At 46.4% G+C, this 72,089-nt stretch overlaps 1 protein-coding gene across 2 annotated transcripts; it reads right to left on the bottom strand.

The window, feature by feature from the left end:
- Nucleotides 1-19,694: 19,694 nt before the first annotated feature.
- Nucleotides 19,695-65,085, bottom strand: LOC142564993 (uncharacterized). Of its 2 annotated transcripts, none has more exons than XR_012824737.1 (2): nucleotides 35,735-36,102; nucleotides 19,695-20,006 (listed from the first exon to the last, which is right to left on the bottom strand). XR_012824737.1 is itself a non-coding variant. In XM_075676228.1 (2 exons), exons 1-2 carry the CDS (start codon nucleotides 64,646-64,648, stop codon nucleotides 19,875-19,877), a joined length of 396 nt encoding a protein of 131 aa, XP_075532343.1. In that variant the 5' UTR covers nucleotides 64,649-65,085; the 3' UTR covers nucleotides 19,695-19,874. The 2 variants fall into 2 exon arrangements, 1 of the variants encoding a protein (XP_075532343.1); XM_075676228.1 differs by lacking the exon at nucleotides 35,735-36,102 and adding an exon at nucleotides 64,385-65,085.
- Between the last annotated feature and the right edge of the window lie 7,004 nt (nucleotides 65,086-72,089).

Here is a 72,089-nt window from a genome sequence, read left to right as displayed (position 1 = left end):
CATTTGTGGTTTTACCGGGGGCCCCCAAAGCCACCCGGCCTACTGATATTTGATTAACTTCCAACCCCGACAAGATATCCGATCTTATAAGGATATAAGGATATACTGCGATCATTAGCGCTGGTACCATTACTCCTTTCCGGTTGTGCGATGCCTGCAGCGCCACCTGATGGCGCTCATCACGCCAGCGTTGTGAGACGCCGGGGCGCTCTTTCTTGTAACCCCAGCGGGCGTCGCCTTGCGTCCAGCGTCAGGCTAACATGTCGCACCCGTGTATTGTTAGAACACTGTCCGATGAGTTCAAGTGCAACAATGTTGGCATCGTTGGCAATGCTTCGCTCTTGGGCCGAAACAGACTTACAAAAAAACTTAAACCTCACCAATTTTATTCAATCTTTCCAAAAAGTTCCAAGTCCCAAATCAAAATTATGCTTCCTAGAGTTACTGCGGGAATTAGTCTTTCTCTTAAATGCAAGGAATGTCACCAACCTATGAAATCGCAGGAAAACACAAACGGACGCAAAGAGACGGCAGACGATCGATGTCAGACCAACAACCCCAAATAGCCACTAAATTTTACTCAGATCGGTCCAGCGGTTGTTCCATAAGAAACATTTCTGCGTTTTACACGCGTTTGAATAGGTAAATCGGAGGTGGCCTCGAGCTATAACTTCCTCTTAAAGATGGGAAGTTAGGGTTTGGATGGTTAAAAAAGGGGGTGGGGGGGCGTAAATATAATTTTAAGCGCGTGTTCTTAAATAGTGATACAACTACTCATACGGTAGAAGGAAGTGCTCCCTTAGGATGTGGTACATTAAGTTATGCGTGTAAGAACGAGAGCGCTGTGCAGGGAAGAGCAACGCCAAACACTTTGAACGCGAACATTGATTAGGACTCTTAGGCCGAAACCCATATTTTGGAACAGAAGCAACAGCAACTCTTAGAACGCCGCACTATATGCTTGTTGTCTTTCAACATCATAAGATAATTGTAGTTTCACCCAGGAAGAGATTTGGACATGCGGAGTACTTCCGAGTGAGAAGTGGGATTATCCTGAATGCGAAGATCTGGTCCGCATCTTGCAGACGTGCGTGGGTTATCCACGTTTGCGTTGCGTTTCACTCTGGATGGCTCCACGCTTGGCCCTGACCGCTGCTCGTGTAAGCAGGCCTAGGAGTGTACTCACATCGCTATTTTTCGACGAAGTCTGGCTCTGACCACTGGATGCATTTGGGCCTTTTTTTTCATGACGTTGCTATGCAGCGTTATAGCTTCATAGGCGCTGACAAACATGCAGAATGAATTAAAGGACGTTTGGAGTACGTTCACTCGACTACTTCCACGTGCGCAGGACTGGGAGTGTTGCTGAGGTTGCAAATGCAGCAAAGCTAAAATGATCCATTAATAAGTCCTCGCAAAAAAAGGCGGATAAAAACTACTTGGAAGAACGAAAATATACAAACTAGACGTTGAGTTCGGCTGATAGACAGATTTAGCTAGGGGATCAGGTGGAGAGGTTGCAAGCACGGGCTACCGTGACTACTCCAGTTCACCTATGGCTAAGGTGATATGAGTAAGGAAAATTACTAAAAATAATAATAATAAACTGATTAACAAGGAAAGATGAAAAAGAAACCAAGTGGTGGATGACGTGATGCCACGCTTAGGCACGATGTTAAAAAAAAATGAATAAAAGTGAAGTTCGAACACATGCACGTTCAATATACAAGGTAAAAACAATAAAATAAAGTTAAAACGCATATAGACTATCAGGACTTTCAAGCAATATTTCTCGAAAAAAAAATAAATTCCATGCAGCGCATAATGCCCTATTTGCAATGTCTGCACCAAGGCCATGGTCCAAGAACAATCCTAAAAGAAAGCGCATGACTCCCCATTGCTCCAAACTTGACACTTAGTTTTCACCACTGCTGGTGACAAACCAACAGCACATGTGAGTTACCCTAATCTGGTTCGTCGAAATCACATGGCGATGATTCAGGGCGCCCTATTTTTTGTAGCAACTGGTTGGTGAAGGCCACAACTGCAGCCCAAGTCGATTTAACAAAGTTTTCACGTATCTCAGTAAGTTCACAAAACTTCTGCATTTTAGTTCATGGTCTGCTTCATAAAAAAAAATATATCTTTTCACCTCCGTGACTACTGGTATCTTTACTGAATCGAATGCCTTTTAATAATCCATGAAATGGTTGTGAGAGGTTGTTTGTACATTGCAGATATCTCAACTACCTGATTGATGGCATGGATGCGACCCATGGTAGAATACCCCTTCCTGAAGCCAGCCTGTCAACTTGGTAGATTAGGTGGAGTGTTGAAATCAGGAAATTTGAAGGTGCAACTTGGGAATCAGCTAGCGCAAGACAGGGGTAATTAATTGGAGATCTCTGGGAGAGGACTTCGTCCTACAGTGGACATAAAAATAGGCTGACGACGACGACGACGACGATCATGATGGTGTTAATTAAAGTCACGAAAGGATATCAGTAAGATGTGATTCACCAAAACCGGCAGACTATCGCCACGAGCACAGCTTAGGGAAGCTGTGTCACTTGCGGCCAGAGAACGGCACGCTGCGCAACGCTGGAAAACATTCACTACTTCTAAGCAAGCCACACAAGCAACTCGATTCAGTCCCATGAAATCCCATGCTTAGTCACGGTTATGAAACACTAAGGATGGGATCGCTCTGGGAAATGCAGTAAAGCGCTTATGCAGCGAGCTTTTCTGTGAGGCGGCAAGTGGCCCCAAACTCATTTCACGCTGTCTTGCCGCGTCCATATATCATACTCTACGCAGTAACACAGTATAGTATGGCCCGCATTGCACTGTGGCGTGTGTGGAGAGGAAACGGGGGACGTTGCCGACGGTTTAGACAACTATTAGTGGGCAGGGGTCAATATACTCGGGGTCTGCCGATCAGGTCCTGCACGCTACAGTTCTGCTGGCCGCATGTTGAGACACCTGCGTGACTGAAACCGCGTCGACTGGCGTCAACAAAGTGACCGACCGGACCAATTCAGCGCAGTTTCTCGAGGCTTGCCTCCGCATCAAGCATAGTGCGCAGTCGCCAACAGCTTCTAATCCATTATCCCATGACCTCAACCTGAAGCAGGTGATTTCTCGCACTGCCATTTCGAAAAATAAGTTGCGTGACGGCGACAGCGACATCTATACACGCTACAACGACGAGAACAGCCCGGGTCATCAAATTTGCCGGATTCAGAATAAAGTTGTTTCCATCCATCCATTCTTCCAGAACTGCTGCACGCGACATCACAACATTTAAGTGGCTTTAGCCAGTCAGGAGCACCAGGAGCCATGTGGTAAAAAAAAAAATAAGTTGGGGTGAAAACAACGAAAAAAAATAATAAATTTTGTTCCATAGGAAACAAGTAGTTTTCCGGTTAGCACTTTATCGCGGGAAAATGTACGTAATGTGATGTCAACGTAATGCTTCTATTTGAGATTGGCTCATTGAGTAGAAAAAGGATATTAAAAGCAGTTATGACCTCGTTTGGTCGAAAGCGCGTTAGTGTGAAGCCCTTTCTGATTATGCCGATATGCTATGTTAATCACACAAAAGCCAGAATGGTAGTAAAGAGCCCTGTGACATTGAAAAAGTGTTTTCTGCATTAGCCGGGCGTATACTGACCCTTCTTAAAGATAATATTTCCTGAGTAAGCAATGAAGCCTTCAAATATTATCGCGCACGCCCTCTTTATGCCCTGCTTCTACCGCGCAATTTTTCTTGTTCTCATTCTTTTTTTTTCTTTATGCATCAGTTTATGCACAATTGTTAAAGCTTTATTAGTGGTGAGTTAGCGTGCGGGTCGTCGTTGCTTGTCCATGTGCCACAGTTGGCGTTTTCTTCTTCTTCTTCTTTCTTTTTTTTTGATGGGGTTAAATCTATTTTAACCAAGATGGCAACCAAAACCAAGATGGCAACCAGCCCGTGCCAAGCCCAGATGCCCGTCTTCGTCTTCCTTTGCGCCATGTCTCATAAGCGCCTGTTGTGTCGCAACCCAACACCCGGCGGCAGAAGCGCCGTTCCGGTGCCGCCAGATATCTGCGGCAAGCAGAGAGTTGTAGGGCTTGAGGCTGGCGACGCGGACAATATCGCTGGTGGTTGGAGCGGAGGATATTGCGAGGCTTACGGCAACGATTTCGTAGGTGACATCAGTTACTTGGCGAACGACGCGATATGGGCCTTTGCAACAAGACAGAAGTATCACGCGAAGGCCTGCTCAACGGTAAAGCGTCCAAAGGAGCACTGTGGCACCCGGTGAAAAGTGCGCTTCACGGTGACAGAGATCGCAGCAACGCTTCTGGTTCGCTTGCGACACTGATAGGCGAGCGCGTGCAAATTGTCGAGCGTGGTCAGCGCAAGCGATGGCATCACGCACATATTTATTTGTTGAGGTTGCTATCGATGGTAGCAAGGTGTCGACTGGAAGCGTGTGCTAACGGCCATACAAGAGGTAGAACAGGGAATAGACGGCAGTGCCCAGGCGAGAAGAATTATAGGCGAACGGGATGTACGGTAGAGTGAGGCCCCAGTTGCGGTCATCGGCTGAAACGTATTTCGCCAGCATATCTGTAAGGGTCCGGTTAAACTGCTTGATCAGACCATTGGTTTGTGGATGGTAGGAGTTGGTAAGCTAATTCTGGATAGAGCAGATGCCCAAGACGTCATCAATGACCTTGTACAAGAAGGTACGGCCTCGGTCTGTCAGCATTTCACGTGGAGCCCCATGCATCAAAATGACGTCGTGTAGAAGGAAATCTGCCACATCCGTAGCGCAGCTGGTTGGGAGAGAGCGCGTAGTGACGTATCTGGTCGCGTAGTCAACAGCGACAGCAACCCACTTGTTCTCCGACGCAGATGCCGGAAAAGAGCCCAGAAGGTCCAAGCCGACACGACCGAATGGCACTACCGAGATTTCAAGTGGCTGTAGGTACCCAGCCCAGCGGGAAGCGGGGATGGCTTCTCGCACCGTTGACATGGCTCACAAGCTGCGACGTAGTGTCTGACAGAAGGTGCAAGACCGGGCCAGAAGAAGCGGCACGCGGCGTACTCTGTCGTAAGTTCGAGACACGCCGATATGTAAGCCGTGGGGGCGTCGTGAAGTTCTTGAAGAACGGTCACACACGGAGGTGCTTTGAGATGACAAGGAGGAGATCGAGACCTTTGGGAAGAACATTACGATGGTACAAAGTACTATCCCGGAGAACGAAGAGACATAAGGAAGCGTCGTCGGGTGCGGACTCAAACCAATCGATGAGTAGTTTGGGTGTGGCATCACGACGTTGCTCGTCGGCGATACGGAGTAGCCGGGAAACGGAGAAAACACAAGCGGCACTTTAAATGCCAGGTACGTCGGAGCTGTCGACCGGGTAACACGATAAACCATCCGTGTCTTGGTGCAGGCGTCCGGACAATTGTAAATCATAGAGTATGAGAACTCTTGAAACCTCAAAATCCAACGACCAAGCCGGCCCGTTGGATCCTTGAGGGAGGAAATCCTTTTCCATAGTAACCGACCACCATGTCGAGCATGGTGGTCGGTTACTATGGAGAACGGGCGGCCGTAAAGTTAAGGATGCAACTTGGCAATCGCTCAGACAACAGAAAGGCATTCCAATTCCGTAATAGAATAGTTGTGCTCTTGTAGTGAGAGGAGGCGGTTAGCATATAAGCGATAACGCGTTCTTAGCCACACTGACGCTGGGCTAGGACAGCGCCGATACCATGACCACTGGCATCCGTACGCAAATTTGTTGAGGCATTAAGGTTGAAGTGGGCGAGGATCGGATGGTGAGATAAAAATACGTGATGAGACGAGAGCAGGCGGCTGACTGTAGAGGTCCCCGTGAGAAGGGTACGCCTTTCTTTAAAAGGTCACTCGCACAAGCAGTCACTCGCAGTATCTCGCACAACGAGGTGGCAGTAAGAACACATCCCAACCAAACTGCGAAAGTCTGTGGTCGACTTCAGAAACGGAAAGTCTCGGAGGGCACGAATTTTGTCTGGGTCAAGCTGTACTCCTGAAGCGCCGACTAGATGGCCCAAAACCATAATTTGGCGGCGGCCGAAACGGCATTTCGATGAGTTCAGTTGCAGCCTGGCCTTACGAAAAATGGCAAGTATGGTAGAGAGACACGTGTGTTAGATGTTGGTGAAAAGACAATAACGTCGTCAAGGCAACACAGGCGTGTGGACCGTTTGAAACTCTGAAGCAGGGAGAACATCATACGCTCAAAAGTGGCGGGCGCGTTACATAACCGAAAGGGCATAAATATGAACTGAAAAAAAAAAACATCGGGTGTTATAAATGCGGTCTTTTCGCTGTCCATATCGTTGACGGCGATATGCCAGTATCCAGATCGAAGGTCAATAGAGGAGAAGTAGCTGTCACCGTAGAGGCAGTCAAGAGCGTCGTCGATTCGCGGCAACGGGTACACGTCTTTCTTAGTCACTTTGCTCAGATGGCGGTAATCCACACAGAAGAGCCATGTCCAGTCCTTCTTAACCAACACTACCGGTGACGCCCACGGACTCGAAGAGGGCTCAATGTTTTTATTGAGAATCTTATTAACTTCAGTTTTAACCTTTTTCTCTCCGTGATGTTTACGAAGCATTATTTTGATGAATCCTTCAAAACAAAAAACGTAAAAACTCGTAATCTGCGCAAGACTGAGATATTCATTCGGGCTAAAGCATTCACGAACTATGGTAAAAGAACGAGATCTTTTTATGTACCGTTCTACTTTAATAAAATACAAGTTCCCAAACTATCGTCACTCAGGAAAATAAAAGATTTTGTACGTCACACGGTTCTGACAAGTGGCTGGGAATGCAGAAGCAAACCATGTGGCAGGACTTTTTCTGATGAACTTTCGCTAACAATTGTATAAAGCAGACTAGAGTGTCGTGTTCTTTTGATGTGTATTGTGTTCTTTTTACTTTCTAATAGTGATTGATGACTGCTACTTTTCCAAAACATTGACAACTGTATATGATGAAATAGAGGGTTGTGCTGTACATATACTTGGCTGCTGTAATATGTCTTTGCTTAAACTATTGCTCGTGCAAAAACAAATACTAGAAATTAGCCGAGCGATAGAGGAAAAGGGTGAGGTAATGGAAGGGAGGAGGGATTGAAATGGTGTACTTGGATTACGCCTTGTTGAAGGCAAATACACAGCCACCAGCATAAAATCATCGGTGCTTTCGCGGACAACAGGTTACTGTTTGTGGCACATACAAGAAATTTAAATTTGCTATTGTACTTTTTATTTTTTTCTCTCTTCCTATTGTTTCCTTTGTTCTTAGAGCACAAGACTGTGTTATTCGGACCAGAGCGCTGCACAGTCCCGCTCAAGAGCATCATTACTTTGGCGTGCTGACAAAATATTTGACTGTATATTTTATGTTCTAAGAAAGAAAGAAAGAAACAAAGAATTATCTGGCGTTCCGACAAAGATACTCGATATTGTCACGTGGTAGTTACGGTGAAGAAAGCACAAAAACTGTGAATCGCGAAACTAGTGTTTTATTGGGCGAACCTGGGCCCTCAAAAACAGGCTACACTCAAAGCACAACAAGAGCGGCGAAATAGTCGGCGATCGTCAAAAATATGATCACTGGTTCAAGCGCGTCGGCTTTTATACATGAGCTATCAAACCTTCCAGAGTAATCGCTGGTGCCTGCGTGTGTTCCAGAAATTTCTACGCCATTCGCGTCACGCATACATGCAATCAGATTAAACAAGGTGCGGTGACAACAGACAGCGGATATAACCATTGATAACCTTCCAGAAAGTTCCGACACATGCAGGCGCGTCCTGCGCTGAGCGATAACATTTGTTACACGATGAAACGCGGTTATTCGATAAACAAGTACACGTGTCAATACCCCCCTCTTAAAAAGCATCATCCCGCTGCTATAAATAAAAAAAGGAGAGCGAAAAACAAAAGCACACTTACTAAGAAGAAGTAACAAAACAACAAAGAAACAAAGTCTAAAGTAACAAAGTCCAAAGGAAGTCCAAAGTTCAGCTGTGCAAAGTCCCAAAGTTCGTTAGCGCTGATAGCATGGCTTAAGTCTCACAACATGGACTATTTCAGGTCGTGAGCGGCGGTGCTGTGATAGCGAAATGACGTCTGGCACGACCTCATAGTTGAGTGTGCCAATGCGTCGGATGATCTTGTAGGGTTCGAAATGGCGGCGTAAAAGATTCTCGCTAAGTCCTCGTCGGCGTATCGTGATCCAAACAAAACATGGTCGCCGGGTTGGTATTCCACGTAGCTTCGTCGAAGATTGTAGTTCCGGCTGTCGGTCCTCTGCTGGTTCTTGATGCGCAGGCGGTCGAACTGTTGGGCTGCTTCGGCGAGCTGCGTCGGTAACATGCAGCAACATGGCGTCGAGGGTCGTCGTAGGGTTCCTGCCATAAACCAGCTTGAATGGTGTGATCTGTGTTTACTCTTGCACCGCCGTGTTGTAAGCGAAGGTTACGTACGGCAGGACTGTATCCCACATCTTGTGCTCGACGTGGACGTACATTGCTAGCATGTCGGCGAGGGTCTTCTTCAGGCGCTCCGTAAGACCATTCGTCTGTGGGTAGTAGGCAGTTGTCCTCCTGTGGCTTGTCTGGCTGTATTGCAGAATGGCTTCGGTGAGATCAGCGAAGCGGGTGAGGTAGTTCGTCTGGCTGTATTGCAGAATGGCTTCGGTGAGATCAGCGAAGCGGGTGAGGTAGTTCGTCGCTACGACGATCCACTTATTTCTGGATGTTGACGTCGTAAATGGTCCCAACAAATCCATCCCGAGCTCCTGAAATGGTCGGCAAGGAGGCTTGATCGGCTGTAGTAATCCCACTGGCCTTGTCGGTGGTGTCTTGCGTCGCTGACACTCTCGGCATGTCTTGACGTGACGTGCGACGTCGGCGGTCAGGCGCGGCCAGTAATACCTTTCCTGTATCCTCGATAGCGTCCGGGAGAATCCGAGGTGCCCAGTGGCCGGATCGTCATGTAAGGCGTGCAAGATTTCTGTTGAGGGAACAAGAAGGAGGTAGTTGGCGCGGATTGGTGACAAGCTCTTCTTTACGAGTAGGTTGTTTTGAAGCGAAAACAAAGACAATCCTCGCTTAAATGCCCTATAGGGACCATGTCGATGCTCCCTTCCAAATACTTGACGAGGCCTTTTAGCTCTGGGTCTGCTCGTTGCTGTTCAGCGAAGTCTTCCGCACTTATTATTCTAAGGAAGGTGTCGTCATCCTCGTCCTCTTGCGGCGGCGGGTCAATGGGGGCGCGTGGTAGGCAGTCGGCATCAGAGTGTTTTCGTCCGGATTTGTAGATTACAGTGACGCCATATTCTTGCAGTCAGAGGTACCACCGCGCCAGGCGTCCTGAAGGGTGCTTTAAATTCGCTAGCCAACACAACGCGTGATGGTAGCTGACGACTCTGAATGGCCTGCCATATAAGTAAGGGCGTAATTTTGCTGTAGCCCAAATGATGGCGAGGCATTCCTTTTCGGTCGTAAAATAATTGCTTCTTGACAGCGACCGACTAGTGTAAGCTATCACCCATTCAAGTCCGTTTTTCCTCTGGGCGGGGTTGGCTCCGAGACTGGCGTCAGTATGGATTTCTGTATCGGCGTCCTCGTCGAAGTACGCAAGTACCAGTGGCGACTTCATGCGTCGTTTGAGTTCTTGAAATACGTCGGCCTGCGGCGTTTCCCACTTGAACTCGACATCACATTTAGTTATATGTGTCAGCGGTTCAGCGATGCGTGAAAAGTCCTTGACAAAGCGCCTGTATAGGCACACATGCCAAGGAATCTACGCACTGCCTTCATGTCGATGGAATGCGGGAACTTTGCGATGGCAACTGTCTTCTGCGGGTCGGGGCGGACTCCAGACTTGCTGATGACCTGGCCCAAGAACAGAAGTGCATCGTAAGCGAAGCGGTACTTATCTGGCTTCTTAGTGAGCCGTGATGACTTGATGACCTCTAGTACTGTCACAAGCCGCCCAAAATAATCGTCGAAATTCCCGGTGAAGACGACGACGTCATACAAGTAGACAAGGCCGGTCTGCCACTTCAACCCTGCTAACAGCGTGTCCATGACGCGCTGGAACGTTGCAGGCGCCGAGCACAGACCGAATGGCATGACCTTGAACTCGTAGAGGCCATCGGGCGCGACGAAGGCGGTTTTTTCTCGATCCCTCTCGTCGACTTCTATTTGCCAGTAGCCAGTCGTGAGATCCATCGACGAGAAGTATTTAGCGTTCCAGAGCCGATCAATGCGTCGTCTATACGTGGAAGGGGGTATACGTCCTTCTTCGTGATCTTGTTCAGTTGACGATAGTCAACGCCGAAACGTAGGGTTCCGTTCTTTTCTTCACCAAGACCACATGAGATGCCCACGGGCTTTCGACGGAATTGTTGCCTTATAGCTTCACGTTCTCGTGTAGAAACTCGGTAAGGGCTCTGGCGGAGTGGTCGAGCGCACACTTCGGTTATTATGCGATGCTTTGTAATTGGTGTTTGTCGAATCCTCGATGACGTTGAAAAGTAGTCGTTGTATAGTCGGAGAAGAATTCTGAGCGGTTGCTGCTTGCTCAGGGGGAGACTTGGATTTATGTCGAAGTCTGGTTTGGAAACTAGTCGTCGGGGTAGATGCGCAGAATTCGAGAGGACAAGCGCATTGCTGGTTTCCACAATTTCTTCGCTGTATGCAATCGTCGTGCTCTCGTTGATGTGCTTGAACTGCTGGCTGAAGTTTGTCAACATCACTTTCGCTTTCCCTCCGTGCAGTCCAGCAATCCCTCTTGTGAAGCAAATTTTACGGTGCTGCAGTAGACGTTGGTCGCCCTCGATAACACCTTCTACGTCTGCGGGTGTTTCGCTGCTGACGGAGATGACAATGGCTGGAGCGAGGTGGGATGCTGACTTGGTCCTCAAGTACACACACGGCATGGTGACTACGAGCACTCTCCGGCGGTATCGCTGGATCGTCGGATAGCGTTATTGACTGACTTCAGGTCGACGATTGCGCCGTGTTGGTTTAGGAAGTCCACGCCGAGAATGACGTCTCGTGAACACTCTTGGGGGATAACGAAAGTGGCAGGGTGGGTCCGGTCATGAACGGTAATTATTGCCGTGCACATTCCAGTTGGCGTTATTAGGTGTCCTCCAGCGGTACGAATTTGAGGGCCTTCCCATGCAGTCTTAACTTTCTTCAGCTGGGCGGCGAAGGATCCACTCATGACGGCGTGGTCGGCTCATGTGTCCCCTAAAGCGGTGACTGCGTGGCCGTTGAGAAGCATGTGGAGGTCGGTGGTTCTTTGTCGTTCGTTACAATTAGGTCTTCACGTGGGATCACGGCTGCGTCGCGTCGACCTGTGGCTGGTACGTCGCGTCGTCAGGTCTTCTTTTGCCGGCACATTCTCTGCGTCTAGTCTTTGTCGGGAAGGCGGCGTGTCGTTGCTACGTCGTCGAGCTAAATCTTGAAGCGTCGTCATCGGCGGCGGAGTATCTTCGTCAGTTCGACGAACAGCTATCTGCACCTCCATCGGTTGCTACCTTTACTTTTCCGGATATGGGCTCGTAGAGTGGCCCCGGGCTGGTTCAGTGTATGGTCGTCGGTGCGGTGACAGGTAGCGGCCTGGTGACGGCGAACGGGACGGTCGTCGAGAGCTCCACTGAGTGGCGGCGAGGTAATCGGCGATGTCACGAGGGCAATCCCCAAACTGTGGACGCGGCGCGCTGACGGCGAACCCTTGCAGTCCCAAGTCGTGGTATGGGCATGTCGATACACATGGCCGGCTTCCCCGCAGTGGTTGCAGAGCGGGTGGTGGTCGGGGGCGCGCCAAATATCTGTCGTCCTCGAGGCGTTTCGCTGGCCGACAGGTGGGCGGGGTGGCGGCGGCGGCTGCGGTGCCTGGCTTCGGAATCGCGGCGTCGTGGGGCCCTGGCGCGGGCGCGGAGGGGGAATCTGGCGGCGGCAGACGGCGGCGTATGTCATCGCTCCCGGCTGGAGCTGTGTCGATGGCGGTTACGCTTCAGTAAACCCAAGTGGATGGATGAGATAGTTCAAATGGCTGAGGAGTTCTATAGAGATTTATACAGTATTAGTGGCACCCATGACGATAATGGAAGAGAGAATAGTCTAGAGGAATTTGAAATCCCACAAGTAACGCCGGAAGAAGTAAAGAAATCCTTGGGAGCTATGCAGAGGGGGAAGGCAGCTGGGCAGGATCAGGTAACAGCCGATTTGTTGAAGGATGGTGGGCAGATTGTTCTAGAAAAACTGCCCACCCTGTATACGCAATGCCTCATGACCTCGAGCGTACCGGAATCTTGGAAAAACGCTGACATAATCATAATCCATAAGAAACCCAAAGACTTGAAAAATTATAGAACGATCAGCTTACTGTCCGTTGCCTGCAAAGTGTTTACTAAGGTAATCGAATATAGAATCAGGAACACCTTAGACTTCTGTCAACCAAAGGACCAGGCAGGATTCCGTAAAGGCTACTCAACAATATACCATATTCACACTATCCATCAGGTGCTAGAGAAATGTGTGGAATATAACCAACCCTTATATATAGCTTTCATTGAATAGGAGAAAGCGTTTGATTCAGTCGAAACCTCAGCAGTCATGAATGCATTACGGAATCAGGGTGTAGACGAGCCGTATGTAAAAATACTGAAAGATATCTATAGCGGCTCCACAGCCACCGTAGTCCTCCATAAAGAAAGCAATAAAATCCCAATAAAGAAAGGTGTCAGACAGGGAGATATGATCTCTCCAATGCTATTCACAGCGCGTCTACAGGAGGTATTCAGAGACCTGGATTGGAAAGAATTGGGGATAAGAGTTAATGGAGAATACCTTAGTAACTTGCGATTCGCTGATGATATTGTCTTGCTTAGTAACTCAGGGGACCAATTGCAATGCATGCTCACTGACCTGGACAGGCAATGCAGAAGGGTGGGTCTAAAAATTAATCTGCAGAAAACTAAAGTAATGTTTAACAGTCTCGGAACAGAACAGCAGTTTACGATAGGTAGCCAGGCACTGGAAGTGGTAAGGGAATACACCTACTTAGAGCAGGTAGTGACCGCGGATCCGGATCATGAGACTGAAATAATCAGAAGAATAAGAATGGGCTAGGGTGCGTTTGGCAGGCATACTCAGATCAGGAACAGCAGGTTGCCATTATCCGTAAAGAGAAAAGTGCATAAGACCTATGTCGTACCAGTACTCACGAACGGGGCAGAAACCTGGAGGCTTACAAAAGGGCTCTACTTAAATTGAGGACGACGCAACGAGCTATGGAAAGAAGAATGATGGGTGTAACGTTAAGGGATAAGAAAAGAGCAGATTGGGTGAGGGAAGAAACGCGAGTTAATGACATCTTAGTTGAAGTCATGAAAAAGAAATGGGCATGGGTACACTGTAAACGGAAATAACTCCGAGGTGGGAGTATACTGCTTGTCCTATAGCGACCCCCCGGTTCGGAGTTTTTTTTGCTCCGTATGATCGGAGTAGAATTTTTACTCCGTACGAGCGGAATTTTCGCGTGGAATTATGGGAGTTTTTTTTCTGTCTTTTCTTTATTTTTTGCTTTGCTATTGACGGAGTTCTTTCGAGGTGCAATGGGAGTATAAAAAGAGCCATCGCGTGAGTTTGCGCGAACATGTTTACATGCAGAGGCTGCTGGTCAAATTTCGAAATATGCACACGAGACCGCGTCGAATTCGACGGAACAAGTCAATGAAAGCACATATATCATGACATACATAAACATTTCAGAAACACCCAATGCAGAAATTTGAAAGACATCACACGTACACGCGATACTCAAGAAGCAACGGTGCCAGTATATATAGCCACGATATTGTGTGCCTCGAAACCGCCTAGGGAGCAGCTGTGCTGTTTTCAGAATTACGACTCACAGGCTCGTTCATACGAGATCTCTCTCTCTGAAATTAACAGAATACCTTAAGCAACACAAAACTGTTAATTCAAAATAGTGAGAGAGAAAAAGTTAATGGCGTAATTTTTCAAAATTATCATGCCATTCTGTGAGTGCTGAAGCGACTTCGCACACTGCCGGCGTTCGCGGCCAAAAAGTAGTGCGTTAGTTACAGTAAGCAAGAAAAATGTAAGTGCATGTGTTGCATAGGAAAATTAAATTTTTGCGATATAGTGGTAGCGTAGCAAGAAATTATTACGTTTGAGCATGACCCGCAGCAGCCGACATAATTAACACCGAGAAATGCGCAGTCATACATTTTATACACCGCACTACTTGCTCTGCGTCCGAGCAATCTGTCTCGGTTGCGAAAAGGAGCTACATCGCTGATCTGTCGAGTGAATCCCTAAACTCGGAGCCAGCAGGCATGCGTCTAAATCAATGTCTCGGATAGAGCGTAATGTTAATGCAATATAGGAAGCAACGACGTGACCAAAACATATATGCGCGATAACAATTCGATTCACATCGCTCAATAAGAAGCTTTATTTTCAGTACGCATACTTATGTCCTACCGTTTTTCTTCGGGCGAGGATATCCGTTCACAGATACATAAAAACAGTTGCTTGCACTCCGGTCTTTCTCACTGGCAACACAGCACCGCAACGAACTTGGGTTACGCCATTCATGCGCGACTAGCACGGATGTCGTCGCTCGAACAGTGGCTACTGTTGCCATTGCTACGCGGTCCTTTCAAACACTACACTGGACGTTGTCAGCATGTACTAAAAGGTCATAGAAGTCGCATTTCACGTACTGAAGAACACAAGACAGGGTGACGCAGCACGAAAACACAGCCAGAACGTGAGCCGACATCACGAGCCAGTGAGCAGCTTCGAGGTATACCTAAGCCTTTTTCCGCACTTGAAAACGTGGTTCTTGCAATCATCGTTGTCAGCAAAGCGATCACAGCTAATGTACTTGATGCTGAGATACAGTGAGCTTCAGGCATGCCAATAACACTTTCTGGAAGGAAATACGGGAAACAAATTGACGAAACGCTGTCGCGGAACGACACTTCACAGACGTAAACAAACCGTCAGCCATGAGTACTGCCCGCTCCGCCGAACGCGCCCGGTCGCTGGCGAGGCGCACAGCCTCATGGGAAGCGCCACGTGACCAACCTGTATCGGCGGATGGGAGTTTTTTTAAAACTCCCTGTCGGAGTTTCACGGGAGAACAAGATTTTTAAGCGGAGTAAAATCGCGTCATGTCGCCTTAATACTCCCACAGCTAGCCAGCGGAGTGAAACGAGGGGATGGCGCTGTTTTGCTCCCAATACATCGGAGTAAATATTTGAGAGGGGAGGTTTTAGGGCACATCACCTCTTAAAAACTCCCAGGTGGGTTTATTTTCGTTTACAGTGTAGGACATGTAATGATGAGCGAAGATAACCGATGGCCATTAAGGGTTACGGACTGGATTCCAAGAAAAGGGAAGCGTAGCAGGGGGTGGCAGAAAGTTAGGTTGGCGGATGAGATTAAGAAGTTTGCAGGGACAAAACATGGCCACAATTTGTACATGACCGCGGTAGTTGGAGAAGTATGGGAGAGGCCTTTGCCCTGCAGTGGGCGTAACAAGGCTGATGATGATGATGAACTCCAAGTGATCGCTGAACCTCTTTTTTGACGATGCCAACAATTGAAGCCACTTGAGGCTGCAACCTTGGAAAGAGCTTCTGCATTTCCTCGCGAACGACCGCTCTGATGGTCTCTCGCATGTCGTCATTGCCGAGTGCTTGAACGTCGGAGTATTTCGGCGTTTATATTGCCTTGTTCGGCATACCGTGCGCCTTCTCAATAGTCGTGGCTTCAGAAACAAATTCAGCGAGAGTCCTGGGTGGGTTGCGTATCAGTCCGGCGGAGAGCTCCTGTTTTACCCCTCGCAAAATTTCTTCTCCTCAGGCATATCCGGATCGGCATAACGGAACAGGCACGTCATCTCCTTGGCGAAGATGGCAATGTTGTCGTTGGGTGGTTGTACGCGGGCTTCTAGCATAGCTCCGGCCCTTACTGCTTAACCATTGGCAGTTACGTTACAAACGTTCAGGACACGCGAAGACTGTTGGATAGCAAGGAATGCCGCAGATGCGCTTCTTTCCACGCCACTCTCTCCTCCAGTCCTCCTTTTCAGACATAACCCTTTAAAGAGGCAAGTGCCGTGGCAGTCTTGTGGTACGATGCCCGACGTAAAATGTAACTTCTCAAACATAAGTTATTTCTTTAGGCGACTTGAAGAGGTACATTTAAGTTAAATTGATTTAGGTTCCACTTTCTGGTAGCAAAAAAACCCGGCCTCCTTATTGTGAGCAGGGGCTTACCTCGCAAGAACGAAGACAAAACACGGAAAACAGGTAGCGGTGCCACTTTGAACTTTTCCCACCAGTTCCGCGTGACGTCATAAGTTTTGATAACGTCTCATCGGGCTTTGGTGTGTAACTTATGAATAAATAACGATTACATTGCGTTATAAATTAAGCAAATACCAAGCCTGACAACTTTCGGGGTATATATTTCGCGCAGCGAATTAGAAAAGCACCGTGGACAAAATATACAGCGAGAACAGAGACGCTAAAATTCATTTAAAGCACCTTTGTCGTAAAAGTAATGTAAAAAAAGAAACGTCCGTCACGTGGAGCACGAAAAGCGCTATATATTCGCCAGTTTTCGCTTATATTTCTTTTCGCTGGCCGTTCATCGGCTCTCGTGAACAAGTTTCACGAATCCGTGCAAGCGCACAGGAACGCGTCCATATACATTACGGTAATTCATCGTTTATGCCCTCAACTTTCGCTCTTTCTTGCAGTCGCTACGCCTGTTATTTCACTTGTATTTGTCTTGGTCGCTGACACGTAAAAATGAGGTCAGAAGAAGACGAAATAGCGAAAGCCCAAATTTATGTCGTGTGTGTGTGCGTGCGTGCGTGCGTGCGTGCCTCAACTTATAATCTTACCTTAACAATATTATTAGGGGTCCCAAAAATTGCAGCTTCAAAGCACTGACAGGAGCTGTGAAACCAGCGGGAAAGTACGTTTCGTGTCATAATCACCAAAGTGACATTTCATGAGACTATTATTCTCCGTCACTCCATGACTAGCCACAGCAGGCTCACCCACGCTAAATCTTATTAGAACGCAGTCAATATGCGAGCATTGTAGTGAGATTTTATCTGCAATACAACTTCTAATACTACGTCCGGCACTGCAAAACTTAAAATTATGTACATTTGAAATCCTTGTTTATAAGTGTAGAATGCCTTTTCATCTCAGATTTTTTTAGTGGCCAATAAATCTCTTGTCACACAAAATGTTTACGAATACCTGGGGTCACATAAATTTTACGAGAATTCTTCTAATTTCATCTTACGCTCTTGTAGTCTACCATACACACCAATTTTATTGTATTATAATATAATAGGGCTTCTACAGACATGAGTCAGGCGCATTTTACACTCCACAATTGTTGTACCAAAAAAATGCAAATAATTTATCATTTATTTCCTCTTATCCTTTGTTAATTTTTCTCCTTTGTATATGCGCCTTAGCCGAGCATTTCATTTTGATTTATGGGAATGTCACGAGAAAATTGGGAAGAACGTGGCTAAGTGTCAATTTGTCAAATCATATTTGGGCAGAAATTATTCATATTTTTTAATGTATAGTACTCCCGAAGCAGCGTTCACTTTCAAAACGATGATCTTGAGAAGTTCAGTGTATTGCACTTCTGCAGCCTCAGCTGCTCTGTAGGCAAACTTTATGTGTGTATATTGCCACAGAAGTGAAAATGCGGAATATTCGTTTGAGTTGTGGCAACTGCACATTTCAATATAGTATATACATGTTTATTTTATTATGCTGATGTTTTCGAACATCTACCGATATTTGGTACCTCAGCCTACCAACTCACTTTTACCTTTTTCTTTTCTTTCTTTTTTTCTATCTTGCATCATTACACACGTCTGGCACATCGGGAGCTTTGAGCCGTGAAAAAGGGTTACTATAATATGGCGGGCAGAGCGACAGAGAACCGGACCGGAATGATCAAAAGGGGCCATGACTGCGGCTTTCCATATTTAGCCAACCAGGCGTTATAAAGTGGCTGAGTCTTTGCACGGGGCAATGTGTCTGGACGTCCCTGCGGTATAAGGTAAATAACTGCCTTCCTCTTTTCCTCACGGCCGAGCATGAACTGAAGTTCGCATTCCCTATTTCTGTCTCTCTCTTTCTCTCTCTCTCTGCCTCTGTTTGCCTGCCATCAAAATAGCATGCTTACTTCGTTGCTTTTAAATGAAGATAGTTTCCCTTTGTTTTACTTAATATGGACGCCTCGTTCATGCTTGCGCATGGCATTTTTTTCTCGTTTTTTTCCCCTTCTTTTTGTGAATAAAACATGCAGCGAAGTCACGCACGCGCAGCCGTTTTGGAGGTCGGAAATGATGTTCGGGCGGTGGCAGTGCGGGGGCTCCATTTTGCATGGCGCAGTCTGGCGACGCGACGCATTACTAATGGCCCGCAAGGGGGAGACAACAACCCAGGGACTTTCCAGACGTTGCGCGACCGACCACGTACAGGGGCGCGCGCGTGTACGGTGCAGCGGCGGCGGCGGGCCCACTCTCGCTTTTTGCAGAATCGGCCGCGAATCTCCCCAAGTTTGGCGTGTCGCAACACCCACTGTCATTTTTCAAGCGAACCCGCAGACACAATGCATTCGCCGGACGCGCGTATACAAGCCGGGCACCATTATAGCTTGGGACACACTTGCACAACTCGTTAAGTGCGTCTCTTCGTCGTTACACACTAACGATCGAACACCCTCGAAATGTCCATAATAGCCCGAAGATAAATATGCCGCCGACGCCTCATGCTTCTGGGTCACGCGAGACATGATTGCATGTCTTCTTCGCGTACGAAATGAAACTCGTTGCCGGCATGTGGGTTCGGTTTTTGCACCTCGTTCTCTCTTTGCAGAGCGCAGGGGTGGCGGGGTTTTAAATTTGTGTCAGGTTTCGATTGTTCTAGCCTCCAATCCACAGCCCAGCAGCGAACACCCGAAAGCAGGGCAGCTACGCAGTCGAATTTGAGCTTGTTAAACATTTACCTGCTTGACTTTAATAGCCACCGCTGCATCACAAGCGTTAAGCTGACTGATCGTAAGCTGAGTGGGGACCATCTGATCTCGCCATAACTAAAGAAAACGGAATATCCCAGATGAAGCTTGATTGTCGGTTAGATGGTCTGTGGAGCATGCCTTCCCGTTCTATTATACAGTGAAGCTCCGCTCTCTCCCGAATATGTGTATTGCGACATTTCGACGGCACTTTTTTTGTTCCCCTCCGTACTATTAGGCGCCCCATTCGTATTGTGTCATATGCCGCGACACAAGCAGAGTGCGCGTTCACTCAATTTCTGCTTTCGCGTCGTAACGAAATGTGCCATATGAAAAAAAAATTTAATGAATGGTAATAATAATAACGAATCTCGACAATGCAGCGTTCGAACAAGGCAGAAAGCTGGGCTAGTTGGTGTGTCATCATTATTCAAAAGACTAGCGCAAAATAGCAGGGACACAAACAGAGAAGACGACAGGACGAGCGTTTCTCTGTCTTTGTCCCTGCTATTTTGTGCTAGTCTTTTGAATAACGACAGCGTTCGAACTCAAACCCAGACATATGTTCTAAACGCTAGCTCCATGGTGATTGTGTCTTTTCAAGATGACCACATAAAAGGGGCAATCAATGAGGTACCAATTCACAAAACGATCTTCTTGAGGGCCGAACGCGGTCAGATGATCTAGCAACGTAAACAATTAAGGAAGACGCTTGTGTTGGTTACACCCTGCTGCGTCCTCGTCCGCAATTGTCCGCGCTGTAGACTTCGAGATGACGTGGCCACACTGAGAAAGCCCAATTTCCACCAACTCTGTTGCTTTCACGTTTTCCTGCAACAAAGAGAGAGAAAAAAAAAGATATGGTACGCTTAACGGCGGTTCGGAACTCGTGCTAACCGCCAAGCCTGTGTTAATCAGGTATTGAATATAAATATTAAGTTAAGCCATTATTATTAGGCTCTGCACTTTTAAAATACCGATAGGCCACTGGTACTTTGAAGTGGGTCTCGGCAGGCCAAAAAAGAACGTAATAACCATGGACGGACCACGACACCGTTTTTTGTCCCGCACCACGGCATCATCGATTTTGACAGCGTCTTCTTCAGGCTAGTTAAGTGTTTTTCACCACAAAAAAAATCAAGAAGTATTAAATTGCATCAGAAGAAGGTAAAGTTGACCATTGGCGAACATTTATTAGGAAAACAACCCAAATAGTACGAGAAAATGCTCTAAAATTTGTGACATCACAGTGACGCCACCGACATGGAGGTTAGAACGCAAAATTGAAGGAGGAAAGCTTGGCCTTCTCTTTCTCAATCAGTAACCAACCTTCTGTCTGCAAATTAATGGAAAAAGTGCTTAGCAACAATACTGTACCATTTTTGCTGATTTAGTCTTGTAACATAATCTCCATTTAAGAAGTTTGTGCCTGAATGCAATTCCAATTTTCTTATTCAGATTTATGTTTTCAATATGCGACCACCGAACTAATTTGCATTCATTTCTGCACTCCAATGAAAAACGACAAATAATTTGCGCTGTGTTTTCCTAATTGGCTTCGTTTACTGTTGGCTTCAGTAGTTGCGACTAACAAAGTCGAGCACCTCGGTCACCTTCTTCTCTCTCTCACACCCACACACCCACACACACATATAACGATTGCGAGATTAGAAATGTCTTGAATTATTATTATTATTATTATTATTATTATTATTATTATTATTATTATTATTATTATTATTATTATTATTATTATTATTATTATTATTATTATTATTATTATTATTATTGGCATTTCCTTCGAAACGGGGCGGCAACATAGAGTCATCTAGCCTGCTTGAGCTAATCAGATATTACGTACAACACAGCAGTCTAGCATTTTGTTTATGTATCCGCGAGCTTTTCTCTCTTCATTAAATACTATATCTCTATATTGCACAGTATACCTATGCCTGTAACGACTCCGGTTCTATCAACCCCTTCTCTGCTTTTATTTTTTTTCCGTGAAAGAACAGCTTTACAGCGGCACAAATGTAAGCCCGCAGCAGCACAACATAGACCAGAGATGTGTTCGCAAATGCTCCCTGTGGACGTGGTTTGAAAGGGCGATGCGCGGCGTGTGGAGCGCCGAAGTTTGTCGGGTCAAGCTTGCCCTTCGTTGTATTTTGTAATTCCATTATTACGATGCTCTGGTGAGCTCATGCTTGGATGTGAAAGCACGTCAACGAGGCTCTGCGCTTATTTTGACTCATGGCACGTGTGCCTTGATCTAGCCTAATCATGGAGGAAAGGGCGATTAGATAACCAGCCTAGACTTGCATTGCCGAGTCTACCAAGTACGACTGCGTGCAGTTGAAGACGGTATAGATGCTGTCTAAATGCTGCGAATTTTCCTTGAGAATTGTGATGATGATGATGATGATGATGATGATGATGATGATGATGATGATGATGATGATGGTGGTGGTGGTGGTGGTGGTGGTGGTGGTGGTGGTGGTGGTGGTGGTGGTGGTGGTGGTGGTGGTGGTGGTGGTGGTGGTGGTGGTGGTGGTGCTGGTGCTGGTTCCAGATTGGCACTTGCCCACAGTGGGAGACGGCCAAGAATCGAGGTTATATTTATAGAACTAGGAAGTTTGAAAATTGGGGAAGGAATGATTATTTATTAGACTATTGTGTTGCGCTGCTAAGCACGAGGTCGCGGGATCAAAACCCGGCCGCGGCGGCCGCATTTCGATGAGGGCGAAATGTAAAAACGTCCGTGTCCCGTACATTGACAGCACGTTAAGGATCCCCTGGTGGTCTAGGGTTGCACGAATTTAGAACTACAATAGGCATTTAAGGAAAACTGTTATCAACGTCGTAACGATTTGGTAGCTTGAATGTAATCATGCAGAGCATCAAACACATCCTTGTGGCTAAAACCACAAGTGCGTGCGTGTGTGTGCGTGTGTGTGCGTGTGCGAGTGTGTGCGTGTGTGTGCGTGTGTGTGCGTGTGTGTGCATGTGTGTGCGTGTGCGTGCGTGTGCGTGTGTGTGTGCGTGCGTGCGTGTGCGTGCGTGCGTGTGTGTGTGTGTGTGTGTGTGTGTGTGTGTGTGTGTGTGTGTGTGTGCGTGCGTGCGTGTGTGTGTGTGTGCGCGCGCGTGTATGTTTGTGTGTGTTTGTGTGTTATGAACGGGCGGCAGAATAAAAATAGTTATACATAGATTCAATTTCCTTGCAAAATGGCACATCGGAGAGATTACCGGACCAGACCTGGGTTGTAAATATAAGTTTATGGTGCGGGTGGATACGCACAACATAATCTTGTCATTAACACTTCTAATTCTCGTGATGGGCACTATTAATTTCTCCGACGAAAATGATGAAAGGCTGCCAAGGATGTTATTGATATTTTGATGGCGTCTCTGTGTATTGAAAGCTTCCGGTATCTTACCGCCGGAATGTAAGCCAGTACTGGGAGAGTAGAAAATATAAATCCATTCAGAGATGGTTGCACTAACGAACTAGCCATCTCATTTTAAGCATAACCCACTGTGACCCGGTACCCATAGTAACCTGATAAGGCTTAAGACTTAACAGGAATACTTTTGATACTGGTGCATTTGATGAGGAAGTAAGCGAAAAACAAACTGAAATCGAACGCGTTCTAATAACAGCAGTGGCTGCATTCAAAGGGAGCTCGCGCAGCGCAAAAACCATTGCCAGAAGCTCAGCTTCAAAAACAGGAGTGAAATTTCGAACTCATCAAAAAAAATGGCCATCCAAGTGAAAGGAAGAAAATACTCACCACAGCCTTCTCCTCACACATTGAAGCATCCGTGCCTATTATGTTACTAGTTTGTACATGAGCAAGATAAACGCGCAACCAAATATTGAAATATTTCATTGAAACACATTTGAGATTTTCTGTAAAAAATGTACATTTATTGTGAAAGATACAGGAATTCTATAGCATTAACGAGAGGGTGGCAGGTCTTGTTGTGAAACGTAATAAGAGGTACATATTGAAGGTCAGACAGACCTACGCGCGTACATCCAGTCATGATGACCAGCAAGTCAAAAGCTTCTATAAAGACGTGGAATGGGCGATGGGTAACGTCAAAACAAACTGCACTATACTGATGGGCGACTACAATGCCAGGGTAGGCAAGAAGCAGGCTGGAGACAAGTCAGTGAGAGAATATGGCATAGGTTATAGGAATAGCAGGGGAGAGTTATTAGTAGAGTTTGCAGAACGGAATAAATTGCGGATAAGGAATACCTTCTTCCGAAAGAGGGATAACCGAAAGTGGACGTGGAGGAGCCTGAATGGCGAGACTAAAAATGAAATGGACCTCATACTCTACGCTAACCCTGGCATCTTACAAGATGTGGACGTGCTCGGTAAGGTGCGCTGCAGTGGCCATAGGATGGTAAGATGTTGAATTAGCCTAGACTTGAGGAGGGAACGGAAGTAACTGGTACTTAAGAAGCCGATCAATGAGTTAGCGGTTAGAGGGAAAATAGAGCAATTCCAGTTCAAGCTACAGAACAGGTCTTCGGCTTTAACTGAGGAAGAGCACCTTAGCGTTAAAGCAATGGTGAACGACAATATTATGGACATCATTAACGAATGCGCAATAGAATTCGGTGGTAACTTCGTTAGACAGGATACCAGTAAGCTATCGGAGGAGACGAAGGATCTGATTTAAGAAACGCCAATGTATGAAAGCCTCTAACCCTACAGCAAGAATACAACTGGCAGAGCTTTCAAAGTTAATCAACAAGCGTAAGATGGCTGACATAAGGAAGTATAATATGGATAGAATTGAGTATGCTCTCAGGAACGGAGGAAGCCTAAAAGCAGTGAAGAAGAAACTAGGAATAGGCAAGAATCAGATGTATGCGTTAAGAGACAAAGCCGGCAATATCATCACTAATATGGATTAGATAGTTCAAGTGGCTGAGGAGTTCTATAGAGATTTATACAGTACCAGTGGCACCCACGACGTTAATGGAAGAGGGACTAGTCAAGAGGAATTTGACATCCCACAAGTAACGAGTCCCCCACTACGGCGTGCCTCATAATCAGAAAGTGGTTTTGACACGTAAAACCCCAGAATTTAAAAGAAAAATGGCCGTGCACCGCCACCTATGAATAACCCCGCGCTGCGCCGATGACGCCGCCACCGCCGACTAGGAACGACCACCACGCCACCGCGCCGGTCGAAGCCGACACGGCGCACACCTCTAGCCATAGCCACGAGCAAGCTTAAAGGGACACTAAAGTGAAAAATGATTTCTTCTGCGTCAGTAAGTTACCGTTCTACAACACCAAAAGACACAACTCTTACAACGATAAGACGTTTGGTAAGCCAGAAAAAGCGCAAGAACGGAATACGGGTGGCGACGCCTACTTAAGTTCCCACACCTGGGGGCTGTGACTTCTTGCATTTTGATGGCATCTTCTAGGGCCTACTAATTATATATTCCGGTACAGATTGACTACATTGTGTTCTAAAGGAGCCAAATATTACACATGGTAAGTTTCGGGAACCTTTATTCAGCTAACGCGGCCCAAATGCGAAAACATACTTTGGAATCCCTGACATCACGCTGACGTACCAGCGCTGGGGTTTCGGCACGAAATTCAAATACTGATACTTGGACCTTCATTTTCTCATCTAACAAACAAACTATTTTTTTAATGACTGCCTGCAGGGTTCTCAAACAATGTTTCATTAGTCTAAACTGATTTATTGTTTGGCTTTAGTGTCCCTTTAAGCAAGCCTGCACAGTTTAGTACTCATAATTATTCGTCAATGGAAGAAAATAGTATGTGACTTCACATTTTTTTTATTCTAATTACATTGTCTGTACTGTTTCAAATGTTTCCATTGGTGATGGATGCATAATTTTCATCAACTAGTGTTTTGCCCTGCGAGATGTAGTCGCGCTTTAATCGCACGACCGTAATTGATGTCGCTACCCGCCGTGGTTGCTCAGTGGCTATGGTGTTGGGCTGCTGAGCACGCGGTCGCGGGATCGAATCCCGGCCACGGCGGCCGCATTTCGATGGGGGCGAAATGCGAAAACACCCGTGTACTTAGATTTAGGTGCACGTTAAAGAACCGCAGGTGGTCGAAATTTCCGGAGTCCTCCACTACGGCGTGCCTCATAATCAGAAAGTGGCTTTGGCACGTACAACCCCATAATTATATATATATAATTGATGTCGCTGCTCATTGGTTTAGAACCGCATTTCAGCCTCGCCTTCGCGACCGTGTGATGAAACCTTGCCACGTGTCTTCCAGAAAGTACTACACAATTCGCGTCGCCCGCACAATCAGATTACGCAAGGTTCTGTGACGACAGACAACGGATAGAAGCATCGATAACATGCAAGAAACGCCCGATACTTGTAGGCGCATCCTGTGCCGAACGATGACGTTTAACATTTGTTACCCGGTGAAAAGCGGTTACCAGCGAAAATAGGTGCACGTGTCAATACTCATGTACCTCTGCAAAGTCTGGTAGAGAGTGCGTATGCCACTGGGCAGATGCAGAAAAGTGGAATGTCATTTGCGTATACATAAACTTGTATATCCTGAGAAATTGGAATCGTGTTCATCAATATATTAATCAGGGTTGGGATAGGGTCACTGCTCTTTGGAGAACCTCGCCAGTCTGCTTGTAAGTTAAACGAAGTAGATCCATCTTGAAAGCAATAAGATTACCTTCATCTCAAAAAATTCTGCTATCCATGGAATCATGTATTTTGGAAAGTTGCGATTCTGCAGATTACTCAGTGAGATGGATTATATAACACTGTCGTACGCTGTAGCGATGTCTAGAATAAACTATAGCTCCATACCCCCTTTGCCGAGCGGGGTGAATGGGGCCCTCAAGGTCAGCATGAGCGCACCAATTGAAGACCTTGGCTTGAAACCTATGTGGTTTGGACTTAGTATAAAACATATCGAATATTTCAGTCGGAATAACGTTCACGGACGCCCCGGACAAGGCCTTTCACGCAAGCCAAACGATGTGGAATAAATGAACTCACCAGATTTGCAGAAAACACAGAGACTTAATAAGGTCTTGTATACAGGCCTGGTCAGGAAAAAAAAAGCAGCTGCTGCCTCCTCTGCCAAACTGCCGGACCTCTGTGATCTTCTATAAATGGGCCGTACCCGATCGAAGTTCCACTTGTATCGCTTTGGGGTTCTTCACCCGAATATTGCCCTCATTAGTCGGCACGAGAGCCACAGGGTCTGAGTTGATACCATTGCGTATGAACATCTCTACAAGTAAATCCTGAAGAGGAGTAGAAGCAGACCAGGGGAAGACCCCGGTCCTGAGGAAGAAGCTGACATCAATCTGGTTTAGTTACTTCAAAACACCCTTACTAGACAGATATAACACCAATGAAAAGAGTAACAAGCAAAATAAAAAAATCAGAACACTCGATGTTAGACCGCAACCTCAGCAGACGAGACCATGGCCGGCTTCGAAGACGTCCACAGTTCGAAGACGTCCACTCACCTAGCCATGCACTACAGAAACTGTGGAAACGGTGGGTGTAAGCCACAGTTTAGTGACACGCAGATTATATTTCGACAGAAAGATCAAGTAACTCGCGAAATAGTCAAGACAAACCATATTCGAAAAAGGGGTAGCGATTGCGTCAGTCAGACAACCATTAGGCTGCACGATAGAGTGTATGCGTATCTAGATAGGCAACAATTGCGATAGAATTTTGAGGGGTCTGGGGTGTACGTTGGCGCTCCTGTTGTGAATGTCTCATCTTGCTTTTACTGCGCATGCGCAAAAATACTGTAACATCTTTGTAAGTCTTTTTCTGTCAAACAATAAATCAATTGAGAGTCAAGCGCTATCCTGTCTAAGCTTCCGTTCTGTGTCCGCGTCTTAGGTGCGCTTTCATCGAACTCATATATGAACTTCCATAAAAGCTCATACGTTCAAAACATGGCGGTTCATTGGCGGTTCATGAGGCCTAGCGTCATCTGTGTGACGAGGGAAAACTTCTGGCGGAAGAAAAAATAATGTGACGCCATATCCGTTAGAAACATAAGTGACGTCATTTTTGTTCTCAAAGGCACGAAACTTGTTTTGGTGGCCGGTCATTAGAGCTGTATTTTCAAATGCCCTGCAATTCGACTCGATGGGCGTTTCGAGCTTGAAGCGTGGAAAGCCATTCAGCAAAATCGCAGCCGTACCAGGTGTCGAAATTGCACCTCTGCGCGGAACATAGTTTCTTGCAGGCCGACGAACGCTTTGAGTGTAGAGTGCTGGTCGCTTCGTCGGACGCCGAGCCCGTCATCCAGCGCAGCGGCACGAAAACAGCTAAAGTATACAATTACGTGGCGGTCGTAACTCACTACTTTTGACGAAATGTTCACACAAACGTTGACAAACAAAAGAACACAACGTGTCAGGGGGGCGCATTGTAACAGGTGAGCTTTACGAGCGCGCCTTTCCGCACAGTTCATTACCTGCGTCATCGAATGTAATAGAGGCGTCAACGTCGCTCTTATAGTGGGCGTTGAAAAAGAAGTATTTATTGTTAATGATAAAGTAAAAAAGGGTTCATTTTCTTTCCTCGTCACGCATATATAAAATTACTATGAATGTTATTTTCGTTGAATGAATCAAACTCTGTCTTGTTCTGATTAAAAACGCTTTTTCTTTCTCTATGTTTGTTCCCTCCTCACATAGCCGCGCTTCAATCGCTGCTCCCATAATTGCCATTGCTGATGTCGCTGACACTTGGTTATAAATCGCTTTTCACCCAAAGCTTCGCGACCTATTTGAATCAACGTTGTCCTTACTGCGAATTGCGGTAGCCAATCCAACGGTCGTCGTCAGTATAACAGCCTAAAAATGCTTACTTCTCTTCGCTGCGCGTTTCTGTAGTCTCTAGCGCTGCGACAGCGATCCCTAGGAAAAGGATTCCGCTAAAGCTGGGGGAATTCAGCGAGGCAAAAAGAAATAAAAAAAAACGAAATGAAAAAGAAGACAACGTCGCACCACAACAGGCACAAGATATATAAACACCATAAAACACTATAACATGTGGCAACTGCTGTTCCGCGCATGTAGCACTATTTTTTTTTTTTTTTTCCTTGCGGGCGTCGCAGCTGCACAAGTGACGTTCGCCCAGCGCTGACGTTCGCCGGCTGCGAGGTGCCGAGCCCTTTGCAGAGCGCATTGCCCGTGCGTCGCGTCATGTCGAGCCCGACTAAATAAAACGGGGTCAGCCAAGCAGCCGGGGGCATTTCCGCTCCGAGCTGCGGCTGGCGCGACGAGCGCACGGGCGCGCCCGCAGGTGCGCGGGAAGGGCGCCGCCGCCGCCGCCTCGGTGCGCGGCTGGCCTCGAGCGCCAGCGGCCAGGCTTGGCGACGACGCATTGCCAGACGAGACTCGGCGCTCGATAGGCTCTCACTCGGGGCGTGTAAAAGAACCCGGCAAGAGCGGGTCGAGTTGGCTTGTCGGGATGAGAGTTCCTGTCGCGCTCATGCAAACGCTAATCGGTCTACCTGGGCCGGCTTCGTGGGATAGGTTGAATCAGTTCGAACCACTTGCAAGGTGCAAGCTTTTTTTTTTAAGTTTATTTAAACATACCGTAAGCCTTTTTTCAGGCTCATGCGCGAGGAGTAATTGAGTACAGTTATAGTCTTCGGAACAACGCCGGCGAACATGTACAGTAAGTAAAAAGAACCACATAATTACTGTAATCAAAACAGCATCGAACAAAAACTACAACAGTCAGACCACGCATGTAACAGCAAGCGACACCTTATCAGACACTGCAGATGCGTAAACGCAGATGGGCTGAATCACTGGTTCGCAGCGAGTAAAAAATAACCGGAAGCGCTCTATTATCTCTCCTCGATGCGCTGTCATTGCGATCTCTACCAGACGGAAGCCAGTTGAAGCGACATCGGTTTGGGCTATATATCTAAACCCGACTTCTGGATCTGCTCACTCGCGCACTGGCGAGCGTTCATGTGTACGAAGACACTAATACCGACGGCTCGAGCCGAGGCCGAACAAAGGCGTGTTTCTCGCTAGATGTCAATGCAGCAACCGCGATAGCGAGCGCAATAGTGCCTGCAGTGAGACTACAGGTTTCGCACAGTATCACTGCAGCAAACATTTGCATTGGCGAGAAGACTCTGCAGCTATTTTGTCCGTCTGAAGGTTGGCATTTTACATTGCCCGTCAGCGGAATGCTACTGTACTTTGCTCCAGGACCGTCCGAAGCCCGAGACAAAGCACAGTCGCATGACCTCTACCCAGGCCGCAGACTATAGTCCAAGTCGGGCACGGGCTTCTGTGTCCGCCAGGGCCAGCGAAGAGGTGTGAATACAAGGAATCTAAAACTACATGTGGCGGCATGCATACTCTCTAGCACTTCCCCTCGCCCCGAAGCTGTAAGCCCACGCAACCGCTCTATCTTTTCAAATCCTGGAGAACCACCGGATTTGCTCCTTCCTCTTCCCTACGTTATGTTTCACTTCGTGCAGCCGCGGCTTCACCCCAACTTCCTTGACCTCGGCGCCGGTTTGTCCGTCTTGTACACCGTAGCGTGCACCGCAGCAGCTGGCTTGCGATGCTCTGCACTGCTTCTCTCAGTGCCTGTGGCGGAAATGATTCGAGCATCATTTTTCCGCAGAGAAGGCACCAGATTCGAATCCGGCTGTAGAGCCTATCCTTTAATTTGCATGGGAGTTATTTTTTCATTGACGTGATGATGATCCTTATGGGAACACTACTGCTGCAGCGACGATAACACCGCAAATTCAGCTGGAAAGCCCATATGACGGCCATAAGTGGGGTACAGATTTAGGGATGCAAGAGAAATGCGCAATCGAGCGCTTGAGATGATTCTCCTTTGTACGTGTGGCTGCGCCTATATTTCGTCGGTCTTAGCGACTTGGGACGCAAGTCATGCTCAACAGCGCCTTTTATTACTGCCTTGAATGTTCAAATCGCCCCATTTCCTGGTCATTTATGTTTTTCCTGCCTGCACCTACACCTTGCAGATGATATATGGTTGCCGCGAGCTCGCATATTATCAAAATGCTGAAAATAGCAACCAGCCTTATATTTTTCGCATACAATCCGTTGCGAGATGAGTGAGATATCTTGGAGATCTTATGGCGGCGTTCAGGCTGAAGCTACACTCCACATATGCGCAGCTTTGGCAGAGCACAATCAACTCCTTCCGCTAGATCGAACTTCATGAGCTCAAAGAAGAAAGCAAAAAATTGTATACACTGTTCAAACTCCTCTCAAAGAGCCGGAAGTTGCTTCGTCTCCTGAAAAAAAAAAACTCGATGAACTCGCCGAGGACGACAGAGAGGCCGGCACAAAAGCAAAAGGATGTACTGTGCCGCGTTTCGTAAAATCCAGTAGCGTTTGGACGACAGCCGAGCAAGCACGCCCTCACCACCGTTACAGTATAGACCGCTTTTCAGATGTGGCTTTTAATAGGCGTTACTGCAGTGGTCCGATTGTTGTAGAAAAGAAACCGTCATTCACGAGAAGTTTGAGACATTTCAAGGAATACTCGAAATTCCACGATTTTCAAGGCAATGAAAATAATCCCTTTCTCACTTTGGCAGTTTCCATCGGCTTCAACTTCCACACGCATTTCATGTGCCAGTATATAATGCGCAATCAGTTGAGAGTACGGTTGTTTCCGCCTCTTCTCTTTTACTTGGCGGCTTCTTATAGAGTATTTGGAGAAAGAAGAGGGTCGTTGATGCATTTATCTTACAGTACGAACTAGAGTAATAAAGCATAACCCAATCTGGCTTAATTTTTCCAGTCCACGTCGTTCAACTGACAATGATGGCACGCGTTTTAGAGCGCAGCTCTTAGGCGCCCGTTCCTGGGTTGAGCGTCGGCGTACCTCGCCGTAACCGCCCGAACGTGCCCGTGCCACTGCTCGCGCCTTCGTCCTCGTCGTCTTCTTCCACAGCTGCCTCCGATGCCGCTCGTCATGCCAGCGTTCCCATACTGCCACTCCCACTGCGAAGGCGCTGACAGCACTGGCCCACTGCCAGTCGGTGCGGTGATTTCGTCCTCAAACTCTTTGCCTGAATATACCGCGAAATGAAAACACGCATTCGAGCTGCGCTCAAATTTCGCATTAATCGTAATCGTCGGATATCTTTTTTCGTCCACATTTCTTACGGACTCAACTGAAATAAATAATAAAGAAGAGGACATTAACTCTGGCGCACGTTAAGAAGTGAACATACCTGAACTTCAACGACATAATGCCTGAACAAACCTTAACTTTATAACGTCTGTAATAATGAAGCGTTCTTTTTTTCTCCTTTTTTTTAATTCACCGAATGCGCGTCAGACTTCGACAAGCGTCTAACGATAAACTGACAATTGGGCCGAGTTGGTTTGGCTTCATCTTGGGTAAACAGTTCAACACATGCACGGAAAAGAAATCGATCTTCCTAGTAACGCCTGTCCCGTCCCTTCCTTAGTTCTTGTCCGCTTCTGTGTCGCGCTGTTTACCCTTTGACAAGTGTCACTTCGTGCCGAAAATCCACTGCTCAAAGCAAGGCGTTCAATATACGACAACGTTGTGTGATGCACGACGCAAGCGCGAGGCCGACAACTCGTTATTGTGCGGTCTGAACATTATTTTTACATCGAAGCCATCGCGTGCAGACATTTTAGAAGCATTTACTTTATTCAGTTGCATGCGCCACAACCGTCTTTCAGTTACGTGATGACATATACATGTAGCCACTCTTTGGCGCCATCATTTGCACCCGCGATACAGTAGTCGCACAGGAGAGGCATCTCTCGCTTCAAACTTACCCACATAAATTCTTCTAACAGACCATATCACAAGAAGCCAACAATAACACCACGGACAGCATAGGAGAAATTACTTCTACTTACTAATTGAATTAAAGAAATTATGAATTAATGGAAATTAATGTGCGTGAAGAAACAACTTGCCGCAGGTGGGGAACGATCCCACGTCTTTGCATTACGCGTACGATGCTCTACCAATTGGGCTACCGCGGCACCGTTTTCCCATCCACTTTCTTGGGTATTTGTGCTTTACTACAAGAACTAGCCCAGGGAATGTTAACCAGCGCCACCACTCGCGAACCTTGGCGGCGGATGTGGAACATCCTTTCTGCCGCAGGCGTCACGAGTACGTGACCTTTTTGAGTGAAGGCAGCTGGTCAATAAACCCATACATGCTACCTGAAGGCATCAATGTTGCCGGATTCGAGACCCTCGTTATGTAATAAACGCGTAATGCGAAGACGTGGGATCGTTCCACACCTGCGGCAAGTTGTTTTTTCATCCACTTTCATTTCCGTTAATTTATCATTTCTTTAATTCAATTAGTAAGTACAAGTAATTTCCCCTATGTTGCCCTTGGTGTCATTGTTTATTGGCTTCTTATGATATGATTAATAAAAATAGGGACCCACGGTTATCCCCCTTTCTTCTCGTCTAATAGACCATGTTATTGTGCGTTAATTGGCAGATTGTGCATGGTAGCCCGTAGTCAGTGGCTGCAAACGCTGCATGCGTTGCGTTATGTCGAGGGAAAAGAACGCAATTCAAGCTTAGATACATTTCTGCATAACTAGCTTCAATTGGCGCCGCTCCATCAGAGTGAGAGCGATGGCGCAATTTACCCAAGCACACGCGCATATAGGCAGAAAAAAAAAAAAACATCGATCAACAGCAAAGACCAAGTGAAACGTCGCCGCCTCTGCGGTTCTCCCGATGCGTGACATCGTTTCTGGTCTCGCGGTTGCTCGGCGGCCCATAGGCGAAGTCACAAAGTTGACCATAATAATGCAACAATGTTACCACGCTGCCTGGCGAATGGCCCCCGTCGAACAGCCTTGTGTGTTCCCTGTTGCCTCAGATACGATGTTCTCCGCAATCCGCCGCAATATCCCTTTCTACGGGGATTGCCAAAGCCTCGTGGACATTGCTCGCCGTTTTGATCGCAACGCTGCTAATCCAGAACCAGCTTGCTGCCGCAAACACGGTCTTTAATATCAATTTCTTTTTCTGTCTAGAATTGCCACGAAATGGTTGTGATAGCAAGAACACCACGCTGCGTTCTTCCGCAGACTGCTTGCAGAAAAACAAAGGGGAGAAACGTATGGCATCAATCAGCGCACGAAAATACTGTCGCGAGCTGCATGGGTCAGTCGGTTACGCTGATGATTTGAAATGTGGCAGCAACATGGCCAGACGACAAATGGCAGATGGCACGGAGAAAGTAACCTTAAAATCTTGCCCTCGTTTGTGTTACACATTTCCAAATCCTAAGGCCAAACCATCGTAGCCGGCTTCACTGCAAGCTACGTGTTTCTTCGAGCAAACAATGACGGGAACTCTTAAGGTGTAGGGGTTTAACAGGCCCCACTGAGTAGCACATCTTTTCGGTGAACTATTAAGCCAGCTCCTATAATATCAGTGCCGCATTAAAATATTATATGCACCTCGCCAAACTTGAGTGAGCTTTCTTGAATACTAAACCACTTTGTTGCACATTCACGTGTGCATGGAGGAAGTGTGATCAAAGCGTTTGATGCAACTCAAACCCAGATTGTTGGCCATAAGAAGGACTTCATGCGAACTGCACAGCCTTACTATTACGGACGGCGTACGCGCAGTAACGCATCCAAACTTCGTTCACGCCGACAGTTTCTTCTCGCAGGCTCCTGAAGACCGCCTGGTGTAAGTCCTGATAATACGCGTGCGCTGGATGCGAACGCTAAGCCCCTTGTATGTCCAAGCACCGAAACCGAAAGTTAGCTCAATATCTGAAATCTGCGCTTGCTCGCGTAATCAGGGCCCTTTGGCAGGAGTGGTGACGCTGCTCGTTTGTCTCTCTGTGACGCACATAAATGTGCATTATGGGCACTCTATACTAAAGGCACTCTGGCCACTGCCTCGGAGCGAGCTTTATAACTTTTTTAATGAGTCACGAAACCGTACGAATCATTGAACACGATTGCGCATACAATCGGCTTTTGTACGCTGGAATTATCGCGGGTTCTTGTTAGAAAAGATAGAGCTGTCCCGATGGCGTAACTGCGAACTTCTAAGGTTCTTCCTAGGTCAACAGGCGGGGGCCCTTTCTTCCTCCTTGGTCTCACCCTGGTCTCATTGTGTCGGGAGCACGTAACCACGTTACATATATTGTACACAGGGAAAAGCGAGCCATGTGGAGCCATTTCTCGCCCCAAATAGATGGCAAATGAGCTTTTAGGAAGCCCCTGTTAGCGTTGCATAGTAATTCATTTCCAACTGGATTATCCAGGCCTGGAGGAAGGAAAGGGTGCAATTTTAGCACGGCAGTGTGAGTCAACGTGTGGCGCGATTTTACCGCACATTATTACTGCAGAAGGTGCCTCCCGGGGTTTCGTAGCGCGCGAATGAGCTTGCAACCTGCGGTAAAAGCCGATGGCACACGTTACTACCTTTTTAGCATGATCGCTGTTGCAGTTACACGCCTGGTCCGTGAAGGAATCGGCAAGGTTAGCAGCATACACCGTGTCTGTCATGGTGACTGCGCGCTATAGTAGAACTCAGATGTGACATTTTCTCAATGTTACAGAGCTCCACACAGCGTTTATTTGAATACCGGGATAGGTACATATACCATCATCCACGTTGCGGCTGGAGATGGCCTGCGCCTTGTCAGCAGACTGGGCACCGGCCAATTAAACATTTATGCACTGAAGTACTCTAATAGTAAAGCAAGATCCACCGCTTTGCGCAACCCAGCCCTCGCCGTTACCATGCGCTCTCTTGTCGCCATTAGAATAGTTAAAGAAGAACAAAAAAGAAAATGAAGCGGATACAGACGGCGGAGCATGTGCCAAGTGCGCACTTCAGTGAAGGATGAACAATGCGCGCCGCCTCAAGGTCAGCGACGGCAACACATGCCTGTTCGTACGGTTTACAGTTAGCAGGCCACCAGTGCTCACAGAATAATTAATAGATTCGCTGACAGTCCACGGTTTACATGCACCAAACCGTGTACTGACAGCGGAAGTAAAATACACACACAAAAAAAAAAAAAGAAAAGGAAGCCGTTGAGTAAAGGCGAAGGCTGCCGACAGTAGTTTAGCCCGAGCGCTGCGCGTGCAACCAGTACAACTATACGTCTGGGTCACTTCCGTGAAATGTATAGCATTTCTTTTCCCTGTCGCTGCGCAACGCCTTTTTCCGCTGGCGCAGCAATAAAATACAAGAAACATGCGGAGTGTTTTTCCTTTCTTCTTTCTGGCGCTGTACTAGCGGAAGAACTTTGCCGTTCGAATTGCTTGAGGGAAAACACAAAACGCAGGCGCGGAACGAAGTATTTTCGTCGTTAGGACAACGGAAATAAAACAAAGAATAAGGTTGACAGGGGGTGCCAAGTGAATAAAATAGATCCACACAGTTCGCGGCCGATCGCCTACGAACCAGGGTGGTAAAACAAGCGAGGCTACCTCGTTCGCGACTGCGGGTAGAGCCGCAGCGAATATGCTACCTTGGGCACACGCACATCGCTTCCGCAGTCATAACTCGTGGGTCTGCCATGCGTACCGGCTGCTGCTCGCGGCACGAACGCGCCGCTAGCGGCCGTTTGGACAGCACGACCGGAAGGACAATAACTTAGGACCGAGACAACAGAATAGGGCGGCTCGGAGGTTGCGAGGGGAGGGCTGGCCTGCCGTGATCGGGGAAGGCCTGTCTGGACGAGCCCAATTAAGCTGCGCGCGCGATCGCAGCTGGCCGCCGCCGCATACGTGTCGGCCAGCCCGCCGTTGCGGCCCTTTCGTCACACACGCAGGTCCGAGCTGCTGGGGCGGCGCCGCCACGGAGCCTGCAGACGGCGGCGAGGGGGAAGGTGTTCCCCGCCGCCGTCTGGGTCGAGGCTAGCCGAGTGTCTGGGGTAGGGGGAAGGGGAGGGGGGGGGGCTGTCGCGTCGCCATGGCGACGCCGGCCCGCTTTCGCTGCTGCTCGCGTCCGTCCGGAAGGCTGCTCGCCGGCTGTGCCGCTGCTGCTTTTTGCTGCCGCAGCCGCGCATGGCCGCGCCACGACCTCGTTCTTTTCTCCCGAAGACGACCAACGAACGGCTGCGTGCGCAGCCTGCGTGCCAACGACAGTCTGCGACCCACACTTTTGTGTCGTCTGTGGCTTATGCAAGCGGCGCGCGCGCCGACGCACCATCAAAACTCCCCTTCATTCCCTCCGCCGTCTCGCTCGCTTTTTCTTTCTTCGACGCCCGAAGGGAGGCGAAAAACAAACGCCCTTTCCTCGCTGACTCCAGCCCCCAGGTGCAGGCGAGCGATTCTCGGCCGGCAAGAAGGGCAAAACACACGCACCCCTCTTCCTTCCACCGTCTAGCGCGGAAACCGTAATGACCAGGCGGCGGGCTTTGCGCGCTCCAACATTTCTGCCGATACACATGCAAATATGACGGAAACAACAGTTCAAGAACATGAACAATGCGCGCTCAAACGCGCATGCGCAATGTAGGCAGGTACGCGTACTCATTTGATTCTAATATAGCAAGTCTGACCGTAAGGCGCCTCTTTGGACTCAGGTGGAAGCTTAAATTCAAGAACAAAGGAACAAGCTTGAACTCTGGGGCTCGAGATGGTACCTTGGAATCAGTAATAAGGCAAAAGACAAGAAAAAAAAAAGCTCGATAGTCAACTTTGCTAAAACGTCACGGCCGTAATCACAAATCGTCATTCGTATTCTAGAATCGTTCTTAATTAAGAGGGGGCTCCGGCCTATCGTCAGGATTAATAAGATTATTGCAAAAGGCGGGTCAGTGACAAAGCGTTCTTATGAAAGAAACGCCTTATGAAATGGACCTTCCCGTTCTCTCAATTTAATATTCCTGTTTTAATCCGTTCATAGTATTCCTTACGTTGGCTCGAAACCATGTAAGGATTCGTCTCTAAGCACACGTTCTATCTGCTACTAGTTGTATTGATTTTTCTTTTCAAGGACGAATTGTATTATTATTACGGTTGTTCGCATAGTAATATCTTGGAATCGGACACGAATACACTTAGCAACGCAGGAGTTCGGGCTAGTTGTAGCGCACAATAGAACAACAAACTGGTCGTCCATGTCGTAAATGTTGTTTTGTTCCCTGTCCGTTGACCTGTTGTGAGCCAAACTCAGTTAAGAATATTCAAGTATAATAAATAAAAGGGAGATTGACTTATAAAATACCGAAGAGACTGTCGAATGTTTTATCACGCCTAATTATTTTTTTTAGCGGGGTGCAAGTATACCATGTCCCAGCTTACGCTAGCCAACTGTTCAACGAAAAACAAAATAAATAAATAAATAAATTCTAAAAAACACGGCGCAAGACACAATTATAAAGCTTATGTACTTCGGTTGTCAGCATTCTGATAACCGAACACCATCGGTCTTGCACCGTGTCACTTGAATAACTATTTCGGTTGAACAGCTTGGCTAACGTTAGTTGGGAAACACTGTAGCGTACGGAATGCTGCTTGGCAGCAAGCAAACCAATTTAAAATAAGCACAACCATCTCCGAGATCGCGACGCAGATATTGAATTGAACAGGGTAAATTGAGTAACGCTAAAAATGAACAATTACCGAGACACAGAATAATTAAATCTACGGAAGGTAGCAGTAGCAGCAGTAGTAGTAGTAGTAGTAGTAGCAGTAGAAGTACTGTTTGAGGTTAAGACACAAGAAGCTGTCTACCTATCCATGGGAATTAAGTGAGACGGTAAAGTAAAACGGCATATCCACCGCTGTTTGTCAGTGGCTGCGGCGTTCTGTCGTTGAGAACGAGGTCGCAGGTTCGACTCGCGGCCTGGCAGTGGGCGCGTACCGATGGGTGCAAAATGCGAAAACGCTCGGGTACCATAATTTTTAGGGGTGTGAGAATAGTGATTTTTGAGACCGAATCGAATAGTGCCAGAAGCGAATCGAATCGGATCGAATATAGAATACTTTTGGAATAGTTTTCGAACAGTCAATAGCCCACATTTAACATAGAACGATGTTGATATTCCAGTATCCTTAAAGTTAGTAAGTTTCTGTCATTATGTAGTCCTTGATGTAGCGTCGCTTGTTAAAAGCGCAGATGGAGCATTAGGAGCGAACAAGCAGTTTCCTCGCACACACAGAGCTCTTCAGTGAGTGCGAATGATCGCTGTACAGCCTGTAAAGTGTGGCTACCTAAATGACGTAGCCTGGCCTACTACGAAAGCTCTCATGTTTTGTGTTGTGCTCCAATATTACGTTTATTTGGGTGCAGTTGACGTATAGAAATAGTGGAAAAGTGCTCGAAAAATATTCGCATTTACGAATAGTCTCTGTTCAATTGAAAGAATGAATGGAATAAGACACTATTCAATTCGTTATTCGACAATTTCTAATATTCGCACACCCCTATAGTAATATTTATGCTGCGCGTTATATGATACGCGTTATGCTGCGGTCTCGTCCACAGCGCCTTAGTACCCAACTGTCCAATCCCGCAGGAGACGTGTCAACTTGCAACCTCATAAATTGACGAAAAATGCCAACCTTGTGGGATCGAACGGTTTCCAAATTTCGAAAATGCTTTTTGGCTTCAATCGAAATTTTTTCCATAAACATTTCAATGCCTTCTACTAGCAAAATAATATTTTTCTAGATATTTCCGTGTGGACCGACTTGACGCACAATTACACTGTATAACGGCTAAACAAGCGACAAAAAATTGATTATTTTTTTCTTCGTATTCGTGACCGTTTATTTCGTGCGTTTAGGACTCGTTTTGAGTCATCGCAATTTTACCTCATTAAACAAGTTCAGCAGAACCTGGTGAGAGTATAAAGAACCGGGAAAGAGGCCCCATTCGAAAAGAATCATATTAAGAATTTCGAAAATTCTTATTATGATTCGTAATGAAACTGTTGTCTAGATTATAATTGACAGTAAAAATGGAATTAACTAGATTTCTGAAATAGGAACTCGTCATCTCAACGCTGTCCTTTTGAATAATTCAACAAAAATCCTGTGCACGCGCAGTAACAAATCAACGCCCGTACGCATTTAAAAAAAAGAAAAAGATTCTTTCGCTAGAACTGTTCACAAGAGCTGTTGCCAATCGACCGTGACGTCACACACATCATGAGCCAAGGCGGCTGCCCAACGGCGAGCGCCACTGACGAAAGAAAGATTTTGTGAATTCGATTCCAGTTTTTTACAGATTCTCCGGTTGTGTCATCTTTTGATCAGAAATTAAACTGGCGCTTACACGCCGCGAAAAAAAGTTTTCTTCGAATGGCATGTTATGGAAATGCCTGAACGCCTCAATGCCAGTTATAACAATCTTGTTTTCAAGAAATTGCCGATGGGCAAGTTCACACTTGGTGCATTTGGCGTTGAATGACCCGAAAGCGTTTCTGCACGTCGAAATATGCCACTAGACAATGTAAATTTTTGCGCTTGTTGGTGGGTCATCCTTAACTACGCTTACAGCGCAATGCTTTACGTGGACGAGCGAAGAGACAGCGCTGCGCTCGTCTCGCATTTCATGCACGCGATAGATAGAATAAACTTTATTGTCCAACGGATAAGGTGATCTACCCACCCCCCGACACGAAGGTCAGGGGGCGAGTGCCGCCGCCTCAGATGCAGGCTGGGAGGTCTTGGGTCCCAGCAGCCTCTTCAGGCAGTTGGACGAGCCGGAGCTGGAGCTCAGAGTCCGAGCTGCGCAGCAGGGTCTCCCAAGTGTCTCTATTACCTATTTTGTGCGTTACCCCGGGAGAGTACGGACATTCCCATATTATGTTGTCGAGGGTCCCTCTCGCCCCACATAGATTACACCTATCACTCCTGGCCTCGGGGAACATGTGGTTCGCCATAACCGGGTGCGGATACGTATAAGTTTGTAGTCGTCTCCACGCGACTGCTTGTCTGTTGTTTAATTTCGGGTCTGGCGAAGCCATGTGTTGTAAGCATGGTTGAGGATGCCACTAGACTCACGTCAGCGCTGGCACTCACCTTAATCAGTGAGAATGTATTGCCACTGACCACGTCTGCCGAAGGCTTTCTCAGGCGAGTAGTAATTTCCCTTTGCTTGTGGATGCGCCTGTAACCGGCAGTTTACTACGGTAACAGAATGGGGTGCCAAGGGAAAGGAAGTGCAGTAAAGAGCCACGGAGCATTAAGTGGCGGGAAGAGATCAGGAACTTGCTGGGAGTCAACTGATAGAGGCAGCTAGAGGTCGCTAGGAGAGGCCTTCGTACTACAGTAAGACGTAAGATAGCTGGAGCTCCTGCTGAATGATGATGATGATGATGATGATGATGATGATGATGATGAAAGTGAAGTAGACAAATGTTAGCTATTTACGTTGCTTTCTCTAGACGCAGCGAGTGAGCCCTTAAAGGGAGACCAAGTTAAGCTAGGTTGGTGAATTACATTTCTGAAATATCAAAAAAAAGAAAAGTCAGTCCTGCTGTGACCAGTCTTGGTCAGCCACAAAAGACGCAATAACCGTGGCGACGCTGCCTTCAAGTTCCCGCAAGAGTACCTCATGACGTCACAGATTTTAACATATTTGGGCTAACTAATTGATTTTCGATAGGCAAGAACCACACTGCTTTCTAAAGGAACCAAAGACTCGCCTAGAGAGTTTTTAGAAAATTTCTGCAGAAGAACGGACCAAACACGCGAAAATATCTCGAAATCCGTGACGTCCGATGGTGACGTACCGGCTCTGCGGTTTGGGCGCGGAATTCCAAAAGGGGGACTTTTTTCTTCACTAGCGTTATCAACATTTTTTCCCGTCAAATAAATGCTGCGTTTCTCTCTACCGAATACATCACCTACCTAAACATATTTAGTATTCCTCGATAGTGTCTTTTTAAAACACAACATACTCACGAGGCGGATTCGCCACACCGCGAGAAATTAAGACTGTGAACAAACGGCAAAATTTGCCAATAATGACAATAAAAAAAGAATTGAATCACTATCAAATGAGAAAACATTTATTAATTAGGTAAAATTGTTGAGGCGGAACAAAGGCGGAAGTTTGCAAATAAGAAAGAAAAAAAAAGCAACAGAATTCATGTAGAATCACAAGAAAAAGATAAAACAGGTAATAGTTACGGGAAGGTGTGACAAAAAAAAAATATCAGAGGAAACCTAAGCGCTTCTTATGAGTCGTGAATGCAAAAGCATTAATGTCCAGTTGAATGCCGCTGAGCGGTACTTCGAGTTATGAACATGTCGGCCGAACAAGCGTGTTGAGACGCTTGGCGCGTTTTGATTTGGCCTTGCCGAAGCGCAGTTAGAACGCAGGCAAGAGTTTGGAGCCAAGGGAAGCGTGTATAAACCTTATCATCGGGCGAGCAGGATAGGGCGCGCGGCGAGCCTTTCCTCCTCTCTGCCTTGTGCGATCCGGCGTGGCGCTGCTCGAAAAGGGTTTTAGATTAGGGGACGCAAGCGGCTTGCGTACGCAAGAACTAGGGGCTATGGTACTGCGCATGCGCAGACCCCTACGTCAGGGTCTGCGCATGCGCAGTACCGTCGCCCCTAGTTATTGCGTACACAAGCAGCTTGCGTCCTCTAGCCTAAAACTCTATAATATTGCTGTCGCGTGCTGCGGAACAATTTGGAGATGTTTTAGCTCGTATTTTGTGAAATTTACGCAGTGTCCGTTCATACAAGGTTATCAGGGAACCAGTGGGCAGCCTTTGGATGCATCGGTAACTGCAATATGTGGAAATAGCTCTTGGAAGCGCAAACATGTGACGCTCATCATCAGCCGCGGTGTGTCAGGGGAGTAGCCAGGGAGGGGGGGGGGGGGGGGGGCTTATGGGGCTTCAGCCCCGCCCGAAATTTTTTCGTGCTGTCCATGCGCCACCGGCCAAAAGAACCCCCAGCGCCGGAAATCATGCTCGATTTTGTCTAGAATGTCCTTTTCACGCTCGAAAAAACATTTTAGCGCGAACATTGCGAAATAGGGATGGATTTCGCGGCAACGCCCATGCACCGGGAGTAACATATCGTAACGCAAGGAGCTCCATCCGAGCAGAAAGTTGCAAAGGCGTGGCGGGCGGGCTCGTCGCGGCATCTCGCTGAGGCCGCGGAATCGGGAGCGCTTGGATTTCAATTCTCACAATTTATGGGTTTAAAGCTCTAATAAACTTTTGATGCGAAAGGTGCATTGATATTTCCAAAGTCGAGCTTTAGATTTTCAATTCCGGAACTTTGTGGGCTTAATGCTGTTATAAACATTTGACGCCAAAGGTGCATTGACTTTTCTAAATTCTTAGACCGGATCATACAACGAGACAAGCCAAATCAACACGCTATCAGACAAGTTGACAAAACACGCAGTGAGATACGATGAGACGAAGTGTTGTGGTGGTTCATTTGTGCCGTCATGTCACATAAAATAATATGAACATTTTTTTTCACCTACGCCAAAGCATCCATGACAAAACAGTAAAGCCAGCCAGGGTAACTACGTTCGTATTTATTTTTTCTACTTTGACTTTTATTTGTGAGGACACATTCAGCCTCTTAACTTTTTTTTTTATTATTATCGCTACCCTACTCGCGGGCTGCCAGAGCCATCCAGAGCGCATGCGTTTTTCTTGTGTTGCCCCGAAACCACCGCGCGGCGTACTTGGGTGCGCGTGCGGTTTTCTCTGGCGGAGTGAATTTTCGCCTGGCAGACTTTCGGACGCCTTCTGGCTAGCAGACGAGAAAAAGAAACAATGGTCGCTCACCGCCATCACTGTGAAGACTTGGCGGATTACACGGTGTTCACTTGAGCGCAACCTCTCCGGAAAGTCTTGTCTCGCCGGTGTAAAATACCGAGTACTATGCGTATGGTTCCCGGTGGACCAAGCGTCTCACGTTTTTTTTTTCGATATTCATTCGGTAGCCACATTAGGTGCCCAAAGTAAGCATTGGATTGTGGCCAACATACGCTCCTTTGCGTTTTTCTTTTATTTTGGTGCCCCGCCCCACAAAAGGAAAAAAGAATATACATTGTTGCGGCGCAGCGAATTGTCGCATGGTGACCGTTTGTTACTTCTTTTGCGGAAAGTAATCGGCCACGGCACGCTTCTGTTGCCGGATACTATTATTATATTATTGTGATAGCAATTATATGAAGACTCCAGGCGTATTCCTGCTGTCGCCGTCGCCCTCATGTTTCGTATGAAGTCTCAGGGCAATAACGTCGTGACCGCATGCTGTATGTGCGAGTAAAAGAGTAGGGCGGTGGAATGGGTGAGCCGACGATGGTGGCTCAGTCTTGCGTGCGCAAAGGAGAAAAGCGGGGAGCAAACGCACCGCCTTCCGTCGCACGCGATACATCGGGGGGAGTGGATGGAATCGGGGCGGGATCTAGGATTCTGTGAATCTGTGATTGCGGTACGTGTTTATTTGCCTTGTTTGGCGCATTATATACAGTGACTTGTTCTTAGATACGTAGATTTATTGGATACTTATACGTATATTTAAATATCTTGTTGCGAGATTTTGTGTATACGTGCAGTGAACCTTCTCTGCAGTGACACTTTTTTGTCCTTTATCAAGCAGTTGTATATCCCATTGTATCTTCGCATTTCTAATGAACGAGGGCGAGTTAAATGAAAGTGAGCCTACCAACCCCGCAAAATAATGATTCGGTTGATCATCTGCGAGGCATGCGCGTAGCACACAGGCATCTTTCATTTACAAAATTGACACGCAGATGTGAGGGTCAATGTTCTTTAGTGCTCTCATACACTGGGTTGAACATGGTTGCATGGCGTAATGGACACTTCAGAAGTTGAGCAGCGGGGTGCCGTGAATGTTTTGACAGCTGAAGGTGTTTCCCAAAAGGAAATTATTCGCCGTATGGCTGCCGTGTACGTTGAACATTTCATTTGATTGACCACTGTGAAGCCGTAGAGCAAACGGTTGAAAAAGGACGTGAAAGTTGCAAAGACGATCCAAGACCTGGCCAAAGCCATCATGCAATCACCCCCAACACAAGTGAAAAAGTTGATGAGCTGATGAGACAACAACGGAGGATAAACATCGATGAACTGACAGAGCGTGTGAAGATCAGTCGCGGTTCGGTTCACACCATAGTTCATGAACATCTCGGTCATCGACTCTTGTGTGCGCAATGGATGCCCAAGATTTTAACCACCGCCAGAAGAAGGTTCTGCGCTGCCTTGACTCACCTGATCCGGTATAACAATGAGGGTGATGACTTCTTGTCTGCAATTGTGATCGGGGACGAACCATGGTGCCACTACTACGAGCCTGAAACACGACGGCAAAGCTTACAGTGGAAACATTCGAATTCACCGCCCCCAAAGAAAGGAAAGGCCGTCATTTCCACCGGAAAGGTGTTGTTTACTTTTTTTTTTCGATCATCAGGGGCCATTACTGATAGAATTTTCTAAAACCTGAGAGACTATCAATCGTTTCCGATATGGTGAAACGCCGGATCGGCTGCGTGTCGCATTCAAGAGCAAACGACGTGGAAAAATGACGAATGGGGTCATCCTGTTCCACGACCTGGCTATGGTGTTGGGCTGCTGAGCACGAGGTCACGGAATTGAATCCCGGCCACGGAGGCCGCATATCGATGGGGGCGAAATGCGAAAACACCCGTGTACTTAGATTTAGGTGCACGTTAAAGAACCTCAGGAGGTCGAAATTTCCGGAGTCCTCCACTACGGCGTGCCTCATAATCAGAAAGTGGTCGTGACACGTAAAACCCCATAATTTAATTTTTAATTTTTCCACAATGCCCGTCCCCACGTCGCTGATGTGGTTAATACAAAACTGGCAAAGTGAAAGCGGGAAACGCTGCAACATCCGCCATACAGCTAAGACCTGTCGCCTTGCGACTTCCACATTTAGGGGCGAATGAAAAAAACAGCTTAAGGGAAACAGATTCGTGTCGGACGATGACGTGAAAGAGTCAGTTGCAGATTTGTTGAAGCAGCAACCTAAGGAGTTTTATGAGAAGGAATCACCCTACTCGTTAGTCAATGGGATAAATGTCAAAATGCTCATGGAGACTACTTTTAAATTAAGTTCCCCGTTTGTTATATATTTGCATTGGCTCACTTTCATTTGACTCGCCCTCGTATATTTTGCAGAACGGCTTTATATAGGTGCTCTCTGTTGTGACCATAATTTTGGTGCAATTACTCACGATACACGACCGGTGACAGCTGCTCCTGCGTAATACATTGGAATAAATGACAGCGTCATTGAGATTTTTCACTGGCCGTTGCATATGTACAAAAATGTAAACAAGGTTGTTGAATGACAAAGTTTCATTAACATATTTGTCCTCAACTTCATCATTTCATGGCCTTTACATTTTTCATATCAGTGGCATGCACTGCTTTGCTGGTTTCGAACTGATATAGTTCTGAGGATCGTGTGATATTTTCTTTACTTATTAAATCGACAAAAACATCGAAGAATTGATATCAGTTATTTTGAGCACAATTTCTGGTACATACGAGTATATGTTTTTATTAAAAATACATATATTACTTGTTTTGACAGTGCGTAGCGTTCAAGAATTCGTTTGCAGCATCTTTGGCAATGGCGATGCAGTTATTATTCATGTATTTGATCTCTCGACAAATTGTTTGACAGGAAGCTTTAGCTCAGACCCAACTCTGACGCGGCCTATTCAAATAAATGTAAAACGCAGAAACACTTTTCTGAGATAGCCCATGGATCACTTTTAATGGAATTTGTTGAATTTGAGAAAGTTAACTTCTAGTATCTGTTGGAAGCGGAAGTTCAATTTAGGGCCTGAATTTTGTTTAAAATAGTTTGAAAAATTTCAAAGTGCAAAAAAAATTAGAAGCACGACGTTTCCAAACTAGAAGCTCTTCATCAAAAACAGATATCGCGGTTCTTCAAACGGCATATGTTATAAAAGTCAAAGCGGACAAATTCGGTATGTCAATTTGTATATCACGTGAATTAGTTACAGGTGCACAAAGATTCTGCAAAAGCCGTATTTCGATAATGCTAAGTTGTTCGAGATTCATTTGTAACATATCAATTATGTCCGCTGTAGATGTACTATTAGATGCGACTCACAGAATTGTGATATTATTTTTCATTGTTGAGTTACAGAGTTTTAAACGTGATAGTTTCGTTTTGTGAAAATTTGTGATTTGCGACAATTTTTAATAAAAAATTGACAACCTAAAGGAAAAATTCAAAACCAGAAGACAGTATAATTTAAGTTTTTCTTTTAAATGCAACAAACCTCATCAAATTTTGTGCTGTGGTTGCGAGAAAAACGAATTCACCTTCTACGTGTATTTAGATAGGAGCATCCGAGATAAAGCTGCCTCTTAAGGCGGAGGCCAAGTTGCAACGTGAGGAGCCCCCCCCCCCCCCCACCTCCCCGAACAAAATTTCTGGCTACGCCACTGCGGTGTGTGTATGTGTTGTGACCTATTTTGAATGTATCGGTTTTAATTATACGAAGAGAACAGGCGTCCATGTATTGCCAGGAAGCGCAAATCTGCTCACAATCTGATCGCTTGGCATAGGAACTAAAACATATGAGCGCTTGCACATGTACGGCCAACCTAAGGCAACCCCAAAACATCTGAGCGCCAGGCGCTATCAAATATTTGAGATACGCCGGCATCGTTCTCACGCAGTCTAGTAGATTTGAAATCACTATGGTATGTCTACGCTAGCCTCCTGTTTGAGGCTGATGGGGCTGTTCAACACAGCGATCACTTTGGTTGGGGAGCCAGCACGATACATATATGAGCTATGTGCTTCGACATTGCCTTCTTGGCACTGTAAAGCCGTAATATCTGAGAAGGATTGCATAAAAAGACTGCGACAGCTATTTGTGAGGACGAAATTTCTGTAATACGGGTGAGTGCGTCGTAGAGAGCTGGACGAACAAAACCGAGAAAAAATCGGTTGTCATCCTTTTTCTCGAAAAAAAATAGAGAAAACGGGCTAACACCGCAATAAGACCTCGCGTGGTCCCATGCCGCACAAAATTTATAGATCTATATACATTGATGTCGCATGCTTGGGCCATGCGCTAGAGCAACGATATCTCTAATCCAGCATCTACGATTGCTTCGGGCGCTCGCGCAGTTCGTAAACGGTCGCTTTGCTGTACAAGTGTAATTCATATTGTAAGGTATGCTGTTATTACTAACCAAAACTATTTAATTCATGGGTGGAGACCACGTCGACTGAACCAAGTAGTCACGCAATGTAATCTACAGCTAACAGTTTCAGTGCTTGTCAAAGTCACAACTACTACCGTAGCAGAACGGTACCCACGCTGTTACGATCGTTGCATAGGTTTCATTGCTCCTAAACCATAGCTTAGAACTAAAGGAGAATACTGCTATAAGGTAACCTTAGTGAATGCAATTTTCAGAAATACACGATTGATTTCCGAGGCTAGTTGTAGGCTCAAACACTTGCCCACATATCGTGGCGCGTGCTCCGCCCGTCTCAACGCCAGCAGAAAGTCTGGCCATACTGACTTTAACCACTTGAGTACGTCTCACAGAACTGTTTTCCACGTAGAACACGCCACATCGAACTAAATAGACCGCGCCAGCGCGAAAACAAACACCAAGAACCAGCGCCGAGCTTATACCTGACATACAAGACGGAGCCCTCGCCCAAGCCAGCATGCCGACGGCCCATAGATGGCGCCACTGCGTACGCAATATGGTGGTGCCCATGAAAAAAACGGTCTATAACACAGAATTCCAAGAGCGAGGGCGAGGGTGATTTGGCGACGTTGTGGTGCCCTCTCCCCTCACGCAACACCTGGCGCGCTACTGCTGCAGCAGGTGACCCCTTTCGCCCGCTCTGGTATATGTCGAGGCGGGCTCGTGCCGAGGCGTCGTAGCCAATGGGAATCTAGGTGCCGTTTCGTTACTACCAACGCCGGACGCCGGCTTTCTCGCTCAATGAGCCATTTGACGCTTTCGTATCAAAAAGAAAAAGGAACGCAGCGCAGATGACATCCCTAGCAACGGAATACTGTATATGTGTCCCAGCTAAAGTTAGCCAACCAATAACCGTAGGTCTTATAATTACCCCCATCTTGCACCGTGCTTTAAAAAAAATATTTCTTTGAAAAGCTTAACTAACGGTAGCTGGTACACGCGGTGTATTGACCCGCGCACCCCCCAGTTAACTTATTCGTTCTCCCCACTCCTGCGCGTCCGGCATCCCTCTGGACAAATTGTCTAACCAGTTCTTTCCCCAGACAAGCTTCTATCAAAATTATGTAGCATAACTTATGTCGACCTCATATTATAACAGAATGGTCGAGCTCTTTCGCTTGGTGCACTTGCCTCACTTCGAGGCTTCCCGAGGGCACTCAACACGCTGGTAGCTTCTGCGTCCACACTAATTGGTCCTAAAATCTAATATTCCTGGCCATTTTCTTTTGCCCAAGCATCTGCAATAATGCAGGCAAGAGATATATCTTGAGACCACAGCGCTCTCTTTTTCTTTTATAAGGGGTAAGTTAACAAAGTTGTATCTGACACATAAGAAGGTATTGGGAAGAAAGAAAAAGATATATATTTGTTAAGTCGAGGAAAAGTACTACAATGTGACACTGCCTCATACGGGAGTTTCCTGAAAATTTTTGGAAAACAATTAAGCCGAGTTTCTCTGTTAGTGACGCATTCTTAATAGATGGAAATTATGTGTGTTAGAGAACAGCAATTTACAATAGGCAGCGAGGCACTGGAAGTCGTAAGGGAATACATCTACTTAGGGCAGGTAGTGACGGCGGATCCGGATCATGAGACGGAAATAATCAGAAGAATAAGAATGGGCTGGGGTGCGCTTGGCAGGCATTCCCAAATCATGAACAGCAAGTTGCCATTATCCCTCAAGAGAAAAGTATATATTAGCTGTGTCTTACCAGTACTCACCTACGGGGCAGAAACCTGGAGGCTTACTAAAAGGGTTCTACTCAAATTGAGGACGATGCAACGAGCTATGGAAAGAAGAATGATAGGTGTAACGTTAAGGGATAAGAAAAGAGCAGATTGGGTGAGGGAACAAACGCGAGTTAATGACATCTTAGTTGAAATCAAGAAAAAGAAATGGGCATGGGCAGGACATGTAATGAGGAGGGAAGATAACCGATGGTCATTAAGGGTTACGGACTGGATCCCAAGGGAAGGGAAGCGTAGCAGGGGGCGGCAGAAAGTTAGGTGGGCGGATGAGATTAAGAAGTTTGCAGGGACGGCATGGCCACAATTAGTACATGACCGGGGTTGTTGGAGAAGTATGGGAGAGGCCTTTGCCCTGCAGTGGGCGTAACCAGGCTGATGATGATGATGATGATGTGTGTGTTGACACTTCGGCGTCTTCAACCTTTGATAATCATTTTAAAACTGTTTTCACTAAGGACAACGGCTGCCTAACTGATTTCACTGTGTCTTTGGCTTCTATAGCTGACAGAAAAATCTCCGAAAGGGGTATTCTGAGCTTACTGTTAGATAAATATGTCGAAAAGTCACCTGGACTTAATAATATACCAAATGCCCCCCCCCCTTTTTTTTGAATGCGCAATGGTGCTAAAAATACTTATACGTCTTGTTCTTAAGAGGAAGCTATAGCCCGCTTATTCACACACATGTAAAACGCAAAAACGCTTTTCTCAGATAACCCCTGGACCGATTTTAATGAAATTTGTTGCCTTTGAGAGAGAAAGTTAAATTCTAGTTACTGTTGGAAGCGCAATTTCGATTTATGGCCTGAATATTGTGAAAGGTATTTTCGAAAATTCGAAAGTTCGAAAAAAAATAGAATCACGAAGTTTACAAATTAATAGCTATGCATCAAAAACAGATATCGCGGTTCTGTAAACGGCGTCCGTTATATCATTGAAAGCGGCCGAATTCGTTGTGTCATTTTATATCCTACGTGAATTTGTTACGTGGTTTACAAGGGTTCTGCAAAAGCTGGATTTCCATATTACCAAATTTTTTTAGATTCATATGTAACACATCAATTTTGTACGCTTTATATTTACTATCAGATGCAATTTACAGAATTGTGGTATCATGTTTTCTTGCTGAGTTACAGAGTTGTAAACTTGATAACTTTGTTTTCTGAAAATTTTTTTTTGCAAATTTTTAGTAAAAAATTGACGACCTAAATAAAAAATTTGAAACAAACAGTCACTAGATTTAAAATTTTTCTTTTAAATGCAACAAACCTTGTCAAATTTGGTGCAGTGGTTGCCGAGAAAAGCGAATTCTCCTTTTACATGTATTTAGATAGGAGCACCCGAGCTAAAGCTTCCTCTTAAGGCCTTTGAGAGAGTGTTCTGCCGGATGACTGGAGAACTGCCAGAATTAACCCCATGCATAAATCAAATGAGAAAAAGTGCATTCAAAATTAGCATCCTATTTCCCTACTTCTGCTATGTGCAAAAATTCTTGAACATATAATGCATAAACGTGCAATCAATTTTCTTGGGAAAAAAAAAGCTTTAACGAATGCACAACGTGATTTCAGTTGAAGGTTGTAGGAGTTGAGGACGGATTTTGCGATGAAAAACTTGGGAGGTTTATTTTACATTATTTACAGTGAGACGTCAATGAACAGTCGTACAGTCATTACGGGCCGGCAGCAACTCGGACGCTGCGGCCCGCGGCAAGAAGTTCGAGAGAGGTGAATCAGGGAATGCTCCAGGAATCTCTGGCATGCTCTGGGCTCCCGGCCTCTCTTTTAAGCCCTTCAATGTCTGGAAGACGCGTCATGTTCGGCCAATGGGAGAGTCCGCTCAGATGACGCCATTTTCGGCCAATGGTAGGCGCCCGTGTGGTGGTGTCACACCCGGCGGCTCCCTGCGGCCTTGCCTTGCTGACTTGCAAATGCCCTCTTCAAAGGCGGCCGGGGCGACACTGCCAGGCCTTCCCGGTACATCACAGCCGTCTGGCTTCGGGACTCACGTTACCTGGAATAGTGCAGGGCTATCCCTTCGTTTTTTGGAAGAGTCAAGCATTGAATAGCTCCACCGGCTGTGGGGCCCGCCGACTTATTTGCAGATGTCGTGCCTCCGGAATGTGGCATCCGTACTCCTGCATCCCTTACTTAGCAGTGGTGCGATTCGATGTGGTCTGGGGAACTCGAAGGGGGCCTAGAAAAAGGTCCCCTATCTAACAAGGTATTCCACCCCTAAGCATTTAGTTGATGTGACACATAACTCCGCGAAAGCTATAAATAAACGAAAACAGATATACGCATGTCGATTTCCGGAATGCATTAGATAAGGTCTCCCATAATAGACTATTTTATAAGGTAGGATATATAAATAAAGATGACACGCCACTATCATAATATTTTTTTTTCGAAATGGAGCTTCCTCTACTTTGCGACGGTGCGCTCTGACGATGTGTTCTCGGGCTCGTTGTTCTTGTTATTTATCAATGCTATTTTAGATAACGTTTCCGTTAGTATAAGGCTATTCACAGACGACTGTTTGCTATATCGAACAATTAACTCTGTTCAAGGTTAAATAGTCTGCAGCGGTGGCGTAGAGGTAGAACACCCGCTTCACGTGCAAGAGGTCCGTGGTTCGAATCCCGGTGCCGGCAATTTTCCACCGGATTAAAAAAAATCCGCGTGTTGATAAAATTGCACAAACAGGCCTGGAGTGTGGCCTGATCCCGGTGACCAGAAGCGGTAACGCACTCCCTCACCAGAGCAGGATTGGCCACCCTGGTGCAGTACTTGGCCACAACCTCCTATATGAACACAAGAATCAAACCCCGGCCCTCAGTCCCCAGCAGCTGCGAAGCAACTGACCACGGCGGCGGTCAGACCTGCGACGCAGCAGAGAGTGCTAAGAATCACTGGCTCCGGACAGGCCGCCATTGGAATATGAACCTGGCAATGTTTAACGCTAGAACGTTATCTAGTGAGGCGAGTCTAGCAGTGCTATTGGAGGAATTAGAGGGCAGTAAATGGGATATAATAGGGCTCAGTCAAGTTAGGAGGCCGAAAGACGCCTATACAGTGCTAAAAAGCGGGCACGTCCTGTGCTACCGGGGCTTAGCGGAGAGAAGAGCACTAGGAGTCGGATTCCTGATTATTAAGAATATAGCTGGTAACATACAGGAATTCTATAGCATTAACGAGAGGGTGGCAGGTCTTGTTGTGAAACTTAATAATAGGTACAAAATAAGAATTGTACAGGTCTACGGCCCTACATCCAGTCATGATGACCAGGAAGTCGAAAGCTTCTATGAAGACGTGGAATCGGCGATGGGTAGAGTGAAAACTAAATACACTATACTAATGGGCGACTTTAATGCCAAGGTAGGCAAGAAGCAGGCTGGAGACAAGGCAGTGGGGGAATATGGCATAGGCACTAGGAATAGCAGGGGAGAGTTATTAGTAGAGTTTGCGGAACAGAATATTATGAGGATAATGAATACCTTCTTCCAAGGCTACTCAACAATAGATCATATTCACACTATCAATCAGGTGATAGAGAAATGTGCGGAATATAACCAACCCTTATATATAGCTTTCATTGATTACGAAAAAGCGTTCGATTCTGTCGAAACCTCAGCAGTCATAGAGGCATTACGGAATCAGGGTGTAGACGAGCCGTATGTAAAAATACTGAAAGATATTTATAGCGGCTCCACAGCCACCGAGTCCTCCATAAAGCAAGCAACAAAATTCCAATAAAGAAAGGCGTCAGGCAGGGAGATACGATATCTCCAATCCTATTCACAGCGTGTTTACAAGTGGTATTCAGAGACCTGGATTGGGAAGAATTGGGGATAAAAGTTAATGGAGAATACCTTAGTAACTTGCGATTCGCTGATGATATTGCCTTGCTTAGTAACTCAGGGGACCAATTGCAATGCATGCTCACTGAACTGGAGAGGCAAAGCAGAAGAGTGGGTCTAAAAATTAATCTGCAGAAAACTAAAGTAATGCTTAACAGTCTCGGAAGAGAACAGCAATTTACAATAGGCAGCGAGGCACTGGAAGTCGTGAGGGAATGCATCTACTTAGGGCAGGTAGTGACGGCGGATCCGGATCATGAGACGGAAATAATCAGAAGAATAAGAATGGGCTGGGGTGCGTTTGGCAGGCATTCTCAGATCATGAACAGCAGGTTGCCACTATCCCTCAAGAGAAAAGTGTATAACAGCTGTGTCTTACCAGTACTCACCTACGGGGCAGAAACCTGGAGGCTTACGAAAAGGGTTCTACTCAAATTGAGGACGACGCAACGAGCTATGGAAAGAAGAATGATAGGTGTAACGTTAAGGGATAAGAAAAGAGCAGATTGGGTGAGGGAACAAACGCGAGTTAATGACATCTTAGTTGAAATCAAGAAAAAGAAATGGGCATGGGCAGGACATGTAATGAGGAGGGAAGATAACCGATGGTCATTAAGGGTTACGGACTGGATCCCAAGGTAAGGGAAGCGTAGCAGGGGGCGGCAGAAAGTTAGGTGGGCGGATGAGATTAAGATGTTTGCAGGCATGGCATGGCCACAATTAGTACATGACCGGGGTTGTTGGAGAAGTATGGGAGAGGCCTTTGCCCTGCAGTGGGCGTAACCAGGCTGATGATGATGATGATGATGATGATGATGATGATGATGATGATGATGATGATGATGATGATGATGATGATAAAGGTTAGATTGGGTTAAACAACGTTATTCTAAAGGTAATTTCTTGGTGTACTCAACGGCAAATATCTTTTAACTTTGAGCAAGCCGTTTACATTAGAATGACTCCCAAAAATGAAAAGCAAGCTCTGTTGTTTAGTTGCCCTGCATGCTACTAACGGTTTTCTTTCCAGTACGAATACCTTTGTCTATGGATTACTGAGAGGCTATCTTGGAACGTACATATAGACACCTTCGTAGTGAACGTTCTTCGTAAATTGTTCTTAATGCGTTCGTTGAAGCTAGCTACACAGCATGTACCCATCCTTGCCTATAACGATATTATTTTCCCTATGCTGCAGTGCGCCGCAATTATTTGGGACCCCTATGCTAACAATGACGTTATTAAAGCAGATTAAATACAGAAAAAGACAGTGCAATTCCTCTACAACTTATATGGCCTAACAATGCATCAGCGCCCTTATAAAGACAAGTGGATCCTAGTCAGTTGTCAAGAGATTTTGCATATGTCGACTGAAATTCTTGCAGCAGCTAACCTCTGGTCATCGCAATCTTGACACTTCGAAACTTTTCACTTACCGAACTGGTTGCACACCACAAGAAAACGACTTTTTCGAACTATTACGCCCTCAAACTAGAGAAACTATGGTTTTAAATTATCTTTTTTTTTCTTACGGACCGGCACCAACTCGAGTTGACTTACTAACGAAGTCGTGAGCCAAGACACGCGACGTTATCATTCCTTGTGGCCCACTTGCAGTGAGTATATGTGTATTTTTGGGTTCAAAACCACTTGCTACTCATGCATGTCATTCTTTAAGTGGCACGAGCATCGAGTGACGCTCTTTTTTCTTGCGCAGCACTTCCGGTTTACCTCCTGAGACGACCGAAGAGGAAATTCAAAATAATCAGAAAAAAATGGAAAGACAATAGTAAAGTACCCAATTTATGGGTTTCATTATTGATATGATATCAGAGCATAAGTTTAGTTACAAGTTGAGTTACTGAAGTGTCAGAATAATTAGAATTGATTAGAAATAACTGATATTGCCTTGCTTAGTAACTCAGGAGACCAATTGCAATGCATGCTCACTGACCTGGAGAGGCAAAGCAGAAGGGTGGGTCTGAAAATTAATTCGCAGAAAACTAAAGTATTGTTTAACAGTCTCGGAAGAGAACAGCAGTTTACGATAGGTAGCGAAGCACTGGAAGTGGTAAGGGAATACATCTACTTAGGGCAGGTAGTGACCACGGATCCGGATCATGAGACTGAAATAACCAGAAGAATAAGAATGGGCTGGGGTGCGTTTGGCAGGCATTCTCAAATCATGAACAGCAGGTTGCCACTATCCCTCAAAAGGAAAGTGTATAACAGCTGTGTGTTACCAGTACTCACATATGGAGCAGAAACCTGGAGGCTTACGAAAAGGGTTCTGCTGAAATTGAGGACGACGCAACGAGCTATGGAAAGAAGAATGATGGGTGTAACGTTAAGGGATAAGAAAAGAGCAGATTGGGTGAGGCAACAAACGCGGGTAAACGACATCTTAGTTGAAATCAAGAAAAAGAAATGGGCATGGGCAGGACATGTAATGAGGAGGGAAGATAACCGATGGTCATTAAGGGTTACGGACTGGATTCCAAGGGAAGGGAAGCGTAGCAGGGGGCGGCAGAAAGTTAGGTGGGCGGATGAAATTAAGATGTTTGCAGGGACAACATGGCCACAATTAGTCCATGACCGGGGTAGTTGGAGAAGTATGGGAGAGGCCTTTGCCCTGCAGTGGGCGTAACTAGGCTGATGATGATGATGATGAGAAATAACTGAGACGACCGGAGAGGAAATTCAAAATAAATCAGAAAAAATAGAAAAACAATAGTACAGTACCCAATTTATGGGTTTCATTATTGATATGATATCAGAGCATAAGTTTAGTTACAAATTGACTTACTGAAGCGTCGGAATAATTAGAATTGATTATAAGTCACTGAGACGACAAGGGGACGAAATTCAACATAAATCAGAAAAAAATAGAAAAAATAGTACAGTATAAAATTCATGGATTTCATTATAGATATGATATCAGAGCATAAGTTTAATTGCCAGTGGAGTTACTAAAGTGTCTTGAATAAATAGAATTAATTAGGAATCGCTGATTACCGCACACGAAAGCACAGAATCGTAGATTTCAGAGAGCCGCGCTACGTGAGCACGACTTTGGCGAAATTCCTGGAAACCCAGAAGTAGAAAGCGGAAGACGTCACTAATGACGTCACACACAAGAAGGTGGCACGATATTTAACCGGCTAATTAATGGAAAACAGTTGCCTCCGAGTTCGGTTCGTGCATTGCGTTCGCCTAAAGTTAACCTAAAGAACACCAACGCCGATGTGCGAGTGCCACTATGAGACACCGAAGTCAAAGATTCGGGTCGCCTACCATGTTTTCTTTTTTTTTATGTTTCCTTCTGTCTATTAAATTGCACCACCCTGTTATAATCTCATGATAAAGATTGCAGTATCTATCAAATAAATTATTAGTTCATTAGCATATCTAATGACACTTCTGATTGCCCGCGCAACTGTGGCACGACGAAATTCGGCCATCAGAGCGCGCGACACCGAAACTGGTCGGCTGCATTGCGCCCGTAGCCGCGCCCCTCGAAGCGACGTTCTGCTTACGTCACCCAGCTTCAAGCAGCGGGCGCGCTGCGACAGTAGCGACAGCGAGGAGCAAAGAGCCGCAACGCGCTGACTGCCCGCCGCTGGGTGACGTAAGCAGAACGTCGCTTCTGTCGCTTCGAGGGGCGCGGCTACGGGCGCGCTGCAGCCTACCAGTTTCGGTTTCGCGCGCTCTGGTGGCCGAATTTCGTCGTGCCACAGTTACGCGAGTAATCACATCTTTCTTGTTTTTCCAGATCCAAAAGCTAATATGGCTTGGACCCCGAGAGCGTGCTTCGATTTCCCGATTGCGATGAGCCCGCTGAAATTAAAGGTTTAAAGGTCAACTGTTGAATTTTGTTAATTAATGTCTAATTACCTACCATCACCCGTCACCCCATGGTCGCCACCACTCACGGCATGTCTCCGAAAGAACCGTCCTTTTATTTTAAAACGGCTATTTTTAAATATTACTCAGCCTTCGTTGAAACACCCGGTATGTACAGGGCGTTTCATGTAACTTGAACCGAGGATTTAAAGAAGTGGTTGACCGCAGCTGAATGAAACCAACGACATATGGTTTTCTGTCATGTGGGGCTCCTTAGAGAAGTTTTTATACTCCGCTTAGTTAGTTAATTAACGAAGATAAATTAGGCAGTTTTTTTTTAATATTCACTTTAGGGACAAGTGCGCTTCGTTGCGTTGTGGAAGGGGGTTCAGAAATGACCGATCCAATTTTGTTGTGGCAACGTACATGCTGTGCGGCGACGTTTTTCGGCGTTTAAAGAAAGCCCGCGAAATATGAAACAAAACCACGTGACGGAACTCGTGCGCTATCACACTGCAGCGCTCTCAAACGTGAGTCGAGCCTATCGCTTATCAGGGACGACAGTGCTTCGATCCCTTCCGTGTGCGACCGCCAGAGATGCTGAGGCACGGCGAAGCCGACGCCTAGAGCTGAGGCCGCTCACTTCGCCACGGTTGAGAGCGCTGCAGTACGATGGCGCATGAGCGCAGTCGCGTGGCTTCATGTCATATTTCGCGGGCTTTCTTTAAACGCCGAAAAACGTCGCCGCACAGCATGTACATTGCCACAACAAAATTGGATCGGTCGTTTCTGAACCCCCTTCCACAACGCAACGAAGCGCACTTGTCCCTAAAGTGAATATTAAAAAAAAACTGCCTAATTTATTTTTGTTAATTAACTAACTAAGCGGAGTATAAAAACTTCTCTAAGGAGCCCCACATGACAGAAAAACATATGTCGTTGGTTTCGTTCAGCTGCGGTTAACCACTTTCTTTTTTAATCCTTGATTCAAGTTACGTGAAACACCCTGTATAGTATGAAGTCAACAGACGTTCCATCCATGGAAAGCTTAGGGGGAAATGGAAAGCTTAGGGGAAGCGTAGGGGTTAAGTTTTTTTCTTTCGATAAACATAATATTCTTCATAAATACAACGGGAAACAAAACTGGTGTAATCTCCTTTCACTCAACACTTGAAATTTATGTGTGTCAAATGTAGCATAGCCCGACAAAAAAATGTGCATAGCCGCGTCCCTGTTTCACTGTCCTTTAAGGAACATGAAGTGCAATCAGGAAATTCTGTTGTGAGATGTTCTTTACGCCCGCCTTTTGTTATCAACTTCGAAACTGATACCTGGCCCGTAGCGATTAAAAATGAACTTCAGAGGCCGAATTCCTGAAGCTTTTCCTTCGTAAGTGCTGTTTGCCATTGGCTGGCCCCCTTCGGTAAATATGTCCAATTTCACAATTCGCTGATAGCTGCTCTTACGAACAGTTTCAGCTTAAGTACTGTTTTGTGAATACGGGCCCAGGGCTTTATTTTGAACACTTCTAACCTTAACATAACATAGGGTAAATGAATACAAAACAGTATTAGCGTACTCAAGAACGTGTAATATACGAATTTTATATGCTCTAATTTTTGTTCCCGATGATTAAATGTGGAGGGGACATTAACGGTAGTGTTTTCACGTTGCCTTGGTTATTGGCTGTGCTCATCACACTGCAAATCACCTCATATAAAAAGAAAGCCCCGTGCCTGCGGGATGGCACGAGATAATCTTTTTATGCATTATGTACTCAAACAAGGGAGGCTCGCTTCCTATTCGACTTTTTTCTTTCTCATTTATGGGCACTTTCCATGTGTCGCACGAGTGAAACAGTTGACAGTTTTCTGCTCGATGAAATATGATTATCAGTTGAATTAGTGATTGAATATATAACACAAGGGTCCTAGTAAAGACTAATTTTAGCATTGCGTGAGTCCGCTAAGATCGTGTAACAATATAATTAATCTATAGCTGAAAGAATAGCGCGCCCAAATTGAAAGCTCAGAGAACGCCAGAACTAACTGGAAGCATATCGACCTGAACGAACATGTTTAAAGTGACATAGTGATATCGAGATGTTTACTGCATCCAACTGAAAATCTGATTATACTTTAATAATCATAAAAGCTCAATGGATAGTTTGAAGCAAGAAAAGTTTTAGCGAGATGCCGGAAAATTGCATCTACATGACTTCGATAATTTATGGCTAACGCAGAAGCATGGTCTATTTCAACTAGCTGTGTACCGTACAAAAACAAGTTACAACAAGAATATAATAAATGTGGTAGTAAATTACACGTTCGGCACATTCAGACAAGTACACGTGAGTGCTATCGGCCTTTAATTTGGTACTTGCGGTGTTTGTCAGCTTGTAGATGCGCAGGCTTTACTTACAACACTTTTCACTCCAGATAAAGATACCCCTAGAGTGCGATTTATTGAAATTTTGCGAGATAACTTGAAGACCGCTCAGAGCACCATTTTAAAAATACGTACCTTAGATATTTTACGTGGATCTAGATATTTCCTGTCGCGCAAATTTAGTAATTCAGTGCACCCCTTTCTGATAATAAACTTAAGAGTTTATATAGGAGCTTAGACTTCAAGAAGTGTCAAACGGGGAGAAGTTTAAATGATCAGTTGGAAACACTAATTTGATAGGTTCGTTAAATGCATTAAAAATTGGAAGAGCATCAAAAGCAGAAACGTTCTTTACAGCATACATCAAAGTGAGATATATCCTTGTTATTGCGAACCTTCAAATAGTGACGTGAGAATACTCACTAATTCTACTATGACGAGGACTATAAATATTGTAATTACGTTCCTAACTTCTCGCACGTTTCGTATCTCATCGCGCTTTAACGTGATAGCGTTAAGGGCCCCGTGACGCAGAAAAATAGGCGTTGGACGTCGCTCCGGCAAAAATACTTTCGAACCACGCATACCCGGTCACGAAGGCACTCCATGTGGCTCAAGGAAATTACTGAACCAATTGAATTTCTCAAGGTGAACATGTAGTGAAATCGTAAAGGACGACTTAGACGCAACTTACAGACATGACAGCGTCGGGCTGTAATTTGTATATACGAGAAAATATAATTCTATTACGCGGAAACTCAAACACAAACCCCTTTTAACGCGACAGCGTTTTTCAGCTGCCGTTTGAGGTCTGTCTTACTAGGAGCGGCGGGGCCGCCTCGGTTCCTTGCACACCCTCAGAAAAGGAACCACAAAGCTCGCCTTCGTGCATAGCGTTTCCGCCAGCGTTTCCCAGTGAACACTATGGTTACACAAGCTGCAGCTGCCTACAAGCGTGGGAAGCACTTGGGGATTTTTGAACGCTATCTCGTTCGACTCTTACAGGCGAAACTTAAGCGTCCTCCAATTTTCCCCCTTCTTCCTTCCTTTTCTTTTCTTTGTAGGTGATGATTCCAGGCAGTTAAGCCTTCTTTTTGTGCAAATAACGTATCGGGTGGTCGGATTGAGTATGCTTGTTATTTGAGTCTTAAGTGGTACAAATATTCGCTTACAAGCGTGCGCCATTTTCTATTTTAACCACAAGGAATATCGCACGAGCCATCATAGGACTGGAACAAAATTCTTCGATCGAACATTCCAAGCTATCCAAAATAGCGACATCATCAGCCCTTCAGAACACACGAAAAAGACGTTATTTAACAAACGTGTTCGCTATAAAATAAAACATATAGCGAAGATTTTTCTGTGGTTGCATATGCCATCAATTACAACGGATTCTATTTCTTCTGGTATGTTTCATAGTATAAAAATCAGGTCTATAATGGATTTAGCATCACCATGTACTCGTCTGCATTAATTTAGTTGCGTAAGGACAAAACAAACCAGAATGTCAATTTTTTTTCCGTTATTGACAACCTCTCTTTTAATAGCGGTGAAAATACTCCACTCAGTGCCTCACAAATTATAATAACCAGAAATTATTCGTCTAGCATTATCTGTCGTAATAGCATTCCTACATACTTAGGTTGTTACACCACGTCTACACCCATCAATAGACGCTCTTTAAGCTACTGAAAAAGAATTGCCTCTGAAAAAGAAAAAAAAAGACTACTTACAAAACGTTAAATCAATTCCAGGTTGCTTAGTCATGCGCACAGCTTTTAAATCTTCCTTAAAAATCATTTCCACACTCACATTCTTGCAACGACGGTTTCCCCTGTACATATACATATTTAAACATATTATACGTATTAGGCCTCTCTGTTGAGCATGTTAAACAGAGAAGGCACAAATTCCCCGTCGAAGACACCTTCGTTAAGCGATGTTTCTGTGAGCACGTTGACGTCATACTCATGGATTGAAGATAAGCATTCTAACTCAAATTCCTCACGCCATGACGTTCCGGCAATTTAAGTTCAGACGCTTCAGTGAAAAGAAATCTGGAAGACACTTTTTCTTTTTGTTACTTTTAGAAGCAATGAACTTATGCACAGTAGCTTAGTCCCAGGAAGAGAAGCAGTTTCACTGACCGACATCTCCACATGTACAAGTTTTACGCGTTAGTTAGGTTTTCTTTTTGCACTGGTACAGCCGTACAATTTCTCTCGAATAGTGCGTTCAACAATAGCTTTAATGACGCTTTAACCCAGACAGGCCGTAGTTACGTCCGCAGGTTAATGAAAACAATGAATAACGTTGGTGTTCCTGCGCCGTCCGCAGGAGTTTGGGTCGCCGCAGCGTTGTCGTTTACACTTGTCGGTTCAAGTTTCATAACAGTGATAATGACACCGGGCTGCGTGGAGATGAGCAAGTGGCACAATGCTTACACATACATAAACTCCCAGAGGAGTTTCTGCGTGAATTTTCCTAGCGACTCTAGACAAGACTGGTGAAAATTATGATGAATAGGTATTAGCATTATTAGCATTAGCACGGTCTGTTAAGAATGCTCGAGTCCAACTAAGAACTGATTGGTGCACATTTTATTTTGAAAGTCTGAGTAGTAAACGAGCATACAGCACTTTATCAAAGCGTTTTTTTTTTTCAAAATCAAGACCAAGGGACAGGTATATACGTTGTGATCGAGCGATGAGTAAATATCGTGCAAATATAAATCGAGAAAGGAGTCAACAGGCAAAGAGGCACAATCTCTCCAATGCTATTCACCGCATGCTTACAACAAGTATTCAAGCTATTAGAGTGGGAAAGCTTAGGAGTCAGGTTCAGTGGCGAATATCTCAACAAGCTTCGGTTTGCAGATTACATTGTCCTGTTCAGCAACGCCGGGGGGTGATCAAGGACTTTAACCGAGAAAGTATCAGAGTAGGGTTGAAGATTATTATGTAGAAGACAAAGATATATTTAGGAGAAAAAATAGCCCGGCAAGAGAACAAGAATTCGTGATCGCCAGTCAGGAAATTTACATAAGAAAAAATTTGGTTCGACTGCCTTTTTTGTTTTTGCTTTTAAATTTCAATGCTATTGTTACTCCGTTGCTTTTATGTTAACTTCTTGGGTTCATGCGCATCTTTCTGCACTAATCAATGTTTTACTTTGTTAAGGTGTTAATTTATTTAGATCTTTATGTATGTATTTGCTGTACTTCCCCCCTTTCACAACGCCCAACGAGCACTTTGTAAGGTACTCATAAATCAAATTTAAAAAATAAGGCAGCCATTACCAAATCCTTAATGGCAGCTTGCCTCTGTCGTTGAAAAGAAGAGTGTACAATCATTGCACGGTACCAGTGCTAACATTGGGTGCAGAAACTTGGAGGTTAACAAAGGCGCTCGAGAACAATTTAAGGACCGCAAAAATAAATATCGAACGACAAATCTTAGGCGTAACGTTAAGAGACGTGAAGAGAGCGGTGTGGATCAGAGAGCAAGCTGGAATAACCGATATTCTCGTTGACATTAAGAGAAAAAATGGAGCTTGGCAGGCTACGTAATGCTTTGGGCAAATAACAGGTGGACCATTGGAGTTACAGAACGGCTACTAATGTAAAGGAAGCGCAGTCGAGGACGACAGAAAATTAAGTGGGGTGGTGAAATTAAGAAATTTGCAGGGGCAAGTTGGAATAAGCCAGCACAAGACAGAGGGGATCGCTGGGAAGGGACTTCCTCCTGCAGTGGACATAAAAATAGGCGGCGGCAGCGGCGGGTGCTGCTGCTTCTGATGATGATGATGGAGGTGGGGCGGGGAGAGGGAGGTTGAAGTGGAAAAGAGTCACATATACTTCTGCAGCCCTAATGGGAGCGCGGCTCAGCGTCTGTGGGGAGAGGAAAAAGGGAAGAAAGAGAATAGGATAATGAAGGAATAAGTGTTAGAGGGGGAAGATGGCGCCCCATGGCGGGACCAGCAGTGGGTGCCAGCAGACCCCTAGAATCTGCTGGACAGCGAGGTGTCCTCCAGGACGTCGATGACTGCCTTGAAGGCATGCCACTTTGGCGGCGGGTGCGAAAAATCAGGTCCACGATTGGAGGCAGGGAGGCCTGGCTGGCGGAGGGTAACAGCGAGTTTTACTCGTTGAGTTTAGCAAAAAAAAAGAAATGGCTGAGGTTTAACTCTTGTATACCTAGTTCTCACGAGCGAAAGGTCTGTTTGACTTGGTTTTGCAAAGACTATGCACACGGTTTCATTAAAGTTAGGCCACAGCTTTTCACACACGTTACACACGCTACCGAACGGGTTGTCCGTGAAGTCGTGGTGAAACCTGGCTGTCGCAATCGAGCCTGCCGCCAACCAAAGGGTGTGGTTCGTCAAACGTTCCTTGTGGGTGCCGTTGATTGTATCATCGGCTTCATCTCCTTCTCCTTGTTGGTGTTCATGTTGCTTAACGACGGCGACGGTAGCCGTAGCAGCGATATTGGCACGCTTCCGCGCTTGGTAAGCTCCTCTATAGCATGCTTATCTGGCCTCCCTTTCATCCGGTGTTCCAGCAGGCAACTTTGCCTTTGCTTGAGATTTCGCCGCCTGCCGTCTAGGTATACCTACTGAATGATTGAATTCAGCTTCTCGCTTGCGAAGAAGCGCACGCACAGACGGCCCAGTCGGCGCGCCATTAATGGCGAGAGAGAGAAGTGGTTCTTGAGGAAAAAAAGCAAAGGTTGACGCTATCTTCTGCAGCCCTTGCGGGAGCACGGCTCAGCGCCAACAGGGGTGGGAGGAGATAGTGGGAGTAAAAAAGATAGGAGAGTAGGGGGTTAAGGTGTTACAATGGCCTGCAGGAAGGGCCTAGTGGGTACGGCAGGAATGGTAATCTGGTGAAAAGGAAGGGGGCGCTGATCCAGCAGGAATCAGATGGTTGGGGCAGACCAGGTAGCCTAGAATTGGTTGGATAGCCGTGGGGCTAGCCGTCTTTGCAAAAAATCCTAGAGTCTTGCTGAGAGCTCCGACGAGTCGAGGTACTCGACGACACTTAGGAGAGCTGGTAGCTCGTTGCTACCAGGGAAGGGGATGTCCTACCGTGCAGAAGGATGTCCCAGGTGTCGGAACTCCTGCAGGTGGTGGCCACGCTGCTGCAGGTAAGCAGGGCAGGCCAGCAGGAGGTGCTCCGGGGTCTTGGGCTCCCCACAGGAGACGCAGGCTGGAGAGGCGATGATGCCGTGCCGGTGGCGGCGAGCCCTGGCCCGTCCAGCAGCAGCCAATACTCAGTCGCAGCAGGAAGGAGGTCTCCCTGCGTGCGAGGCCACGCTTCGGGAGTGGTCGTGGAGGGCGGCCCAAGGACATCCGCTTGTCCGGATGGCAGGCCAGTAGATGACGTCACAGCCTGTGGCTTATGAAGCCACTTGCTATCACTGCCACTGGGCGGGACCACACCGTGGTGGGCGCGCTTTGCCAGTGCATCAACCTCCTCGTTGCCCGGTATGCCCACGTCGGCTGGAAGTCAATGCAGGGACACTGAGCAGCCCGCTTCCTAGAGCGCCATCAGCATAGTCGAGAGCAGGGCGACCCCAAGGCTGGCCCTTTCTGGTCTTTGCAGACTGAGAAGTGCCGCCTTGGAGTCGCAGTAGATGGTCACTGGGGTCGCTGGCAGCTCCCCCACGAGTACGTCCAAAGCCAGGTTGAGGCCTGCTACCTCTGCCGCTGTTGTCGGGGAGGCGACACTGCCTGCTCCCCGACCGTGCGATGTCAACAGCGGCAGAGGTGCGACCATGCGCCGGCAAAGCCGCCGTTATCCCTCGTCTAGTCACGTGGTACCGCAGCTGCGAGGCTCCGAGCGAGCGCAGTTGCGACGCCTCTCCGCAGCGGATCACGTGGCGTGACGTCACACCTGCCACACTTGCGCTCCGGCATCTCAAAGTCATTTCGACGCGATGAATGACCTTGAGCGACATGGCGTGGTAGAGCTTTCGCTTGAGAAAGCGCAACCCGTTTAACTCTACGCCTCCTAGATAGCGCAAGGCCTGTGCACTTCTATCCGTGACGTCATGCTACCTTTCCCGACTGCCATATAATCTAATGGGGATGCTCAAGGGTAAGCCGCTGTGATTTTGTTGTGACCGCCTGTGTCACGCCGGGCTTGACAGTGGAACTTTCGGTTCAAGTAGTATGACGTCATAAAGCAGAGTGCACAGGCCTGCTATCTAGGAGGCGTTGATTATCTTCCCTGCCTTTCCTTCTCACTCTTTGTTCCATTGTAAACCAAGCTAAACTCTTAGCTCTTTCATTACCATGGGGCAAATAGGTGTTTTTTGTAGGTTGCGACAGATTTTTTTCTGAAGGAACTACTGCACTCAATATTTTATGTAATACATAAACAAAAAGCACACTGAACCCACTTTTCACGCATAAAAGTTTTATTAACGAGATTTATGTCATAAAAAAGATATAAATTGCCAGAATCAAGATTGTGGTATAAAATCGAACAAATTTTGTAAACACACGCTTGTATCTACTAGGATAAATGTGTAATAAAAAATATGAGATCTACAAAATATATTGCCGTCTGATAGGCATTAGCTCTGAAAAAATGACAATTTTTCATTGAACAGGTGTTCCATTACAAACATTTAACTGCAAGCACTACAGTTGGGCGTGCCGGGTCGCGGCCGCCGGTATTCCGGGCTGGTTTGCGTCGTTGTCGCTCTCAGAGTCTAAGTCCGACGAAAAGGCAGCATCCTCATACTCGCTTCTGCTCGACCCATTGATGAAATCAACCGCAGACGCAGCGGAATCGCGAAATCTGCGATCTTTCCAAGCGCGCGCCGCTCCCGGAGGCGGCCATTTTTGCTTTCTATTTTGACGATCGCGAAACTTGGTAGCGCGTTCAAAAGTTACCGCCTCGCGAGAAAAAATTGAACTGCTTTAGAAAACCAAAATATAGTTCTCCTTCATGTCCGTTGGCGCAGTATGTCCATGAGCGGCGCGGAAGGTCTCGAAAGCGGCGTTTCAAACCATCGATAGCGGGCGGCCATTTTTGTATCCTAATTTGACAATCGCGAAGCTTCAGAGCGCGTTCAAAAATTACCGCCTTTCGCGGAAAAATTGAACTCCGTAAAAAACAACAATATAGTTCTCCTCCTTCATTTCCGATAACGCAGTTTGTCCGCGTGCTGCGCGGGAGGTCTCGAAAGCGGCGTTTCAAACCATCGTTAGCAGACTAACGATGTCCAGTGGGCGCGGTACGGAAAAATTTAAGCGACCTCTGCACGGTAATCGCAATTAATATATCAGGGAAGCGTGCCAGATAGATGAAGGCAGTGGTTGTGTCCATTGACCTCGATTTTGTAACGATGCCTTCTACTTGAGTGTATGCCACTCTTATCAACCACCGTTCACGGCCGGCTGATACCGCTGATAACGCTGGCAGAGCGTCGCTCTTAGCACTGACGAAGCGCGAAAAGCGCGGAAGGGAATAGCATCAGAAAAAACATCAGTTGATATTCGCCTCGATGTCAGTGAGGGAAACTTGAAGGTGTTGTTGGTGTCGCGAAGTCACATTACAGTAGGCAAAGCTGTGACGCTTATTGCAAGGGGTTAACTGTTTGTTAAGATGGAATGTGCAAGCGATACAGTAGAAACTATTTGCACAGACATCTAAAGACTACGAGTCAAAAGTTACAATCATGTTACAATTTTGGTCTTTCAATCTTAGCCGAATCTCCACCGAATCTCCCTTCCAACGCCCCTGCTCAAAAGCTTCCCCGACACCATCCTCACCCCATCGTTCGTCCAATCAGACTGCGGTGCGCCAAGTGTAAACACAACGGGGCTCCAGGGTGGCACTGTCCGAAGTTCTTATGTCTCGAGGTCATTGCCATAAATCCTTGCTGTGCTGTAGGCCTCCACCTTGCAAGACGCAGGCTCCCAAGAGACGCTTTCGCGCTTGTTGGGGCACCTGGCCCGTTAGCGGAATGTTTCGGCAGGGGTGCGGTCAAGAGGCGATTGGTTGACTTCAAAGCAACAGCACTGTTTCCGCGAACCGAATGGCGAAAGTCCCAGCTCGATTTGCCCGCTTGCGCACTCTCCTTAAACCACAGCTCCCCTAAAGAAATTAAATTGTGGGGTTTTACGTGCCAAAATCTCGGTCTGATTATGAGGCACGCCGTAGTGGGGGCTCCGGAAATTTGGACCACCTGGAGTTCTTTAACGTGCACCTAAATCTAGGCACACAGGTGTTCTCGCATTTCGCCTCCATCGAAATTGCGGCTGCCACGGCCGGTACTTCATCTCGCGACGTCAGATCGCGCGTCTTATTTGACAACCGCCGCTTCTACATGTAGCCGAGCGCACAAACAACGATGAAACTCCACTACATGACAAAACCTCGATGCTTGTGTTTAATGTCTTAGCATTAGGAGTGTCAAAGTGGGAAAGAAGGTGTATGCGTCTGACGGTCTGCTCCAGACCACGATCGCTTGCACTTCGCTCCCCAGGAGCTCACGTGTGTCGAGTGAGCGCCTGAACAACACTTTGCAATGCGGTGAACGCGGTTTAAATCATGGACACGGGACCTCAAAGAACTGTGACGTAACGCTAACACATTTCTCTCGCATTTACCGCTAAATTGCCACTGATTTTTTTCCCCGATACTATAACCTTTCACATTCTCGGCTTTTTACAGCGCAATAGGAGGGTCAAGGAAGCGGCTTACCTAGCGTATGTTAGGTCAATACAGGAATATGCCTGCCTTGTGTGAGAATTTACATGTAAGGGCCTGGAGAAAACCGGGAAGGACGGGAGGTGAAACGATTGTTTCTGTTGCGTTCTTTTTTTTTTCAGCACAGAAAAAGTGTACGATTCTAGAAGTGGCGATGACGACATTGTTACGTTTCGCCTACGACGCGCGGTTTAGCCGGCGCGGCTGCAACAAAGCGGCAGACATTTTGGCCCGTTCGGCGTCGCCGCTACGCCTCCCCGCCAAGCGCGTCCAGGCATGTTCCGATGCCACGTGTCTTCATGTGCGTGTGTGAGTGTATGTGCATATTGGTGCCCACGCTTGTCGAAGCGCGGCAGCCGGGGAGAGGAGCTCCCAACAACTGTGAAGCGAGGGGGTCTGACAGGCGGCGACACGACAGTGTGAGCCACCTTCTCCTCCCCATTGTGCCCGACCGGCGGCGACACGACAGTGTGAGCCACCTTCTCCTCCCCATTGTGCCCGACCGGCGGCGACACGACAGTGTGAGCCACCTTCTCCTCCCCATTGTGCCCGACCGGCGGCGACACGACAGTGTGAGCCACCTTCTCCTCCCCATTGTGCCCGACCGGCGGCGACACGACAGTGTGAGCCACCTTCTCCTCCCCATTGTGCCCGACCGGCGGCGACACGACAGTATGCGTCACCTTATCCCATTGTACCCGAGCGGCACAGTCACGTGCTCGTCTATAGAGGGGTTCCTTCTTGCCCTCAACTGCGAGAGTATAAAAGCAGCTGCCCCCGGACGCCAAAAGAGGGCTCCGATTTCTTCTGTTGAGTAAAGTGCACTCCCGTCTCTCTACTACGGTCAACCTGACCGCCAACTCTTTGCGATGTTAGAATAAACAAGTTGTTTTGTTGTTACCAGTCGACTCATGTTTTGCCGGGACCTTCGGATGCTTCCAGTTGTACCCCAGGCCGCCAGGCCAACGCTACCCTTGGGGCTTGCGACCCAGGTGCAACAACGGGCGTCAGCGCCGAGTTCCCAACAACTCGCGCCAGCGGTGCGACCACAACAACATGAAAACGGCAGCATAGCTTCAGCTGTTTTCGTAATGTATTCCGACGCGGAGATTCGCAGGCGGCATATTGAAATAACATGTGTGGTAGAATCACGCCGCTGTCCTGCAAAATTCTTACTCAACCTAAGATTCGAGCTACACACGAAAGCAACTGATGTGGATACCAGCGGTCACCAGGGTGTTGAGGGAAACGGCGTGCACACGCTTCGGCCCGAGCTCTTGTTCCCCGGGGTCCTTCTACGTCCTCCCACGCTGACTTTTTTTTCATAGGCTTCTCCTTTCCGTTAAAGACACACTCAGAGATATTACAGCCTTTGCGTCTTGAGAGGCAGACACTCCCGGCGCCCGCTACGGGTCTTAATAAATCAGAAGAGTCTCACCTCCGCCGGCTACAAACTATGCCGTTTAATAATCCAGCTAAGCTTCACGCCATGGAGCCCGAGTCTTTTTCGGCGCAGTGCAAATTCTGTGGCCTGGCCGTCCCATACGGCATGGGCTTGTCATCAAAATAGCAGTATTGCCATAATGAATTAGCCAACGTTGGGGGGCTGGCCCAGCTAGGATCTCGAGGAGCAACGAGCCCTCGTCGAAAAACCACGGGCAGCGGCTTTTGCCAACGGTGTCGCGATGACCAGTCTTCCTGTAACCGAAGGCCTTCTTTTTTTTTGGTTCTCAATAAGTTGTTATCATCAAGTGTTTTTATTACATGCTTTCAGTTTCGTTTTGAAAATTTATCGTGGCTTTCAAACACAGTGGATTACAGGGCGCCCTCTGGGTCCGGGATTGGCGTCTGGGACTCTGCGAAGCATGTGTAACCGTCTACCTGGTGGCAACACCTTGGCAGTAATCAGCCGCTGACAACTATATAGAGCTTCTAGGCTGCTGCAGATACCTTCATATGCTGTTGTGAACGAAGCCGAGTTTTGTTCGCAAATGCCATAAAAAACTTGAAGGGGCCCTGAACCACTTTTTATCTTTATTTTATTTTATTGTACCCTCAAGAGCGAAGTATTACAGAGGGGAGTGGGTAAAAAACATACCAAGTAAGTAACAAAGCAGCAAGAAATGGTTAATTATTACAGCAAAATTGATTAGTTAATTGTATCCGAGAGTGATGATGTCTGATAAGGTCGAACGAAATTTTGAGTTGTCCTTGAATGCGACAACTGCGCCGGAAAGGTGGTTGCGTTCCTGAGAGGTCCCAGGGATAAATGATTCGTTACAGGTTCTCGTGCGGCACTGAATGATTCCAACCTTATGGCTAAAATCTAAGCGAGAGGAAATGTAGGTAGGAGATTATATAAAATCATCGCGCAGGTAGGAATTGTGGAAATATAGTTTATAAAATAAGGCAAGGCGAAAGCATTTACGCCGGGCTGAGAGAGGAGCAAGTAGCAAGAGTTTTGCATGGCAGTTACGCTTGATGTGCGGTTGTAATTCCTATGAATTTTGGATTAGTTCAAGTAATTCAATAAGAGTTTCGAGGTGCGGGTCCCAGATGGATGAGGCGTACTCCATTTTACTCCTAATAAGCGTTTTTGAATAGGATTAATTTTAATGATGTAGGAGCAGAAGAAAAATTTCGGCGAAGATAACCTAGCATGCGGTTAGTATCTTTAATTACCTTATCGATGTGCGACGACCAGGAAAGTGACGAGGTTATGTGGACGCCTAGGTATATATAGGAGGTTACGACCTCTAGGGGAGTGCCATTAAGGTAATAGTTCGGCGGAGGAATATTGCTGCGAGCTACACGCATACATTTACATTTAGTTATGTTAAGTTGTATTAACCATACGTCACACCAGTTAGAGATAGCGTTTATATCGTCTTGTAAGAATTTGTTATCAGATTTGTCCGATATTTCACGGAGGATAACACAGTCATCTGCGAAAAGGTAAATATTAGAATAAACGTCATTGTGTAAATCGTTAATGTAAATTAAGAAAAGAAGAGGACCTATAACTGATCCTTGGGGCACAACAGAACCTACGGGATTAAATTGGGACATATGATTGTTTGACACAACATACTATGACCGATTAAGCAGAAAATGCTCAAGCCATGCAAACAGGTTAGGATCAAGATTAAGTGTACTAACTTTAAATAGAAGCAATTTATGACCCAATTTGTCGAAGGCCTTGGCGAAATCAAAGAAAACACAGTCTCCGAATGAACCTTTGTCGAGAATAAGATGAAGGCTGTGAGTAAAAGAAAGAAGTTGAGTGTCACAAGTGAATTTTTTTTCGGAAACCATGTCGTGCTTTTGTGAAAAATGAATTATTGTCTAAATGAATGAATGAATGGTTGATGTTTAATGGCGCAAGGGCCAGGTATGGCCAAAGAGCGTGGTAATGCTCTTTGGTAATGCCCGTGGTAATGAGTTCGCAGTGTAGATGAGTTCTATGAAGTTGATGTGACGTGGCTGTAAAGGGGCATTATGAAACATCGTTCCAGCGCACAAATGAACAAGGACGAGAGAGAAAGACAACACGAACGCCAGACTTCAACTGAATTTTATTCATGGAAAACAGGGCTTTACGTACACAGGGGGAGGGAGGGGGGGCTGCTAGTGCGCAGGACCACCCGTCCTTGTTCATTTGTGCGCTGGAACGATGTTTCATAATGCTAATCACAACCAACTAGCCCAGCTCTCCATACTTAGCTGTAAAGGGGCCTTAAAAATGATCGCTCTAAAGTGCATAAAGTCTATGTGTAATAAGGTTATGGCGATAACAAATGACGTGTACTATGAGCATTAAAGTGCATTGCGAAAGAATGATACGATATACAAAATATGTAAGATGTTAAATTGACTAGAGCACCACTGCCTCGTTAAAGCCCTTGAGACACAAGGGCCTGGAGGCATGTGCTATACAAAACAACTATCACATCGGCATCCTGTTGAAAGAGGATGCGCTACGAATTTAATTGGCTTGTAACATGCAGGACAACAATATTTAAGAAATATAGAACTGCTTTGGTGTTCAAAAATGGTTTTTTACCAAGA

Source organism: Dermacentor variabilis, chromosome 1 (genome assembly GCF_050947875.1).
Source record: "Dermacentor variabilis isolate Ectoservices chromosome 1, ASM5094787v1, whole genome shotgun sequence".
In the NCBI taxonomy this organism is placed as follows: domain Eukaryota; kingdom Metazoa; phylum Arthropoda; class Arachnida; order Ixodida; family Ixodidae; genus Dermacentor; species Dermacentor variabilis.
Note: the sequence above shows the minus strand (reverse complement) of the source record. Positions and strands in the feature narration are given on the sequence as shown.

Coding starts and splice junctions, on each gene's coding strand:
- LOC142564993 (XM_075676228.1), bottom strand. CDS start 64,648: ATGTCCTTGGGCCGCCCTCCACGACCACTCCCGAAGCGTGGCCTCGCA. Junction 20,007..64,384: donor CTGGGACATCCTTCTGCACG/GTAGGACATCCC, acceptor TCTTTGTTGCAG/GAAAACGTGAAAGCAACAGA.